Source organism: Rattus rattus, chromosome 11, assembly GCF_011064425.1.
Source record: "Rattus rattus isolate New Zealand chromosome 11, Rrattus_CSIRO_v1, whole genome shotgun sequence".
Classification (NCBI taxonomy): domain Eukaryota; kingdom Metazoa; phylum Chordata; class Mammalia; order Rodentia; family Muridae; genus Rattus; species Rattus rattus.
This window is the reverse complement of record NC_046164.1, coordinates 20,303,471-20,375,559: the sequence shown is the minus strand read 5'-3', so window position 1 is coordinate 20,375,559 and position 72,089 is coordinate 20,303,471.

The following is a 72,089-nucleotide window of genomic DNA, read 5'->3' as shown; positions in this document are numbered from 1 at the left end:
CAGAGCAATAGTGATAAAAACTGCATGGTATTGGTACAGAGACAGACAGATAGACCAATGGAACAGAATTGAAGACCCAGAAATGAACCCACACACCTATGGTCACTTGATTTTTTTTGACAAAGGAGCCAAAAACCATCCAATGGAAAAAAGATAGCATTTTCAGCAAATGGTGCTGGTTCAACTGGAGGTCAACATGTAGAAGAATGCAGATCGATCCATGCTTATCACCCTGTACAAAGCTTAAGTCCAAGTGGATCAAGGACCTCCACATCAAACCAGATACACTCAAACTAATAGAAGAAAAAACTAGGGAAGCATTTGGAACACATGGGCACTGGAAAAAATTTCTGAACAAAACACCCATGGCTTATGCTCTAAGATCAAGAATCGACAAATGGGATCTCATAAAACTGCAAAGCTTCTGTAAGGCAAAGGACACTGTGGTTAGGACAAAACGGCAACCAACAGATTGGGAAAAGTTCTTTACCAATCCTACAACAGAATAGAGGCCTTATATCCAAAATATACTTAAAGAACTCAAAAAGTTAGACCGCTTGGGAGACAAATAACCCTATTAAAAAATGGGTTCTTGCCCAGTGAACTAGACTGTTGGGGGGGGCGGCAATGGGGGGGAGAGTTGGGAGGAACACCCATAAGGAAGGGGGGGTGTTTGCCGGAAACCAGGAAAGGGAATAACACTTTCGAAATGTATATAAGAAATACTCAAGTTAATAAAAAAAAAAAAAAAAAAAAAAAAAAAAAAAAAAATGGGGTTCAGAGCTAAACAAAGTATTCACAGCTGAGGAATGCTGAATGGCTGAGAAACACCTAAAGAAATGTTCAACATCTTTAGTCACAAGGGAAATGCAAATCCAAACAACCCTGAGATTTCACCTCACACCAGTGAGAATGGCTAAGATCAAAAACTCAGGTGACAGCAAATGGTGGGCGAGGATGTGGAGAAAGAGGAACACTCCTCCATTGTTGGTGGGATTGCAGACAGGTACAACCATTCTGGAAATCAGTTCCTCAGAAAATTGAACATTGAACTGCCTGCGGACCCTGCTATACCTCTCTTGGGCATATACCCAAAAATGCCTCAACATATAACAAAGACATGCACTCCGCTATGTTCATAGTAGCCTTATTTATAATAGCCAGAAGCTGGAACGAACCTAGATGCCCTTCAACAGAGGAATGGATACAGAAAATGTGGTACATCTACACAATGGAATATTACTCAGCTACCAGAAACAATGACTTTATGAAATTCATTGGCAAATGGATGGAACTGGAAAATATCCTTAGTGAGGGAACCCAATCACAGAAAAACACACCTGGTATGCACTCATTGATAAGTGGCTATTAGCCCAAATGCTTGAATTACCCTAGATGCACAGAACACATGAAACTCAGGAAGGATGTCCAAAATGCAAATACTTCACTCCTTCTTCAAAGAGAGAACAAGAGTACTCCTGGGAAGGAATTGGGAGGCAAAGTTTAGAGCAGAGGCAGAAGGAACACACATTCAGAGCCTGCCCCACGTGTGGCCCCTACATATACCATCACCAAACTAGATAAGATGGATGAAGCAAAGAAGTGCAGGCTGACAGGAACCGGATGTAGATCCCTCTTGAGAGACACAGCCAGAATACCGTAAATACATAGGCGAATGCCATCATTAAACCACTGACCTGAGAACTGGACCCCCTTTCAAGGCATCAGAGAAAGGACTGGAAGTGCTTGAAGGGGCTCGAGACCCCATATGAACAACAATGCCAACCAACCAGAGCTTCTAGGGACTAAGCCACTACCCAAAGACTATACATGGACTGGCCCTTGTCTCCAACCTCATAGATAGCAATGAATAGACTAGTAAGAGCACCAGTGGAAGGGGAAGCCCTTGGTCCTGCCAAGACTGAACACCTAGTGAACATGATTGTTGGGGGGAGGGTGGTAATGGGGGGAGGATGGAAGGGGAACACCCATATAGAAGGGGAGTGGGAGAGGTTAGGGGGATATTGACCTGGAAACTGGGAAGGGGAATAACAATCGAAATGTAAATAAGAAATACTCAAGTTAATATAGATAAAAAATTATACTACATTATAATGGTGGTGGGGCAAAGGAAATATATTAGTTGATAACATTCTTGCTCTGCAAGCATGAGGCCTCAAGCTTAAATGCACATCACACACATAAAACTCAGACGCATTAATATTCATCCATTATCTGAGTGCTCCTATAGTAAGAAGGTGTGCGAAGATGGAATAACCCTGAAAGCTTTGGGACCAGCTAACTTGGCATATGCAAAGGAAAACAAATGTGAGAGTCTGAGCTCAACCAAGTAAATGAACAGGATCAACACCTGGGCTTGTCTTCTTTTGCTTTTGTCTTTTTAGTCAAAACTAAATCCCACAGGGAAAAGAATAATAAGAAAAAAGCACTAAGGAGTAGGAAGAAAAAACAAAACTGCAAACACAAACGCACAAACAAAAGAACACTAGAAAAGTGGTTGGTAACTGTAAGTCAAAATTTGTGTCTTCTCCTTATCATATAATGAATGTATAGAGAAGAAAGGGACTGAAGTAGGAGGGTTAAAGGTGCAAGATGGAGATTGGTCAACCCACCTTCAGCATTCCTTAATTAGTTTATTTGTTTGTCTAAGATCATGTGTAGTTCCTTCTGCTCTATTGAAGGCAGATGAGTAATCTCTTAAGACAGTTTCAGAGGTATGTGTAAGTACATTCCTAGAACTTGGCACATATCTCTCAAACTCAGCTAAAAAATTCAGCTATTTTAGATCCTGTAGTATAGTAATGTAAGATTAGATTTGGAAGTTGGAGTGTCCAGTCATTTTTTCTCAGGGAAAATAATATATATAAATCATATATATGTAATTTTAACCATACTTACTATAGTTATCATCTTAAAACCTCATCTTTTATTGTTTGCTAAAGTTAAAATATTCCAGGGAGGGAAAATATTTTTATGCACACTGGAAAAATCAGTATGTAATATCAAATAAATATTTCCAAATCGGTATGTTAAGATTACATACTCTGAAAGTGTTGTGCTTTTAATTTCGTCTCACAGCATTGGCTATAGATAGTCCTAGGCTGCCATTCTCTCATTTAATGTGCAGCCTTAGATGAGAAGAAACAGAACCTGGACTATTAATTGCTTATATTTAAAATTCAACTCAGCAATCTAATTAAATTCTTATCACAGAGAGTGTAAGTGAATTTGGGTTTATTTTACATATGTTTGTGTGTATGACTATTGCTCTATATTTTAATTTGTAAATATCCTGTTTTTCTTTGTTTATGTCTTAGAGAACTTCATAGTAAAAGAGTACATCATAATAAATTTTCTCCCTCATTAATATATATTTAGCATTCACTATGAGTAACATATCAATGCCTTGGGCACTATGCTATCAAAAGAGATACAATAATTTGTGGGATGGAAACAGACAACAGAGAAAGATAAAAGTGGAGGAAGAGGTCAAAAAGTAGAATGTGACAGTTTTTTGAGTTTCTACAATAAGGGTCAACTCTCTATTCTCATTTTGTGAGCTTCATTTCTGTAGGGGTGTGTGTGTGTGTGTGTGTGTGTGTGTGTGTGTGTGTGTGTGTGTGTGTGTGTGTATTGTCCCTTGTTCTGTATCTTGAGGACATAGGCCATCAATGGAGAATCAGGATAGGGAAGGCACAATTATCTTTGTGTAGCCTCTTCAGTGTTAGTTCATTTCCTTTACCAGATATGGTAGCACTTTCTGAAGGTAATGGAATTGATGATGAAAATCTTGGTTTCTAATGTTAGCATATTACTGTTAACTATCATTCATATTTCCATTTAATTATCTTTAGGATATTAATATGTAAAGTACCACAAATTATATTTAGCAGATGCTCACATAACTGCTGGAGGCTGCTGTGCAACATTTTAAAAGTTACTTAACACTAAAAGATGCTAGAAGGTTACCAGAACTCTGTCATGAGAGGAGCTTGTTCAACTCTCTGACATTTTGCAAAGGTTCTACAAATGCAGTTGCAGTAATTATATATGACTTTCCAAATCTTAGTCTTAATTAAAAAAATCAACCTGGTTTTACTGTCTCTATACAAATATATAAAACCAAACAAATGCAAACATGTCCTTATTTTTCCCTTTATCCCTTGCATCTTCATACCAACTTCTATATATGTCACAGTTTTCTGCCTTCATTCTATCCCTTTCTTTATGCCAAATCCCTTACTCTCTTTCCATACTGGAAAAGTAACCTGCAGTAAAGTTGCTCTTCTCCCCTGAAATTCACTGATTGATAAACAGGTGTGTCAAAGGCCATTCGAGATACAGTGATGACTCAGATCTGACTCAATCTTTGAAGCAGGTCTGTTTGTGTCTGGCAGTCTCTTCTACTTGGGGAAATGACCTTTCAGGATACAGCATGTGCATGTGATAACAGCTGGAGCCAAGCATCGGCTGGTGCCAAGTGACAGATAGAGATTTCTCTGATGATTTGCATGAACAGAAAAATAAAGCAGCATTTTCTATTGCTGTTGTTAAACAAGGATAAAGTGAGCCTAGACTCAGTGACATTTTACTTGCAAGTGGATTTCATGCCAAATGAATTCAAATAACACATTTCATTACAAAAGAATCCAGACTTCTTTTAGTTCTTGGGAATATTTAACAATAAATTTCTTTTATGCTTAAGCTACTTTGAATTGCCTTTCTGTAACTGGCAATCCAAAGTAGCCCAAGGAACATAGTCTTCTATAATTTTATGATCTAATAAGGGAATAAAGTTGTAGCGCCCGAGTTGAGGTATCCAAGTCTTTAAAACTGTAATTAAATGCAACAGTAGTATTTCAATAATGAATTGTGGTTCAAGTGTTGTTTCATCTTTACTCATAGCTGTCAATGTTTTAAAGAAATCCTTTAATTTTAGTTGTGGTAATTATGCTATGTGTATTTTATACAGGAAGTCAAGCTGTAGATCTATTTTTACAGCAATTCCTATAAGACTTACTGAACCACTAGAAAAAAATCCTATGACTTAGCTAGAAACATCATAAATGAAATATAACAGTGTGTTGGCCATACACATGAACTATTGACACAGCCTTTCTAACATTTAAAATTATGCCACCCCAATCTCTTCCCATTTATTTCCAGATCATCTTTAGATGCATTAAGTTGCAGGTTTTTAGTAAAAGTCCACAACTTATTTATATCTGTCTTCATACTCTTTTCAATGTGGATAGATAATTTCTGATGAAGAAGATATTTCTCCTATTGTATTAGGATCTTTTCTTTGGAAATTCCTGTTTAGAATATACTCATAAACAGCAAGTGACACTCTTTCAAATTCATTTTAAGAAAATAGAGAAGAGTTAAAATCAAATAATAAACTTTGATAAATACTTATAATAGAAAAAACTTATTGGCACAGATGACAAATTACAATTTTGTTCTTTCTTGAGAGTTCAGCTTTTTTTTGTATAATTTGTCACATCATTCCACACAGCATGGTAATGGTTGAAAACAAGGTATACTGAGAGTAAATGAGCTATGGAGTCTTTGTAATCAAAATAAAAGACCACTTTTCTTTTAATTATACTTGTTGGAGAGTAGGGAGACCAATGAAATGCAGCAGAAAGAACAGAAGTGTACCCACCTGCATTTGTAAAAGTATTCATCTAGGTGATGGATACTGAGACACTAGAGCAAAGGTAGGTAGGCTCTAGTCACTTTTAGCAAAATGATTTTGGGTAACCTGTAGAATGTTAAGGAAAAGGCTAAAATTAGATTAGCCTCCTAACAATATTAACTGAAAGAAGGTAAATTAAAGACAAATGCATAAAAGTAAAATTTAGAATGTAGAAAATAAAGCCACAAATGCTGTGAGAATATGTAGATATAAGGAGATCCCACCGTAAATACGTAAGACTTAGGCTTAAAGAGCTAGGGTACAAGAAGATAGGTTGAACCATTTATATCGCTAATTGTTAAGATGTCCTCAAAACTCTACAGATTTATGAGTAGAAACTGGTAAGTGTGAACTAACAAATTTTAAAATGAGCTGAAAATGTCAGGAAGATAGAGAACATGTCAACTGCTTCAGCAAAACACCTGATAGAACACTAAGCATTTTCAAGGTACTTGTAACATTACATATTATCTACAAGTATTGGAAGATTAAAATATTCAGGAGAATACTCTGAATACAATTGAGGTGAGATAAAGTTAATCACAATAAAGTTATTCAGAAACTCCTCAATAAGAATGATTTAGAAATTAGCAATACATAGTGTTTTGAGAAGAAAATGTTTAGCCCTTATAAAAATGGTTCAAAGGAAAACTATAATTGCAGGCCATTCTTATTCACCAGTACAGAAAGTTCTAAAGTGTTAGCTAACAGTCCAGTAGCACAGAAATGCATCAGTACACCCTAACCTGATGGACTATAGAAGAGGATTTACTACTGAAAGCATTTCCTAACAATATAATAATATTGATGGATGGAGATAAAGCATTTGATAGGATTTGATATCAGTTTTTTAGTTTAAAAGATTCAGTTTAAGAAATAATTTTCTACTAAATGATACCTATGCAGATCTGCACTAAAGAGTGTCGGCACCAGCACCGACACGGTACCGAGAATCGGGCGAAAGCCTGCGGGATGAAAGAAACACACACACACACACACACACACACACACACATACACATACAGGTTATCGTGCCATGCCAGGAGAGGAAGAGAGGGAGAGGAAGAGAGAGATAGAGAGAGAGAGAGAGAGAGAGAGAGAGAGAGAGAGAGAGAGAGAGAGAGGAATAGAGGAAGATCGAGAGAGAGGAAGAGCGGGAGAAGAGTGAGAGTGAGCATCTCCTGTAGCTTTATTCACCACTTATATATCCAAGTTCTCCAGGTAGAAAATATCTGGGAAGCACAGTGGGAAACCCTGGCTCATGACTACCTGGCTCGTGACTTCGGTAACAAAAGACCGACTACGAGATCTGAATTAATTAGGGAGAAATCTGAGAAGAGCAGCCTAAATTTCAAGGATAAAGGCTGAGGAAGCAAAAGGCAGAAGTAACTTGACCACCACCCAGGTGTGGTCCAGGTGTGTCAGTTCCACATGCATCAGCCGGGCTCAGCAGAGGTCATGCAGTGGAGACACCGGGTGTTTACTACTTGGTCTTTTCTTCCCGTGCCGTAAATACATGGGAGAGGCCTCTGTCCAACAATCCCATGACTTTATGGCAGTAATCTTAACTGTGGCCATACAGTTACAAAGTGGCCAGGCCCAAATCCAATATGGCTCACTACAAAAGAGGATATGTAATGTTGGAATCATGATGTATTTTTTTTCTGAGGAGGGGGACAAGTAGATATTGTCTTTTGTTTTCATTTGAACTTAGCAGTAGTGAGGACCTTGAATTATAGATTTTGCTGAATATAAAAGCCTGAAACAGTAGGTATTTTCATTAATGTCTTTCTTCCTCTTATTGTTTTTGTTCCTTTTCCCTTTTATTAAATTGAAAATAGTTTTTTTAATTCAATATATGGGTTCCCCTCCTCCTACTTCTCCCAGATTCTTTCTACCTTCTATCCACCTAAATCCTGCCCTGCTTTATCTCTTTCATTATAAAATACACAGAAATTTAAAAATTAGATAAAATAAAAACAAACCAGAATAAAACACACACACACACACACACACACACACACACACGAGCCAAATTAAAAACACAAGAAACACATACAGTTCAGAGAAATCACACAGAATCACAAAATAGGAAACCATAACATAACAAGCAAAAGATCTATAAGATTAAATAAAAGCCTCATTTTTTGGATTTTTTTTATTTGCATCGCAAATGTTATTCCCCTTCCTTGTTTTCGGTCCATATGTTCTCTTTTCCCTCCCCCTCCCCCTTCTTCTAAGAGGGTGTTCCCTGTCCCCAACCACCCCTCTCTTGCCCTGACATTCCTCTACACTGGGGGAGGGGGGGTCCAACCTTGACAGTACCAAGGGCTTCTCCTATTCATGCCCAACAAGGCCATCCTCTGCTACATATGCAGCTGGAGCCATGGGTCTGTCCATGTGTACTCTTTGGGTAGTGGTTTAGTTCCTGGGAGCTCTGGTTGGTTGATATTGTTTTTCTTATGGGGTTGCAAGTCCCTTCAGCTCCTTCAAATCTTTCTGTAACTCCTCCAATGTTGACCCCATTTTCAGTTCAATGGTTTGCTGCTAGCATTCACCTTTATATTTGCCATGCTCTGGCTGAGCCTCTCAGGAGACAGCTATATCAGGCTCATCTTTTAAAAAACCCTCCTGTTAAGTTATAGCAAACTATTCAGAAGAAGAGGCAGAAGGATTGGAAGAGCCAGTAGGGTGGAGAAACCAAAGAAACAAAGTCTTCTATGCCCAACAGGACTGATCCACATATGAATTCACAGAGACAAAGCATACACAGGGCCTGTACAGGTCTAAGCCTGATAGCGTCCCAGCACTGAGAGGGGAAGTGGACTCAAGTCCCTATTCCTAACTTAGAAGCTATCTCCAGTTAATACCTACTCATTAAATATTCACTTTTTTGATGACATTTCCTTTTCTTCTACAAAATTTTTATTGAAGTTACCTCTTCAGATTTGGAAAGGCATTGATTTTCCTTAATGTTGCCTCCTATTGCTGTGATAAAACAGCCCTATAAAAGCAACTTAAAGCATAATATATTTATTTATTAGAAATAACATTTTCTGTTGTAATAGTTCTATGTTGCAGTCCATCATTGCAGGGAAGTCAAGACTGAGGAACTCGAACAAGCTGATCACATTAAATCCACAGGCAAAAGTAGAATTAATGCATGCATGCTTTTGCTTAACTCACTTTCTACACCCTTTTAAAGTTATTATTATTAATCATTCCATTTGTTTACATCTCAAATGATATCCCACTTCTCAGTTACCCCTCCACAAACCCTCATTACACATCCACCCTCTTCTTCCCCTTTGCCTCTGTGAGAGTACTCCCTGATCCACCCACTCTCTCCCGCCCCGCTGCTCCAGCATCTCCCTCCACTGGGACATCAAACCTCCACAGGACTAAGGGCCCTCCATTCCCATTGATGTCAGACAAGGCCATCCTCTGCTACATGTGTATCTGAAGTCATGGATCCTGCCATGTACACTCCTTGGTTGGTGGTCTAGTCCCTGGGAGCACTAGGTGGTCTGACCAGCTGATGTTGTTCAAGTCTCCAGTCTTTCAGCCAGCGCCTCCACCAGGGTCCTTGGGCTCAGTCTGAGGATTGGCTCCAAGCATCCACATCTGCATTGGTTAGTTGTTGGCTGAACCTCCCAAGGAGCAACAATACCAGATTCCTATCAGCAAGTATCTCTTGGCAACGGCAACAGTGTTGGGTTTGGTATCTGCAGACAGGATGGATTCCCAGGTGCGGAAGTCCCTGAATGGCCCTTCCTTCAGTCTTTACTCCATTTTTTGTCCCTGTTCTTCCTTTGGACAGGAATATTTCTGGGTTAAAAACTTTGAGATGGGTGGGTGGCTTCATTCCTTGACCAGGGACATACCTATCTATACTCTATGGCAATTCAGAATCTCCTGGCCAGGGAATAGAGCCACTCACAGTGGCTTTCTCACATTGATGAACAAAATCAAGATAATTTCCTACATGTGCCCACAAACTACTCTTGTCTCATCTCTACAATCTTTACTGAGACTTCCTTATCAGAATCAAATTTCACAGCACTGGTATGTGACTGAACATACATGAGTTCTTTTGTGGGGTAGATAACATTGCATCTTTTAATCCTGATATTATTTCCATGATACTGGTGAGACTCTAAGGGCTCATAGAATTGGATTAAAGATGTGATTTGTTTTGTAAATAAAATAAATATGATTATTTTATTTACTATAATAAAGTTATCCCTTATAGCAAAAAAGAAGTGGCACTTACAAAATTATCCTAAAGAATTTTATTTATTTTTTGTTTTCAAAACAAGATTTCACTATATGGATGACCTGGAGCTTTCAAAACAGACCAAGTTGGCTTTGAAGTCACAGAGAACCACTGGCCTCTACCTCCCACATGTTGGAAATGAAAGCATGTATCATTATTCCTGTCTTTCATATATTCATATACACATGAATTGTACACATGAATATTTGTATTCATGTACACATATTCAGAACACATATGTAAAAGTCTCTTTAGAAAGTACATGCAAGAATTTTTTGCCACTATCATAAAAAGTAGTGCCTTGATTTTACTAGACAATGAAAATTTGGTTTGATTCTAAGAATTTGGTGTGTGTGTGTGTGTATGTGTGTGTGTGTGTGTGTGTGTGTGTGTGTGTGTGTGTGTGTGTGTGTATGTGTGTGTGTGTTTGTTTGATGTATTTTGGGAAGTAAACACATGCCATGGTGAGCATGAGTACTTCAGAGGACAACTTTGTGAACTGATAATCATGTTAGTTCCAGATGTTGTTCTCAATGGACTAGGCCTCTTGGCAAACACTTTTGCCTTTCTAAATCATTTTGTCTGTCTACAAATTCATTTCTCATTGGTTGTTTGAGAATACAACATTAGCACTTTAATTCACATCATAATTAATACTTGAAATGTCTAGTCTTTTTCACTTATTAATATTGTATATGTAGAAAGTCATCCCTTTTTATATTTTTCTGTGTTGTGGTGAGAATCAAACCTGGGACCTTGTGTCTTCTAAACAAGTGCTTTTGATATCTCTATACCTTCACACTTCATCTATCAAATAAAAAACTAACCAAGGTAAATCTTAAAAGTAAATGCAGATGGCCATGTATAAAGAGAAAATCCTAACAGACACAAGAAACTAAGAGGAGATGCCTATGAAGACAACAGACAGGTCAACAGTACTGGACAGCCCTCTGCAGAAATACAAAGATCCAATAATATCTTTATCTCAATGACTTTATAAACACATTAATGTCCCTTTTCTCCAGGAAGTTAAAATCCAAAAGCCATATTGACTTAGATATCATGTTACATTTTATAAATTGATCTCTGCAGCACTTATACTATTAGAGAAACATTGGAACATCTTAAGAAGGAATTCTCAGACCTGGAATAAATTTCCAATAAAAGGAGGAAACACCTTAAAAAAATCCACAAATGCTATTTAAAATGAAAACAATGTACTAAATATGTTGTTCATTGTCAAGAATAGTAAAAGTCATCAGAGCCAAGGAAGAGTAGGATAGTGAGGGAGAGTAGTGGGAGCAGACACTGGGAGCAGATAATGAAAGATGATAGTGCAATAGAATCATGAGAGAAAAGAGTGCAAGCAGACACTGGAATAGACAGAGTGGATAGTGGGAAGACATAGTGGAGATAGACAACGGAAAGAAAGCCACTCTAGTTATTCAGCTCTGTCTCAGGAAAATTGCTTTCTTCCTTTTCACTCTATCAAAGCTTGTTGAGCATGTGAATGTGGTTACATTTCTGTACATGTCATTTTTATGATATCCTTCCATAATGAAACTGTTATAAAGCATAGTCCTACTTCACTTGCTGAAATTTGATAAAGATTTTCACAGAATCTAATCACATCTTATTTTCTTTTAGTAGTTGAGTTGATTTTAATTGTTTTTAATAAAAGAAACCCATGCTAAATTACTAATTATAATTAAGTTATTGATTGCTTACCGTATATATTCTAGAATTTGGAAAAAAAGTATATCCAAAATTTAATTAAATTTATACTTGTTAACAAAATTTATAAGTTGCTTCCTCTAATGAATTTAGTAAAATTATTTCAATTTATGGAGACCAGACCATTAAATATAATTAATGATAATCTAAATCAGATTAAGTAAGTTTTGGAGAATATAAAACACATACATCTCTTTTACTAAGTTCAATTAAAAAGAGGTGGGATGTGTGGTGTGTGTGTGTGTGTGTGTGTGTGTGTGTGTGTGTGTGTGTGTGTTGATGTACATTTATGTTTGCCTGTGTGTACATCTTCCCATGTGGAGTAGTGCATATGAATGAAGATGAAGGTCAAATGTCATCATTGGTTTTGTTCTTCAGTACAGCCATCTGCATGGTCTCTCAAAGATATGAACAAAGTCATTGAAGATGTTGGGCCGGATAATGTCTCTGCCTTTCCAATGCTAGGATTAAAGTGTGTACTTCCATGCACATTTTTATTTTTAAAATGTGAGCTCTGAGAATAGGCTTTTCATGCGTATAGCATACGCAATTTAATGGACTGAACTATCTTGCTAGCTCTTAGGCTGATATTTTTACACTTGATCTTAGCCAAAAGGCCGAGAAGCGATAGGCTGATATTTTTAAATAGTTCTAATTTTGATAATTGTCATGGTTTAAATATAAGTTTAATAAATATCTCTTTTCAGAATTTTTTATGTTAAACTATTTTTAATTAAAATAGAAATATATCAATTTCCTCCTTCCATCTCTCAGTATTCTGTTTCTCTCCAATTCTCCCCATGTTTCCTACTCTTTTCCCTTTATATTATTATTGTTATGTATGTGTGTGCACAAACATATCTGTATATATCTATGTATCTGTGTATCTATCATCTTTCTTCCTATCTATCTACCTATCTACCTGCTGAGAATCCATTTTGTTGTTTTTTTCTCACACACACACACACACACACACACACACACACTGGTTCTAGGGTTGACCACTCACCACTGGATAGCCAAAAGGGGGCTCATCACTAGGAGCGAATAATTCTGTTTCTCCTCACAGTCATTAGTTTGCCGTAGTTCTTTGGTACACAGTGATTAGATTCCCTTTCCCATTGTACTTGGCTAGTTTTGTGTGTCAATTTGTTGCAAGCTGGAGTTATCACAGAAAAGGAGCCTTAGTTGTGGAAATGCCTTCATGAGACCCAGATATAAGGCATTTTCTCAACTAATGGTCAAGGCGGGAGGACCCAGTCTATTGTGGGTGGGGCTGTCCCTGGGCTGGTGGTCTTGGGTTCTATAAAAAGCAAGCTGAGCAAGCCAGGGGAAGTAAGCCAATAAGAGACATCCCTACATGGCCTCTGTATCGGCTCCTGCTTCCTGACTTGCTTGAGTTCCAGTCCTGACTTCCTTGGGTGATGAAACAGCACTGTGTAAGCTGAATAAACCCTTTCCTCCTCAACTTGTTTCTTGGTCATGATATTTGTGCAGGAATAGAAACCCTGACTAAGACATCCATTAATGGACATTGAGATTGCCATCATTCTAGTCTTGTTTGTACAGCTATTTCTAGGAATAAAACTATTTCACCGCAAACTTCCTCATATTTGTATCTTATAGTCTTTCCATCCCATTTTCAATGATGTTCTCTGATCCATAGATGCAGAATCTATGTGAGTTTTTCTGTTGGAGCTAGGCTCTCCTTGGTCAATTGACCTTTTTATTGTGCTCAGTTGTGATTTTCTGTAATGGTCTTCTTTTTCTGTAAGAGGAACCTTCTTTTTCTTTTAAATGAGAGTTGGTGACTATACTTATCTGTTGAGTATAAGATGGAGATTTTAAAGGTAGTGAAAATTTATGGTAAAACAATCAAATAGCAGTAGTAGTTTCTTTTCTACGGTACATGGCATCATTATCATGGGAGAGCTGGTTTTCAGTACCAGGCCTGATATCCCTACTGTTGAGTGGGTTTTAAGTCCAATTTGACATCTGTTGGTGACAGCCAACATGTGAGTGTTACTCCTTGCATATTTTATGCGTATCTTGCCATGTTGCTCATTGTTGTGGTTCATAAGTGTTACATATTGGTAGAATTGTTTATGTGCTTTGGTCCCCTAGCAGCTTGCACAGTATTTTCTGGAAGAATGGATGCTAGACTGTAAGCAATAGGCTTTTAAGTCTGACTCAACTTGAATAGTCTGAGTCCAAGTGGTAAGTGTATGTATGGTGTCTTCAGCAATGGGGACCTGCCCTCAACCTCTAAAGGAGAATTAAGGCCTATTCTTCAAAGACTGGACAATTCCATAGATACTGTGACATCCACAGCTGCTCTCTTTGTAGTATCCAGGAAATGGAGACAACTAAATGTCACTGAACAAATTAATAATGAAAATGTGGTGCTTACAATCCCTAACACTGTTAATGATACTCTGTTATGTTTGCAAGATAGGAGCATGTTCTACTCTGAGAGGCTCGATTCAGCAGGTGACTCAGATAGATATAGACACCCACAGCCAAAAAGTGAATGGAACTTGGAGAATCTTATGGAAGAATAGGAGGAAGGACTGTGGGCACTGAAGGAAATAGGAATTCCACAGGAAGACTAATATGTTCAACTGACCTGGGCTCTTGGGGTACTCAGAGTCTGAACCATCAACTAGACATACATGGCTGGACCTAGACCTCCCTGCTTATATGTATCAGATGTGCAGCTTGGCCTACATGTGGGTCCCAAACAACTGTAGTGGGGGCTATCCCAAAAGCTGTTGCCTGTATGTGGGATATTTTCTTTTAGCTCTGCTACCTTGTCTGGCTTCAGTAGGAGAGAAAACACCTAGCCTCAAAGAGACTTGAAGTGCCAGAGTAAAGGATATGGGGGTGGGGTGGGGTGGGCATCTGCTCAGAGGAGAAGGGGAGGCAGGACAGGAGATTGATTGTAGGAGGGGGTGAGCTGGAGGGGAACAGTGAGCAGGATGTAACATGAATAAATAAAAAAATAAATTATTTAAAAAAAGAAAATGTGGTAATTATACACAATAAATTTCAGCTTTAAAGAAAATGAAATTGTAAAATGTGTTAGTAAATTGATGAATTTAGGGATGATTGCATAACTCAGACTCAGAAAGACAAGCACTGAATGTACTCTCTCATCTAGGATTTTTAGTTCCAAATCCTCAGATGGGAGTGTAAAATATGTAACCATGGAACAAGGAATTAGGGTTTTGATAGGCAACAGCAGGATGCAGTTGATGTGGGAAGCAGGAAAAACATGGAGGGAGGCTCCAACTAAGGAGGAAAGGAAGAAAGTCAACATAGAATAACAGTGAAGGATGAGGGACATACATGACCAATCTGTTTGATAAAGCCCCGGGAAATCATTATTTTATAGTAACATAACACTTCATACAGCACATGTAAGATAAAGAAAGTTATACAATTCGGCTGACAATGTTTACCACAAGAACCATAGACTAACAAAGATATCAGGATCAGGCGAGAGAGACCTTCTTTTTATTTTATTTATTTATTTTATTAGATATATTTCTTTATTTACATTTTAAATGTTATTCCTGGTTTCCTGTCCATAAGTCACCTATCCCCTTCCCCTCCCTATAAAGGTATTCCCCCTCACCAACCCCCCTTACCACTCACCCGCCCCCCCCCTGACATTCCCCTGCATTGAGGGTCCAACCTTGGCAGGACCAAGGGCTTCCCCTTCCACTGGTGCCCAACAAGGCAATCCTCTGCTACTTATGCAGTTGGAGCCATGGGTTGGTCCATGTATAGTTTTTTTTTTTTTTTTTCCCCAATTGATAAGATATAATTGCCCAATTAAACATACAAAGCCCGGTACCATCCATCCCTTAGGAACATTGATAACAACTTGTAAATACACAGAGCAGAATCTTAACATCACCTGCCATGGCTTCTCCCCTCTCTCTCTCCAGTCTCTACCTTTCTGTCCTAGTCTCCTCCTCTTCCTTCAAACTTCTCTCCCACCCATCCTTCCTTCTCATCCAATAACAGGCCTCCTTCTATCTTGTGCCTGCCCCTCACCTGTACTTTACAAATTCAATGGGGAGGTTCTGAGTGTGTGACTAGGCAGCTGTCCTTGAGGCAGTGGAATTAGCATCAAAATACAGATAACTTCAGGGCAAACCACAACATTTCCCCCTTTTTGTCCAGTTAAAAAGCCTTTTCACTTATATATAAATTGAGTACAATTATTACCATTCTACAATTTATAAAGCATATGATATTCTCAACACTCAGTCCATCACTATATCACTTAAACAGAACATTTTGATATCCATTCCAACTTAATGAAAGGCTTTAAATCTATATTATATCTTAGCTAGGTTGTATACTATCTGATAACTATCCAATAAAATATGTATATTTAGAGTTAAACAGCCTGATAGGCTATGAGATTATAATGTCTTCAACCCTGTCAGAAATCTGAGAATGACCAAATATTTATACACATAGGAAGCCTAACACGACTTCCAGAACTGAGAGGTTGTAGAGACAAATCTCCACTAGCACAGTCCCCCGTTAGCAACATGTGAGCACAAGTCTTCAGCCTTCTGGCCCAAAAATCAACTGACAGACTCTTGAAATGCAGATTTTGAAGGGCTGATCACCCTGTCTTGGCAGGGTTTATCAGTCAACTATTCTGCATAATTTGTCCTTTTCCGGACAGTATTAGTCTGCAGATGAAACAGGCAGTTTTGTCCTGTGGCTGCCTAGCCACAAAGGATTGCCTCACCTGGAGGTATAGATGTTCAAATTCTTCCTTAAATCAGCCAAAGGGGAACTGTTAGGAGCAGATATGTCTCAACAAAATATAAATAACTTTAAATCTCAAATTTTGTGGCTATCTGACGTTTTTGAAAACCATCTGTCTATATAAGGTAATCTGAACTGTTGTCTCCATATCCTAAATTTTATCTTGAAAGTACTCTCACAAACTCAGAGCCATGACTTTGCTATTTGGCCCTTAACTCACATGTGTAATCAACTCAGAAGTTTGTAATCACATCAATAGAAGGACTGGCTCTAAACCTTGTACTTTTAATCTTTTTTGACAAATAAATTCCATACCCAAACAAAGATATGATTTAAGCTTAGATACCAAATGAGATTATGACTGTATAACTCAATCTACCTAATTCCTCCCTATTAAATTACAACCATTTCTAAATTCCTCATAAAAACAACTTTAGAATAACCACTTTCAGCCCCCCCAAAGTCCAGGGAATTGGGATGACAACTCCTCTATAATTTCTTCAAGCTGTACATGGGCGTTGAGATATCCTTGTGGGTAGGGGGTGGAAGAATGAAGCAAATGCTGTAGCCAATGTGTCCTGACTGGACCCAGCTGGAAGTCCTTGAGACCAGGAATCCAAGTAGGCACACTCTGTAAAATACAACTCTTAGGACAAAAGTTTAGAATCGAGATATCTTTTTGTTTGATTCTCCTGAATAAATTTTTCAGGCAGTCTACCTCTATCAAGTCTGATCAGTATGACTCTGTGAGGTTTCCAGAGCCTAATCACACTTTTTAAAAACACAAAGACAAAATCTTTCTCCTAAAATACTGTGTTCCTTAGTCTGTAACCAGAAAAGCTTGTATCTTGCTCTCTCTCCCAGAGTAATAAGATAACCATAAAACTCAAAGTCACACTCATCATGAAGACTAAACAAATTTTTAAAACGGAAGTAAGCTAAACAATGAGCCTGATAGGCTTTTGTACTCTGTGATATCAGGAAATTAACCCAAAGTTCCCATGGAGTCCATGTTAAGAGAATTTGAGCCTCCTATTGTGGTAAATATCAAAAGTAACCACAAACCCTTGCTAGCCGGCATCAACAAGCCATATGGCCTTTAGCGGGGTAATTCATAAAACAAACCAAATACCTTTTATCAGTTCCAGTATCAATAAGCAACACATCAAACCAGGACTTTAGCCCAAAATATCTCAATCTGTCAAACTCTCTACCCAGAGCCACAGATTTTTATTTAACCTTAATAACTTCTATAATATATGCCTGCATTCACTCTCCCTGGTGTTACAGACATTTATCACAATTCTCTACTTGGAGTTAGTGACCAATTTTTCCCTAAGTTCCGAACCATAGATGAAAATCCCCAAATGACTCTCTGATCTGCCATTACTTCTCACACAGCAGGAGACCTACAGCCTGCCAGCCCAGGTGGCTTCCCTGTTTCTTTGTTTGAATTCCTGCACTTAAGATATCATATGACTTACCATGACTCCAGTCTCCTCTTACTTAGAAAATAAAAACTTTCAACTCTCAGGATTACTAGTGGATTCTTGCCCATCACATTGGCTCACCATCTGTTGTTGAAAAATATAAAAATAAAACGGTATCATTGTCTTTTACCCCGCTAGGTCCACACCGTGGTGCCCCAAGATATCTGCTAGATATCTTGGTGGTAACACATCCCCACTCCTTGGCGGCCCAGTGTCTCTTGCCACACACTTTCCTATACTCAAACCCTCACATAAAAGAACACACAATAATCTTAGACCCAATTGATAAAATATAATTGGCCACTTAAACATACAAAGCCCGGTACCATCCATCCCTTAGGAACAGTGATAACAACCTGTAAACACAGAGCAGAATCTTAACATCGCCTGCCATGCCTCCCCCCCCCCCGCCCCCATGTATAGTCTTTTGGTAGTGGTTTAGTTCCTGGAAGCTCTGGTTGGTTGGCATTGTTGTTCTTGAGGGTTGCAAGCCCCTTCAGCTCCTTCAATCCTTTCTTTAATTCCTCCAAATGGGGATCCTGTTTTTAGTTCAGTGGTTTGCTGCTAGCGTTCGTCTCTGTATTTGACATGCTCTGATTGTGTCTCTCAGGAGACAGCTATATCCAGTTCCTGTCAGCATGTGCTTCTTAGCTTCATCAATCTTATCTAGTTTTGGTGGCTGTATATATAGGGGCCACATGTGGGGCAGGCTCTGAATGGCCATTCCTTCAGTATCCACTCTAAACTTTACCTCTTTTCAGATGATTGGACAGTGTAGTCCAAGAGAATCCCTGAACAATATAGATTATCAATAACTATTTCCCAAGTATAAAACACTTGCGAAATAATCACCTAATAGCAGATCCTTAGTTGAGATTGTTGTTCAAGTTTTTCTAAATGTAGGAAGATGATGTTTAAAGTTAAACATCAAAGGAAGAAGTTAAGGGAAGAACTAGTCCTCGTTATGGCTAATTTTGGAAAGGGCTAGAGTACAGCTGGTATATTTTCCATGAAGCTTGTACCATCCCAACACCAGTGTACCAAACAGCCAAGTCCCCATGTCAGTCAGATGAGTGTGGAATATTTTATTTTTTTAAAAACAAAATCACTGACTAGTGTGGCAGCCATAAGTCAGTATTTCCATGAATGGGATCTTGGTGTACTAGTGATGTAGGATAAGGCACTATGGCAAGTAGAGCATCCATGAAATTACAAACAGAGTCTATGCTCTGGAAGAATGGAGCCTAAAATTATGTTGCCATGCCCTATAATAATAACATCATTTGTTGTGTGACACTATTCCTGGAGAGAGGAGAAAAAATAGTACACACTCCAAATAGGAACCCAAAACAGATCATAGTATTGTTGCCCACAAAATCCAACTCAGTGAACCAATGAGTTTTATTGGGATTAATTACAGATATGTGGGCAAGAGTTTGCTTACAGGAGCAGAAACAACCCGAATACAGCTTTGTCATTGAAAACTCATCCAATATGGGTGACATCTCACATATGCTGGAAACTTGAAGTGCAGTGTGCAACCTGGGGGCAGTTCAATGAGTTAGTTCAATGTCCTTTCCAAGTAGCTCACTTGCTCTGCACATCTTCTATGCAGTTCAGTCTTTTTTTTTAATTGGATATTTTTATTTGCATTTCAAATGTTATGCCTTTCCCAGTTTCCCATTCATAAACCCCCATCTCATCTCCCTCCCCTTCTTTTGTAAGGGTGTTCCCCCTCCCCAACCACTCCCTCCTTCCCACCTCCCTACCCTAACATTCCCCTACATGAGGAGGGTCCAACCTTGTCAGGACCAAGGGCTTCTCCTCCCATTGGTGCCCAAGATACAATCCACAGAGCACATGAAGCTCAAGAAGAAGGATGACCAAAGTGTGGATACTTCAGTCCTTCTTAAAAGGGGGAAAATATTAATAGGAAGGGATATGGAGACAACGTTTGGAGCAGACATTGAAGGAATGGCCACTCAGAGCCCGCTCCAATTGGAGATCCAGCCCATATCCATGTACATATCTATATCTATATCTGTATCTGTATCTGTATCTGTATCTGTATCTGTATCTGTATCTGTATCTGTATCTGTATCTGTATCTGTATCTGTATCTACATCTGTATCTACATCTACATCTATCTATCTATCTATCTATCTATCTATCTATCTATCTATCTATCTATCTATCTATGTATCTATCTATCTATCTATGTATCTATCTATCTATCTATCTATCTATCTATCTATCTATCTATCTATCTATCTATCTTCTATCTTTCTATCTATCTATCTATCATCTATCTATCTATCTATCTATCTATCTATCTATCTATCTATCTATCTATCTATCTATCTATCTGTCATCTATCTATCTATCCACCAAGTAGAGCATGCTGACAGGAGCCTGATATAGCCGTCACCTGAGAGGCTCAGCCAGAGCATGACAAAAACAGAGGCGAATGCTAGCAGCAAACCAGATGAACTTCTTGAAGCCCTTGCATTGGTTGCTTCTTGAGTCTTTGAAGCTCCTTTGCTGACTTCTCAGACTACCCTATTGTTTCACTGCATTGCTTGCATTCCATGCTCTTTGGACCTCCTTTTAAGATGGAAGGTTTTCATCTCAGAGGAAAGTACTGTACAAAACCATTCTGAGAATATCTGCCATTAAGCTTAAGGAACATGCTAAAGAGTCAGAGGCTTAATGGCTATCTAGGCAAGATTTATTGTTGTATTGTATGGTTTAAGTACAAAAAAAGAACCATACAGAAAGTTTTGAATGCAAACAGAAAACTGAGCCAATCTTGCAATTTCCAGTGAATTTGCAACTTTCCACTGAAAACCAGAGAATGTATTTCTTGAAGGAGACCTTTGAAGCTTTGTTTACAGTTTTGAAGTCTTCAGTACAGCTACAGAAGAGAATAATGTTCTGAGTTCTTTCATACATTACTGTATCCATTAGGTTTCTATCACTATAGCGAAACAAGCTAATTGAATTGTAAGTAACAAACATTTGTTTGACTCATGTTTCAGGAGGTTTTAGAGCATGATCCTGTGAGCCATTGCTTTGGGCTTCCCATAAAGGCAGCACATGTCTTAGAAAACTGATCTTATCATGAGCCCAGAAGGATAAAAGAGGAAGGGACAAGAGTCCTTCAGTCCAATTTGAAGTCATGCTTCAAAACACATAACGATCTGACAGTTTTGAGGACCCTCAAATTGAAATATCATCTCAGTCTAGTCTGTGAACATGTGGGTGGAACAGAGCATTTTGTTTCCTGTCCATTGAATAGGAGGGAGCATCCCAGTGTGAGTGCTATCATCCCTGGATCGTAGGCCATATAAAGAGCTAGCTGAGTAAGCCTGGTTAAGAAAGTAGTAAACACTATTTCCCCATTTTTTTCTGCTTCAACCTCCTGCCTTAATGTTCTTCAGTGGAGGACTTTGATAAGGAAGAGTAAACCAAATAAGCCCTTTTTGTCAAAGTTTGGTTAGTATTTTATCATATCAACAAAAAAGGATATTAAAATAGTAACTTATGTTAAGATGTTAAGATGCTTTTTATCTTTAAACTTATTTTGGATTTTGGTGATAAACCCAAGTTGTCAGTCTTCATATAAAGGAAAGAGAACAACAGGGTTGCCTAAATGATTAGAGAGGCTTTTTTTTTAAAAAAAAAAAAAGAAATAATAGCACTTCATTTTACTTATTTATTTTTAATTGGATATTTTATTTATTTACATTTCAAATGTAAACCCTTTTCCAGTTTCCCCTCCAGAACCTCCTAATCCCCTGCTTCTATGAGGGTGCTCCTTCACTCATCCACATACTCCCACCTCCCCACCCTGGCATTCCCCTACACTGGGGTATCAAGCCTTCAAAGGGCCAAGGGCCTCTCCCCCCACTGATACCTGACAAGGTGATCCTCTGCTATATATGTGGCTGAAGCCATGGGTCTCTCCATGTGTACTCTTTGGTTGGTGGTAAACTAAAGTCCCTGGGAGCTCTGGGGGATTTGGTTGGTTGATATTGTTGTTTTTCCTATGGGGCTGAAAACCCCTTCACCTCCTTCAGTCCTTTCTCTAACTCCTCCATTGAGTTTCCTGTGCTCAGTCCAATTGAACACCCGCCTCTGTATTTGTCAGGTTCTGGCAGAGCCTCTCAGGAGACATCTATATCAGGCTCTTGACAGCAAGACTTCTTAGTATCCGCAATTGTGTCTGCTTTTGGTATCTGTACATGGAATGGATCCCCAGGTGGAACAGTCTCTGGATAGCCTTTCTTTCAGTCTCTGCTCCACACTTTGTCTCGGTATTTCCTTTAGACAGGAGCAATTCTGAGTTAAAAATTTGGAGATGAGTGGGAGGCCACATCCCTCAATGAGGGCCTTGCCTAATCTCTAGATATGGTCTCTACAGGTTCTCCCTCCTCTTTGTTGGGCATTTCAGCTAATCTTATCCCCACTGGGTCATGGGAGCCTCTTGCTTTTCTGGCATCTGGAACTTGCTAGTGGCTACAGCCATTGCTATCCACATCTGTTCAAATTCCTGACCCTCTGCATATCATCCCTGTCTCCTACCATACCTATCCTGCCCCCTTGACCTCCTCCCCCTCCTCTCTTCCTAAGTCCCTCCCACCATCTATCTCCTGTGAGTGTTTTGTTCCCCCTTCTAAGAAGGACTGAAGCATCCACACTTTAATCGTGGATATAGTCTGTGAATTGTATCTTGGGTATTCTGAGCTTTTGGGCTAATATCCACTTATCAGTGAGTGTATACTATGTGTGTTCTTTTGTGACTGGGTTATCTCACTCACGATGATATATCACATGTTCTCAAGACTTTTTTTTTTTTTTTTTTTTTAACTTGAGTATTTCTTTTATACATTTCGAATGTTATTCCCTTTCCCGGTTTCCGAGCAAACATCCCCCTCCCCCTCCCCTTCCTTATGGGTGTTCCCCTCCCAACCCTCCCCCCTTGCTGCGCTCTCCCCAACAGTCTAGTTCACTAGGGGTTCAGTCTTAGCAGGACCCAGGGCTTCCCCTTCCACTGGTGCTCTTACTAGGATATTCATTGCAACCCTACGAGGTCAGAGTCCAGGGTCAGTCCATGTATAGTCTTTGGGTAGTGGCTTAGTCCCTGGAAGCTCTGGTTGGTTGGCATTGCTGTACATATGGGGTCTCGAGCTCCTTCAAGCTCTTCCAGTTCTTTCTCTGATTCCTTCAACAGGGGTCCCGTTCTCAGTTCAGTGGTTTCCTGCTGGCATCGCCTCTGTATTTTGCTGTATTCTGGCTGTGTCTCTCATGGCGATCTGCACTCACATTTTGATCATCCGTCTTGAGTTTCATTTGTTCTAGGCATCTAGGGTAATTCAAGCATTTGGGCTAATAGCCACTTATCAATGAGTACATACCATGTATGTCTTTCTGTGATTGGGTTAGCTCACTCAGGATGATATTTTCCAGTTCCAACCATTTGCCTACGAATTTCATAAAGTCATTGTTTTTGATAGCTGAGTAATATTCCATTGTGTAGATGTACCACATTTTCTGTATCCATTCCTCTGTTGAAGGGCATCTGGGTTCTTTCCAGCTTCTGGCTATTATAAATAAGGCTGCGATGAACATAGTGGAGCACGTGTCTTTTTTATATGTTGGGGCATCTTTTGGGTATATGCCCAGGAGAGGTATAGCTGGATCCTCAGGCAGTTCAATGTCCAATTTTCTGAGGAACCTCCAGACTGATTTCAGAATGGTTGTAGCAGTCTGCAACCCCACCAACAATGGAGGAGTGTTCCCCTTTCTCCACATCCTCGCCAGCATTTGCTGTCACCTGAGTTTTTGATCTTAGCCATTCTCACTGGTGTGAGGTGAAATCTCAGGGTTGTTTTTTTTTGATTTGCATTTTCCCTTATGACTAACGATGTTGAACATTTCTTTAGGTGTTTCTCAGCCATTCGGCATTCCTCAGCTGTGAATTCTCTGTTTAGCTCTGAACCCCATTTTTTAATAGGGTTATTTGTCTCCTTGCTGTCTAACTTCTTCAGTTCTTTGTATATTTTGGATATAAGCTCTCTATCTGTTGTAGGATTGGTAAAGATCTTTTCCCAATCTGTTGGTTGCCGTTTTGTCCTAACCACAGTGTCCTTTGCCTTTCAGAAGCTTTGTAGTTTTATGAGATCCCATTTGCTTCGATTCTTGATCTTAGAGCATAAGCCATTGGTGTTTTGTTCAGGAAATTTTTCCAGTGCCCATGTGTTCCAAATGCTTCCCTAGTTTTTTCTTCTATTAGTTTGAGTGTGTCTGGTTTGATGTGGAGGTCCTTGATCCACTTGGACTTAAGCTTTGTACAGGGTGATAAGCATGGATCGATCTGCATTCTTCTACATGTTGACCTCCAGTTGAACCAGCACCATTTGCTGAAAATGCTATCTTTTTTCCATTGGATGGATTTGGCTCCTTTGTCAAAAATCAAGTGACCATAGGTGTGTGGATTCATTTCTGGGTCTTCAATTCTGTTCCATTGGTCTATCTGTCTGTCTCTGTACCAATACCATGCAGTTTTTATCACTATTGCTCTGTAATACTGCTTGAGTTCAGGGATAGTGATTTCCCCTGAAGTCCTTTTATTGTTGAGGATAGTTTTAGCTATCCTGGTTTTTTTGTTATTCCAGATGAATTTGCAAATTGTTCTGTCTAACTCTTTGAAGAATTGGATTGGTATTTTGATGGGGATTGCATTGAATCTGTAGATCGCTTTTGGTAAAATGGCCATTTTTACTATATTAATCCTGCCAATCCATGAGCATGGGAGATGTTTCCACCTTCTGAGGTCTTCTTCAATTTCTTTCTTCAGTGTCTTGAAGTTCTTATTGTACAGATCTTTTACTTGCTTGGTTAAAGTCACAAAGAGGTATTTTATATTATTTGGGTCTATTATGAAGGGTGTCGTTTCCATAATTTCTTTCTCGGCTTGTTTCTCTTTTGTGTAGAGGAAGGCTACTGATTTATTTGAGTTAATTTTATACCCAGCCACTTTGCTGAAGTGGTTTATCAGCTTTAGTAGTTCTCTGGTGGAACTTTTGGCATCACTTAAATATACTATCATATCATCTGCAAATAGTGATATTTTGACCTCTTCTTTTCCGATCTGTATCCCCTTGACCTCCTTTTGTTGTCTGATTGCTCTGGCTAGAACTTCAAGAACTATATTGAATAAGTAGGGAGAGAGTGGGCAGCCTTGTCTAGTCCCTGATTTTAGTGGGATTGCTTCAAGTTTCTCTCCATTTAGTTTAATGTTAGCCACTGGTTTGCTGTATATGGCTTTTACTATGTTTAGGTATGGGCCTTGTATTCCTATTCTTTCCAGGACTTTTATCATGAAGGGGTGTTGAATTTTGTCAAATGCTTTCTCAGCATCTAATGAAATGATCATGTGGTTTTGTTCTTTCAGTTTGTTTATATAATGGATCACGTTGATGGTTTTCCGTATATTAAACCATCCCTGCATGCCTGGGATGAAGCCTACTTGATCATGGTGGATGATTGTTTTGATGTGCTCTTGGATTCGGTTTGCCAGAATTTTGTTGAGTATATTTGCGTCAATGTTCATAAGGGAAATTGGTCTGAAGTTCTCTTTCTTTGTTGGGTCTTTGTGTGGTTTAGGTATAAGAGTAATTGTGGCTTCATAGAAGGAATTCGGTAGTGCTCCATCTGTTTCAATTTTGTGGAATAGTTTGGATAATATTGGTATGAGGTCTTCTATGAAGGTCTGATAGAATTCTGCACTAAACCCGTCTGGACCTGGGCTCTTTTTGGTTGGGAGACCTTTAATGACTGCTTCTATTTCCTTAGGAGTTATGGGGTTGTTTAACTGGTTTATCTGTTCCTGATTTAACTTGGTACCTGGTATCTGTCTAGGAAATTGTCCATTTCCTGTAGATTTTCAAATTTTGTTGAATATAGGCTTTTATAGTAAGATCTAATGATTTTTTTTTGAATTTCCTCTGATTCTGTAGTTATGTCTCCCTTTTCTTTTTTTTTTTTGTTATTCTGGACACACTCTCTGTGTCCTCTCGTTAGTCTGGCTAGGGTTTATCTATCTTGTTGATTTTTCTCAAAGAACCAACTTTTGGTTCTGTTGATTCTTTCTATGGTCCTTTTTGTTTCTACTTGGTTGATTTCAGCTCTGAGTTTGATTATTTCCTGCCTTCTACTCCTCCTGGGTGTATTTGCTTCTTTTTGTTCTAGAGCTTTTAGGTGTGCTGTCAAGCTGCTGACATATGCTCTTTCCTGTTTCTTTCTGCAGGCACTCAGCGCTATGAGTTTTCCTCTTAGCACAGCTTTCATCGTGTCCCATAAGTTTGGGTATGTTGTACCTTCATTTTCATTAAATTCTAAAAAGTTTTTAATTTCTTTCTTTATTTCTTCCTTGACCAGGTTATCATTGAGTAGAGCATTGTTCAGTTTCTACGTATATGTGGGCATTCTTCCCTTATTGTTATTGAAGACCAGCTTTAGGCCGTGGTGGTCCGATAGCACGCATGGGATTATTTCTATCTTTCTGTATCTGTTGAGGCCTGTTTTTTGACCAATTATATGGTCAATTTTGGAGAAAGTACCATGAGGAGCTGAGAAGAAGGTATATCCTTATGCTTTTAGGGTAGAACGTTCTATAAATATCCGTTAAGTCCATTTGGCTCATGACTTCTCTTAGTCTGTCTACGTCTCTGTTTAATTTCTGTTTCCATGATCTGTCCATTGATGAGAGTGGGGTGTTGAAATCTCCTACTATTATTGTGTGAGGTGCAATGTGTGTTTTGAGCTTTAGTAAGGTTTCTTTTACGTATGTAGGTGCCCTTGTATTTGGGGCATAGATATTTAGGATTGAGAGTTCATCTTGGTGGATTTTTCCTTTGATGAATATAAAGTGTCCTTTCTTATCTTTTTTGATGACTTTTAGTTGGAAATTGATTTTATTTGATATTAGAATGGCTACTCCAGCTTGCTTCTTCAGACCATTTGCTTGGAAAGTTGTTTCCCAGCCTTTCACTCTGAGGTAGTGTCTGTCTTTGTCTCTGAGGTGTGTTTCCTGTAGGCAGCAGAATGCAGGGTCCTCGTTGTGTATCCAGTTTGTTAATCTATGTCTTTTTATTGGGGAGTTGAGGCCATTGATGTTGAGAGATATTAAGGAATAGTGATTATTGCTTCCTGTTATATTCATATTTGGATGTGAGGTTGTGTTTGTGTGCTTTTCTTCTCTTTGTTTTGTTGCCAAGACGATTAGTTTCCTGCCTCTTCTTGGGTATAGCTTGCCTCCTTATGTTGGGCTTTACCATTTATTATCCTTTGTAGTGCTGGATTTGTAGAAAGATATTGTGTAAATTTGGTTTTGTCATGGAATATCTTGGTTTCTCCATCTATGTTAATTGAGAGTTTTGCAGGATACAGTAGCCTGGGCTGGCATTTGTGTTCTCTTAGGGTCTGTATGACATCAGTCCAGGATCTTCTGGCCTTCATAGTTTCTGGCGAGAAGTCTGGTGTGATTCTGATAGGTCTGCCTTTATATGTTACTTGACCTTTTTCCCTTACTGCTTTTAATATTCTTTCTTTATTTTGAGCGTTTAGTGTTTTGACTATTATGTGACGGGAGGTGTTTCTTTTCTGGTCCAATCTATTTGGAGTTCTGTAGGCTTTTTGTATGCCTATGGGTATCTCTTTTTTTAGGTTAGGAAGTTTTCTTCTATGATTTTGTTGAAGATATTTACTGGTCCTTTGAGCTGGGAGTCTTCACTCTCTTCTATACCTATTATCCTTAGGTTTGATCTTCTCATTGAGTCCTGGATTTCCTGTATGTTTTGGACCAGTAGCTTTTTCCGCTTTACATTATCTTTGACAGTTGAGTCAATGATTTCTATGGAATCTTCTGCTCCTGAGATTCTCTCTTCCATCTCTTGTATTCTGTTGGTGAAGCTTGTATCTACAGCTCCTTGTCTCTTCTTTTGGTTTTCTATATCCAGGGTTATTTCCATGTGTTCTTTCTTGATTGCTTCTATTTCCATTTTTTAATTCCTTCAACTGTTTGATTGTGTTTTCCTGGAATTCTTTCAGGGATTTTTATGATTCCTCTCTGTAGGCTTCTACTTGTTCTCTAAGGAGTTCTTCACGTCTTTCTTGAAGTCCTCCAGCATCATGATCAAATCTGATTTTGAAACTAGATCTTGCTTTTCTGGTGTGTTTGGATATTCCATGTTTGTTTTGGTGGGAGAATTGGGCTCCGATGATGCCATGTAGTCTTGGTTTCTGTTGCTTGTGTTCCTGCGCTTGCCTCTCGCCATCAGATTATCTCTAGTGTTACTTTGTTCTGCTAATTCTGACAGTGGCTAGACTGTCCTATCTGCCTGTGTGTCAGGAGTGATGTAGACCTGTTTTACTGTTTTCTTTCAGCCAGTTATGGGGACAGAGTGTTCTACTTTTGTGTGTGTAGTTTTGTCCCTCTACAGGTTCAGCTCTTCCTGTGGGCCTGTGTCTTGAGTTCACCAGGCAGGTCACTTGCAGCAGAAAAGTTGGTCTTACCTGTGGTCCCGAGGCTCAAGTTCGTTCGCGGGGTGCTGCCCACGGGCTCTCTGAGGTGGCAGCAACCGGGAAGATCTGCGCTGCCTCTTCTGGGAGCCTCCGTGCACCAGGGTTCCAGATGGCCTCCGGTGTTTTCCTCTGGAATCAGCAATGTGTGTAGAGAGCAGTCTCTTCTGGTTTCGCAGGCGTGTCTGCCTCTCTGAAGGTTTAGCTCTCCCTCCCACGGGATTTGGGTGCAGAGAACTGTTTATCTGGTCTGTTTCCTTCAGGTTCCGGCGGTGTCTCAGGCAGGGCTCCTGCCTCACCTGGGCCCTCTCCCACGGGAGCCCAGAGGCCTTATACAGTTTCCTCTTGGGCCAGGGATGTGGGCAGGGGTGGGCAGTGTTGGTGGTCTCTTCTGCTCTGCAGCCTCAGGAGTGCCCACCTGACCAGGCGGTAAGGTATCTCTCCCACGGGTTCTGGGAGCAGAGAGCCGCTGCGGGCCGGGATCCGCGGGTGTGGGGCTTCCGGTAAACACGTTCTCAAGACTTTTAAGATACCAGATATAAGTATTTAGACAATCCAAGACCTCATTGTATGGGCCTCTGTAAAGGGGCTGAGGCAGCATTTTGGGAGTACATATGATAGTTAACCTTTATTTGTCTTTGTAACATTTCAAATATATTCAAAAATTATCCCCATAAATTTAATCTACAAAGTGGGATATATTAGTTACTTTTTCATTACTATAATGAAATATTTCATGTAAACAACCTAACAGAGGGGAGATTTATTTTGGCTCATAGTTTTGGAGATTTCAACTCACCCTAGTAGAAAGAGTATGACTCAGCAAAGCATGTTACCTAGGATAGTCAGAAGAGAGTGCTTGGATTATAATATTTCCTTGCTTTATTTCAAACAGGTCCCAGCTTACAGTGCAGGGTACTCACACTCACAGCAAGCCTTCGATCATTAGCTAATGTTCTTGGAAACACTTTCACAAGAACACCTGACATGTTTGTTAGTGGTCTCCTCTGCTCTTAGTCCTCTCAAGTGGGCCAGAAAGATTGGTTGTTACAAAGTGATTCCACTTTCAATATAACATGGATGTTTATAGAAACTTTAATATCTTTTACAAGGTTGAACACCTGCTTCATGTCAAAACCAATAGAATCCTACCATGTCATTCTCAAAGTCATATTGTTAAAAAATTAATTTGTTTCTTTCTAGATGAAAGAAGTTCCCAAAATAAGTGTTAAATGATTATAACATCTCTTACTACAGATGTAGAGCAAAAGAGGTTCTCCTATTTATCTCCCCACAGCTTTCATAAATTACTGAAACATTTAAACTCTAAAGATTGAAAGATTACATTTCTTTGGTATCAATATTTGTTCTCTTGGCCACGTTTCTCTGAGTTGGTCAAGATAGATGATCATGGTTGAGTGTGTTACCTCATTCCAGCTATACAGTTGTAGCAAGAAAAGAGGAGAGTTGTAGCAAGAAGAGAGGTGGGGGAGAGGGAAATGGAGGAAATGGAGGGAGAGAGAGGGGAAGGAGGAAAGAGAGGGAGAGGGAGGGGAGGAGGAGAGGGGAGAAAAGAGAGAGAGAGAGGAGAGAGAGAGAGAGAGAGAGAGAGAGAGAGAGATTCATTCATTCAGATCTTAACATCCCCGTGAAAGTCATAGGTGTAATTACACTTCTTTTGGTTAGGCTTTGCCTTCTAATTTCTACCATCTCATAATTCCATCATCTGGCGCCCAAACTCTCCATATCTTGCAGAGACATTTGATATTCAACCCAAATAAATAATAATGTTTTCCATATTTGAACTGATAATCTTACATAATAACAGCTTATGATAAAATGATTCCTTGTCATTCTATAATTTGTTTATTGTGATTTTGAGAAGGAGTTGGCATCCAGGAGGAGTTTGAGGAGGAAAAAGGAAGGGCATGATTTATGTATATACAATAACAACAAATGGAATTTTCACAAAACCTTAAGAAAAAGTACTTCAAATGGCTGAGAGATAACTTTGCTGTAAATTATGTGGCCTGCAAAAGAGAGGACCTGCATTTGGATTCCCAGACTTATTAAAAGCCAGGAATGGGGTAGTGTGTCTGTAACCATAGGGTTGGGGATGTGGAAACAGACAAGTAGTTTAATAATCAGTCAGTTAGTCAAAACAAATTAATGAACTTTAGGTTCACTGAGAGATTGTGTCAAAAAATAATGGAGGAGGATGGGTGATTGGTAAACCAAGGCTACTACATGTATATGCAGACATATGTATGTATCCATAATAACAAGTACATATTATACACAAGCATGCGTGCACACCTATACACTCATTGATTTCATAAAGCACTGAAACTAATTATGTTTTTTTATTTGAACCTCCTATAGAATGAATTAATATTTTGAGAGGAGTGTTTTAGCAATTTTACACATCTTTGATCTTTTCCTTTTTAGAAGCAAAACCCACTTAAAATTTTTAGGCAATATGCAATTTGTTATATTTTCACCACCAGCAATTTCTGTTTACTTACAAAGTCATCCTGAACACAGCAGGTTATTGTAACAATCCAGATGCATTATTAGTCACAACTGCCACAGCTGTCATCACAAAGGAGCACAGGAATCAGTGACACACTAAAAGATACATGTTAATTGCAAAAGGTAAAGGATGCATCAGAAAAGAACAGATGTATTTTAAATTGGTTTAAGTGTAAAGCATTCTGACTCCAGGGCAATAGGTGATGGGCTTGGCAATCTTAGAACCAAGAAGTGGGAGGAACTCATCCTCTAATTAGTTTTGATTCAGAGAAAAAAAGGCAGACATACTAAACCAACACTGTAGCTACAGATTACCATCGTTTCCCTCCTGGTTTGTGAAGATGTTACACCCTTAGTTTTTAGCCTGATAAGGAAAAACAGCTGTTGAACTAGGGAGTAGGTTGTCACTCATCTTTTAGATGCCTAAGTAAGAGGCAACATCAACAGTGAGTGATATTCTCAAGTGAATTTACCTGGTAAGTATTCACTTGAACCATTAGTTTAAATTATAATCAACTCAGGGAACTAGCTCAAGTTTTTAATAACTATAAATCTTCCTTTGAAGTGGAAAACACTCCTTTTCCCAAGGGTATCTTTGGCTATAAACTCTAGCTCAAGTACTACATGATTCCTGGTAGGTACTAAATTGCTGTTTGGTGAACAAAACAGATAAATTAATGAATAATGGAATGATGGGTTTGTGTTGAAAAACTGGGAAGAGGGAAACTTCTAAATTTGTCTAGAAAATAAAATAATATTTCATTATGAGAACATTTGTTACTTATGAGCTACACTGCTTTGATCATCTGAACAACCATAGGTTCACCTAGCTAAATCTCTCAGTACAAAGTAACCAGGACCGTGTTTTATTTTATACACAAGCATACTCATCACCACTGAGCAACCTGGAATAGTTAGGCTGTCAATTAACTTTAGACAAAGGTGTTTGTAAGATATATCATCTTTATATTCAGCTTTAGAATTAACTTACTTCTCTAGGTTTAACCTTGATATCTTAATTTATCTTACTCTATATACATCTTAATTTCTTTGCCTGAACTAAATTATGAGTTGAGTGAAATTTTATCTGCTTTGAAATGTCTGTGTAAACTGTTTTCTATAATTTACAAAACTACGTGGAAGTGTTTCAGTTGGTATCTTCTAAATAACAGTGTTAACGATATGTTTCTATAATGCTGATAGTCTAGGATAATTTTTCCTTGTTGGTAAGTAATCTTTTGCTGTTGTTTTGTTCTTAATTAAAGTGATTGTTGGAAGAATCAGATCTCAGGTCAATAGTTTGATGCCAGCCTGGGTTGTATAGAGGTCTATTGAGATATGTGCCAAAAATGTTGGTTTATGTCTAAGTACTGCTTTGCTTTTAAAAACTGTATCTTAATATTAATGCATCTCAGCTATAATGGGTGAGCAAAATACCAATAATAATGTGCAATGAAAGATGGATTTCTTTGTTATGAATTACAAAGTGGTTACAACTTGGGGTTGATAAATGAATATCATATAGAAAAATGTACCTGAACTTTTCTAACATTATGGTGTCTGCCTTTGCTCCCTCCCCTTTTTTGATGAAATAGAAACACCACTGTACCAGCATCCCCCATCCCTGTATATAGAAACTGACTCTAGACAGTGTACCTGTGTACTAGCACCTGTTCTTGCTGAAACCGATGGTCTGACAAGAGAGAATTTTTGTTAGTTGTGAATTTAAAAAAAAACATTTGGTACCTTGGAATTGAAATTGGCCATATTTTGCTTATTTATGCCACAGATGTTTACATACTTTACAAACCATGGTTCCCTTCTTCCCACTCTCCTTCCTCCCTTTCTCTTCTTTCTTTCCCTCTCCCTCCCCCTCTCCTTCCCTCCTTCTCTACCTCCCTACCTCTCTCTCTCTCTCTCTCCCAAAACATCTAAGAGAACAAGTTAAGTTAAGGGAAAGATGAATATTATGGTCTATAGCATCTGAAGTCCAAATCTATCATGACTGGCACTATTATTTCTGAACTTGTGTTAAACCTCATAGTTAGCATCAGGAGCATGACAAGACCCCAAAAGCAGATGCTGTTTGCATCACAGCAGATAGAAAGCAGCTTGGGCAAGGAAGAACTTGAAGTCCATGTAATAATATCAGACATGTCACCAGAATCTTACTTCCTCAAACTAGGATCCATCATCTAAAGTTTCCAGAACTTTTCAAAATAATACCACCAGCTGCAGTACAAAATTTAATACTTTATCCTGTGGCAAACACATTTGCTATTTAAATGACAGGAAACATCATAATAAAAACAAGCTATATTTTTAGAAATATCACTGGAGAAATGCTATGGCAAAGTGAGAAAAAGAAAAAAGTAGTACTTTTTTTTTTTTTTTTAGCGATGATAAAGTGATCTCTCCACTTAATTTAATTTTTCAGAGGAACGAGCTAAAGAAACAATTCCTAAGCAGGAAAAGAAATGATCAGAAAAACAATTGTTGGAAAACAAATTCTACTGCCAAATGCTTTAAAAAATTAAGCATAAGTGATAAAAATATATTTCTCGTCTTACTAGAACCACATGCAAATGTGGTCATTGGCTGCCTCTCCTTCAGATGTCTGCACATGTCGATAATCATGAGGCTTACTTCCTAGGTCTTAACCTTCCTTGCTTTCTTCACTGTGCTCCTGTTTTTGGAGGTTTCTTCATTAATGCCTTTCATTTGCAAACTTAACATGTATGCCCTTTACACAATTCCTGTCTCCTCAACTCACTATCTACAGCATTCTGTTCTATTTTGTACTCTTCTGCTTCCCTGCGTAATTCATTTAACTTAGGATACTGAAAAAAGTTACTTGCTCTTCCCGAGGAAGCCTCTTATTCTTTACTCGATATTCCTTTGTGTATGATGTCCATATTTATATTCTACTTTCCAGTGGTTCCTAGGTATCTGAAAATAATCTTGCCTCCCTGGGTTTTCTATCTTGATAATATACATATTGTCTCTTTTGGTAACAACTTAAATGTTATCTTGGAAATTGTTCTATTAGTTTCCTAGAACTGTAGAAACAAAAACAACATAAACTTATTGCTCTAAAAAATATGAATTTACTGTGTTACTTCTCTATGAGTTAGCAGCCTGAGATCCTAGTGTCATCTAGGATACATAACATGAGTTCTGGAATGGAACCTTTGCTTTTCTTTTTTAGCATTTGGTGGTTGACAGGTTTTGTGACTGTAGGACACCAATCTCTGCATTTGCCTTTAAATAGCCTTCTCCCCATGGTCTATGCATGAAATCTCTATCTCTTGTTTTTTTTTTTTTTTTTTTTTAAAGGATGTTAACCATTGGACTAGGAACTAACTGAAACCCAAAAGTGATCCCATTTTAGATCCTCATCTTTGTTTTGTTTGAAATGGTAATATTTTCAAATAATGTCACAGGAACTGGCATTTGGTTTTAGATATCTTTTCATGAACAAAATATGATCACCGAAAGCAGCTTTAGTCCTTATCCCCAGCTTTTCTTTCTGTCACCTGAATTTTCTATGAGCATGTCATTTTATATTTCAAAGACTGTCATGTTTGTTCCTGTCTTAGTATTATTTATATCACTGGCTAATTTTCCCTATAAATCACAAGTTTATAAGGACGAGCTTAGCTCATCTCTGCTGATGTAATTTTAAATAGTGTTTTGCACACAGTGAGTGATTGACAAATACTCACTTATGAATGTGACAGAATGCAATGCATTATCATGCCTAATCATTGCCTTTTCAAAAGGAACTGTCATCTAAACTATTCTTTTCCTAATCAATTTATGTAAAATATAGGCTCAAAAAGAGAATGAAAAGTAAGTATATTATAGACAGTTCTGTTGTGTTTCCATGTTTAGTAACCAAACAGTAGTAGCATCAAGGAAGATCAATACAGATTATAGAAATTTTTCATTGTTTATAGTTTTTCCTGTTTTAAAATAATCAAACATAATTCAGAAAACTTTTATAATAAATAAAAACCATATCCTAGGAGGGAAAACCAAAAAGCAAACACTGCAACAAAGAGAGACATGCTATGGAAATGTTTAAAGGTCGCATCTTAAAGGCTGGCAGGAAGCCTCATTTATGTAGCAGGTAACTGTCACCTGAGGTGCCAGGTAGTCATAAAACTTTTTGTGGAGGTGGCATTTAATAAAATTCAAATTTGAGTTGCAATCTAGCTTTACAAGAGCAAAGAGTCAAAGTAACCAAGTACTCATGTAAAGACACATTGGCATCCACAATCACTTACTATGCCCTGCAATTTCCATAACCTTTAAAAATTTTTCCCCTGGGATTTGCTGATAGGTAATCAAGTGTAATTTTCCTACTTCTCAATGTGTTCAGAATTTATTGGTTGATGTTGCTTAGGTGAATTCAATAACTGCCATTTATCATTTTGCAAATGTGCAATTTATTCACTTATTGCGGCATTTACATTCATTTTAGATCAGATTGTTTGATTGGAATTTCAAATCTCTAAAGCATCAATTTCATCTAGGTGAAATTATGTAAAAGCATGATTCATTTTCCAAGTAAAATCAGTCTATATTTATACTTTTATTTTATTTATCAAGAATTGACTTCCTAAGGCAACTTCTGGCAAATGTTCTTGTCCCTAGGTGTAAAGGCAATAACAGAAAGCCATTATTCACTCTTATAATATTGTTAGGAAGCTCTGAAACAATGTTTCCCATTTTAGAGAGAATAATTTGCTTATCTAGGTCATGGCCAGACATAATTGGGACATCACATATGAACTTGGAAAAGGCTCACAATGGTGAGGCAAAATATATAATTAAAACCATTGCATGTAAAAGAAAAAATTACCACTTTCAAGTTGTCAGTCAGATGTCAATGATAACAAAATATGTGTGGCAGAACTGCACAAACTTCTCCAGGCAATGCTGTATATTTAAAAGAATAAAAATTGCAGACAAGCCAGTATGGGGACTGGCATCATGCATGCATTTGTCTTTCTCACTGAATGAGAAAAGGTAGCAGAGATTATTCATGAGGGAAGAACCTGGGTTCAGTGAAATGTGTGATATGAGATCCATGTTCTCTTTCACTGTTTCCTTCCATATATACCTTAATCTTACAAGCACTTGTCACTTCTTCAGATTGAAAATAAGACTATTCTTTATGCTTTCTGAATCTTCTGTATTAGTAAAAATAGAGGGCATGTGCACCTCCTTGTGCCTTTGAAATAATTCCATCATTTAACAGTTACTCATGGAAGACATATATTGTCTGGATCTAACTGGGATTCTTAGGCTGATCTTAAACTCATGGCAAACCTCCTGCCTCAGTTTTTCAGATACTGGGTTTATAGGCATAGGGCAGCTTAGCTAACTTTTATGAGCTGTACTCTAATGAAACAATATTGATGTCCTAGAATAAAAGGATTGCCTGCAGAAACTTGAAGGGTTTTCTTTGTCAGTGTGGGATATTCTTTTTTTAAAAAAAATTTTATTAGCTATATTTCTTTACTTACATTTCAAAGGTTATTCCCCTTCCTGGGTTCCTGTCCATAAGACCCTATTCCCTCCCCTCCCCCTCCCCCATACAGGTATTCCCTCTATACATCTCCCTTATTGCCCCCCACCTTAAATTTTGTAAAAACATGGCTTAGGTGGCAATAAAGCTGTGAATGGATATATTATCGAAATCAACCTTACAAGGTCTGTTCATATGTAGGAAAAGTGGGAGAAGGAAGAAATAAAATCTGTTGTAAAAATCCCCAGACACAAGTGAGAACATGTGCTCCTTCAAATGCACAGAGGAGATGCCCATTCCATTAAACACTGTATGAACTGATTCTACTTTATTGCTGAGGGTTAAATCAGAGAATGTCAGTTGTCGTAAATGACATCACTAAACCAACACTTCCTCTTCCATGTAACCTTGTGTAAGTGCAATTATGAGCCAGAAGCTGGAGAGAACCCAGATGTCCTTCAACAGAGGAATGGATACAGAAAATGTGGTACATCTACACAATGGAGTACTACTCAGCTATCAAAAACAATGATTTCATGAAATTCATAGGCAAATGAATGGAACTAGAAAATATTATCATGAATGAGGTAACCCAATCACAAAAAAACAAAACAAAACAACAAACAAACAAACAAACAATATCTGCAGAACACATGAAGCTCAAGAAGAAGGATGACCAAAGTGCAGATGCTTCACTCCTTCTTAAAAGGGGGAATAAAAATATTCATAGGAGGGGATATGGAGGCAATGTGTGGAGCAGAGACTGAATGGCCATTCAAAGTCTGCCCAACCTGGGGATCCAGCCTATATACAGCCACCAAACCTAGACAATATTGCTGATGCCAAGAAGTGCATCCTGACAGGAGCCTGAGCTACCTCCTGAGAGGCTCAGCCAGAGCATGACAAACACAGGCATGAATGCTAGCAGCAAACCATTGAACTGAAAACAGGGTCCCCATTGGAGAAGTTAGAGAATATAAAAGGGCTTGCAATACCAATCAACCAGAGCTTCCAGGGACTAAACCCCTACCGAAAGACTACACATGGACAGACCCATAGTTGCAGTTGCATATGTAGCAGAGGATGGCCTTGTTGGGCACCAATGGGAGGAGAAACCCTTGATCCTGCCAATGCTGGACCCCTTCCCCCAATGTAGGGAAATGTCAGGGAGGGGAGGCATGAAGAGGGTTGGTTGGGAAGGGGAAACACCCTTACAGAGGAAGAGGAAGGGAGGATGGGATAAGGAGCTTATGGCTTGAAAACTTGGAAAGGGAATAACATTTGAAATATAAATAAAAAATATCCAATAAAAGAAAAAGAAAAAAAAAAGAAAAAAAGGAAGAAATAATTCTTAAAATGCTGCTTACTTTTATGAATGTATGTGCCCTTGCATTTAGAGCATAGATATTTAGGATTGAGATTTCATCTTGGTGGATTTTTCCTTTGATGAATGTGAAGTGTTCTTTCTTATCTTTTTTGACAACTTTTGGTTGAAAGTTGATTTTATTTTACTAGAATGGCTACTCCAGCTTGTTTCTTTGGACCATTTGTTTGGAAAGTTGTTTTCCAGCTTTTTACTCTGAGGTAGTATCTGTCTTTGTCTCTGAGGTGTATTTCCCCTGTGCAGCAAAATGCTGGAACCTCTTTACATATCCAGTCTGTTAGTCTATGTCTTTTTATTGGGGGAGCTGAGTCCATTAATATTAAGAAATATTAAGGAATAGTGATTGTTGCTTCCTGTTATTTTCATTGTTAGAAGTGGAATTATGTTCATGTGTTTCTCTTCTTTTTGTTTAGTTGCAAGGAGATTCTTTTCTGCTTTTTCTAGTGTGTAGTTTCCCTCCTTATGTTGGAGTTTTCTGTTTATTATCCTTTGTAGGGCTGGATTTGTAGAAAGATGTTAATTTGTGTTAATTTGGTTTTGTCATGGAATACCTTGATTTCTTCAACTATGTTAATAGAGATTTTTGCTGGATATAGTAGCCTTGGCAGTTCTTTTGGATCTGTATGATATCTTCCCAGAATCTTCTGGCTTTCATAGTCTCTAGTGGAAAGTCTGGTGTAATTCTGATAGGTCTGCCTTTCTATGTCATTTGACCTTTTCCCCTTACTGCTTTTAATATTCTTTCTTTGTTTCATGCATTTAGTGTTTTGACTATTAAGTGAGAGGAGGAATTTCAATATTTTTAATGTCCATCTGAAATAAATTTTTGATGAACAGACTTTTTTTTATTAACTTAAGTATTTCTTATTTACATTTCGAGTGTTATTCCCTTTCCTAGTTTCTGGGCCAACATCCCCCTCCCCCTCCCCTTCCTTATGGGTGTTCCCCTCCCCATCCTCCCTCCAACCCTCCCCCAATCAGTGTAGTTCACTGGGGGTTCAGTCTTAGCAGGACCAAGGGCTTCCCCTTCCACTGGTGATCTTACTAGGATATTCATTGCTACCTATGAGGTCAGAGTCCAGGGTCAGTCCATGTATAGTCTTTAGGTAGTGGCTTAGTCCCTGGAAGCTCTGGTTGCTTGGCATTGTTGTTCATATGGGGTCTCAAGCCCCTTCAAGCTCTTCAGTTCTTTCTCTGATTCCTTCAAAGGGGATCCTGTTCTCAGTTCAGTGGTTTGCTGCTGGCATTTGCCCCTGTATTTACTGTATTCTGGCTGTGTCTCTCAGGAGAGATCTACATCCGGCTCCTGTCGGCCTGCACTTCTTTGCTTCATCCATCTTGTCTAATTGGGTGGCTGTATATGTATGGGCCACATGTGGGGCAGGCTCTGAATGGGTGTTCCTTCTGTCTCTGTTTTAATCTTTGCCTCTCTATTCCCTGCCAAGGGTATTCTTATTCCCCTTTTAAAGAAGGAGTGAAGCATTCACATTTTGATCATCTGTCTTGAGTTTCATGTGTTCTATGCATCTAGGGTAATTCAAGCATTTGGGCATTAGCCACTTATCAATGAGTGCATACCATGTGTGTTTTTCTGTGATTGGGTAACCTCACATAGGATGATATTTTCCAGTTCCAACCATTTGCCTATGAATTTCATAAAGTCATTGTTTTTGATAGCTGAGTAATATTCCATTGTGTAGATGTACCACATTTTCTGTATTCATTCCTCTGTTGAAGGGCATCTGGGTTCTTTCCAGCTTCTGGCTATTATAAATACGGCTGCTAAGAACATAGTGGAGCACGTGTCTTTTTTATATGTTGGGGCATCTTTTGGGTATATGCCCAAGAGAGGTATAGCTGGATCCACAGCTAGTTCAATGTCAAATTTTCTGAGGAACCTCCAGACTGATTTCCAGAATGGTTTTATCAGTCTGCAATCCCACCGACAATGGAGGAGTGTTCCTCTTTCTCCACATCCTTGCCAGCATTTGTTGTCACCTGAGTGTTTGATCTTAGCCATTCTCACTGGTGTGAAGTGAAATCTCAGGGTTGTTTTGATTTGCATTTCCCTGATGACTAAAGATGTTGAACATTTCTTTAGGTGTTTCTCAGCCATTCGGCATTCCTCAGCTGTGAATTCTTTGTTTAGCTCTGAACCCCATTTTTTAATAGGGTTATTTGTCTCCCTGCGGTCTAACTTTTTGAGTTCTTTGTATATTTTGGATATAAGGCCTCTATCTGTTGTAGGATTGGTAAAGATCTTTTCCCAATCTGTTGGTTGCCGTTTTGTCCTAACCATAGTGTCCTTTGCCTTACAGAAGCTTTGCAGTCTTATGAGATCCCATTTGTCGATTCTTGATCTTAGAGCATAAGTCATTGGTGTTTTGTTCAGGAACTTTTTTCCAGTGCCCATGTGTTCGAGATGCTGCCCTAGTTTTTCTTCTATTAGTTTGAGTGTATCTGGTTTGATGTGGCTGTCCTTGATCCACTTGGACTTAAGCTTTGTATAGGGTGAAAAGCATGGTTCGATTTGCATTCTTCTACATGTTGACCTCCAGTTGAACCAGCACCATTTGCTGAAAATGCTGTCTTTTTTCCATTGGATGGTTTTGGCTCCTTTGTCAAAAATCAAGTGACCATAGGTGTGTGGGTTCATTTCTGGGTCTTCAATTCTGTTCCATTGTTCTATCTGTCTGTGTCTGTACCAATGTCATGCAGTTGTTATCACTATTGCTCTGTAATACTGCTTGAGTTCAGGGATAGTGATTTCCCCTGAAGTCCTTTTATTGTTGAGAATAGTTTTAGGTATCCTGGGTTTTTTGTTATTCCAGATGAATTTGCAAATTGTTCTAACTCTTTGAAGAATTGGATTGGTATTTTGATGGGGATTGCATTGAATCTGTAGATCGCTTTTGGTAAAATGGCCATTTTTACTATATTAATCCTGCCAATCCATGAGCACGGGAGATCTTTCCATCTTCTGAGGTTTTCTTCAATTTCTTTCTTCAGAGTCTTGAAGTTCTTATTGTACTGATCTTTTACTTGCTTGGTTAAAGTCACACCGATGTACTTTATATTATTTGGGTCTATTATGAAGGGTGTTCGTTTCCCTAATTTCTTTCTCGGCTTGTTTCTCTTTTGTGTAGAGGAAGGCTACTGATTTATTTGAGTTAATTTTATACCCAGCCACTTTGCTGAAGTTGTTTATCAGCTTTAGTAGATGAACAGACTTTTAATTTCATTGAATTTTTACTTTGCCTTTCTATTGTCTGTTTTATTGACATCTCTTCTGATTTCTATCATTTTTTTTTTCATCTTCTGGTTTAAAGAATTTTATTTATTCTCTTATGCTAGAAGCTGAAATCATTGAGTTGAGTATTTTCTTCTTCTCTAAGGTTGGAAAATAATGCTATAAATTTTTTTCTTACTATGGTATTATACATACCCCATGCATTATGGCACCTTAATCTTTCATGATACATCTTTCACATGTACTATATCATCAAATCTATATAATATATATTATAATATATATTTGTAATGCATATTTTACTATTAATTTTGATTGATCTTGTGTAACCCATTTTGTTTGGCATGGATACTTTAAAATCTATTAAAATATATCCTATCAGGGGGGACTTTCTTTGTGAGAGAATATACATTTATATTCCTACACAGGTTTTCCTTTTTGCCAGGAGTCTATAGTATTCCATCCAGGTATTTCATCTACTAGTTCTCTTACAGGTCCATGAATAAAAGCATACACATATGGCAAATGGACAGCCAGAAATATACAGGTTTAAGCAGAGGAAATTGAAAGCAAGAAGCTATATGCAACAAGGTTTCTATGACTGAAAATCTAGAGAAGAAAGGTTGATCCAGAAAGGAAAATGGAATTGTGGTAATCATGTGAAATCACAATCTGATGTCCATGGAGTGGAGTCTATTAGTCCACACAAATATCTGTCCAATGGTAGATACCATTGTGAACAGCATGAGTGACATTTTGTTTGTTGCATCATGACAAAAACTGATTTGTGAAAGAATGACTTTCTATTGGCATATGGTTCCAGAAGACAGTCCATAATGCTAACATGGCTTGAGCAGAAAATGGGAAGATTACCTCTGCAGCGAGAAAATGGATGCCAGACAGGGCAAACTGTATATGAAGTGAGATCATGAGATCTTAAAACCCAAGTTGCTGGAGACCCTTGCAATGCCCTACCACCTAAAGATTTCACAACCTCTCAACAAGGCCACTAACTGTGAGCTATGTATTCAAACACCTGAGTGGTGGACATTTATCATTCAAAGCACTACAACCACAAAGGCTACTTGTACCAGTGTTGGAACTGCTGAAACTTGTCCATGCTGTTCAATTAACTGAGCTCTGTGATCATCTGATTCAGGTGCTACATCCCTACCAAATTCATTAAGTGTTAGTCTATTGAATCAAATAAGAAAATTGCACTAGCCCTTTATCCATTTTATTGGCTATACTATTTCTTATTGCCAAGTCATAGATGAATATCAAGGGAGTGAGCTATTTTAAAAAAATTATAAATCTTTAGTCTCATTAGTGCAAAGAATAATACAGACGGTAGATTGGTGGGGGCTGAGATATAGTTATATAACCTTCTCAGCTTAGGTCCATGACTAGAGTGTGATTCATCATGAATGGTATGAACATGAGCCAAGAAATTTTCCTCAAGGTTTTTAAAAACTAGAGTGTATCTGGGTAAATGATATTGGATTCTCACCAACATTTCAACTCAAGGCAAGCAATTATTATTATTTATTGCTTTCTATTAAATTGAGTACATTGCACATGGTATGTATATTATTGGTAGTCAAAGCCAAAAGAGGAAGGCTCAAAGGAAGTTATAGTCAGAATTAGTTACCTACAGAGTTGTATATGGCCTCCAAGCAGATAGACATGAGGACAATTGAGCTATAATATAGAAAATATCAGAAGGAAAAACAAAACAAAGACCAAAAGATCTATTAGTAAGGATGCATTGGAAACTCTTATATTTTCAAATGTCAAATAAACAAACAATTCTGTGAACTTTATAACTTTGTATGAACAGGCAACTTATTTAAGGAAAAAAAAGTTTCAACAATTTAGACCTTTCGGAAAACTGAATATTGTACATTTGCTATCCCATTTCCTATGTTTTAAAGATAAAAAGTGCATTTGCTTACCTTATTATATTGTAAAACAATAAACTTGAGATTTAGTATTTATTTCATGGTCTCAAATAAATGAGAAACTTAATTTATTATAGCTATAATTTTCTGAATAATTTTCTAGGCTCTAAGCCTTCTTTTACAAATGGAATTACAAGCGTATAATTGGCAGGCAGGAAAAGATTTGGACATGTGACAAAAATAACCTGAGGTAATTTTAGAGGGAATAGTAGCATGGCATCAAGATATGGAAGGAACTTGTATAATCAGAAGAAAAGTCATGATAAAAATCGGAAGCCTCAGTTGACCTCAAATGCTTTCACAGGTGTTAATGAGAAAACAATCTACTTATTCCATATTATTTTTTTTTCTGTGACAAAATACACGAACAGTAGAGGTAGAAATACTAGTTATTATTTTTTTTTGTTAGCTCTATACTACAATTGGGTAAAGTCCAACAAGGATATTTTAAGTACCAACAAAACAAAACAAAACAAACCCCAAAAACAAAAACGAAAACAAATCAAAAAACAAACAAACAAAAAACCCCAAACTATCTTTGCCTAAGCTTCATGCAATGACAGTAGGACAATTTCTAAGAATGAAGATGGAAATGGAGAGTGTCATTCCATCACAAAACCAGCCATGACCAGGAATTACCAAATGGTGGATTTTTATAGACAGAAGAAGAGAAACAGCCCAATAGGGAAAAACAGTGGTCTAACAATTGCATAATCGGGACTTTGGGGCATGGGTGTTGAAGGCTTGCTCTCAGTAGTGATAAACAATTCTGACATCATGCTTGGCTGAGTGCACACTTGGGTTTCAGTACACAGAACTCACGTTGGCTGGCTCCCAGAGGGTCATCATTCTGTCACCATTCATTTAGAAATACTATAGCAGAATTGAAGGAACACTTGAAAATACAACCAGAAGGGTAGAAAACAAACTATAATAGGGTTAAAGGGGAGGACATGAAAAATATAAAGATATCAATGAAGTAATGTTCTTCCCTCATGGCAAAGTGTTAATCTATGTATCTAGGTACTATAGTTGAGATGACTCTGGAGTCATCTAATAAGTGGTTGAGTCTTATGTGCACAGTCTCTTTATTTTATTGGTAAAGAGGGATGCTAACTGTGCTAGCTTTCTTCTTCTAAGACAAAAACACATGACAATATTTTCATTAGGAAGAAAGGCTTATTTTTTATTATTTTAGGTAGTCTTAATCAGAGGTCTCCACTGCTTTGGTCTGTGAAGTGAGTACAACATGGTGTGTGTGTGTGTGTGTGTGTGTGTGTGTGTGTGTGTGTGTGTGTTAGAATAAAGTATGAGGGCCAGGAAGCAAAGACAGAGGAAGGCAGGGGTAACTGCCACAATATCTCTTTCAAGTATGGTTTTCAAATGAATTTATCCCTTACATCAGAAACTGTCCTGAAAGTTCCTACCACTTCTTACTACCAGAGGCTAGAGACCGAGCCTGTTAGCATATATAATTTGTGTTACATCTAAGACCCAAATAATCCTGAGGTTATGAAAAAATGGGAAAAAACCCAACTTTTAATGAACAGACAAATTAATAGCAATTATGTCATATGCATTCAGAACAGAGGGAAGAAATCATACACAGAACAATTATACATGGAACAACATGAGGATTGCACTCAGACACAGACTGAGCAATCAATAATCTTTACAAAGTGCTTCTCAGTCACTTATATTTCATCTTTTGAGATTTTTTCTGTCTAGTTCTAGGCCCCATTTAAAATTTGCCAGTTTGTTTTATGGATGCTTAATTTTAGGGTTTCTTTGTATATAATAGATGTTAACCCTCTGTCAGATGTATTGTTTGTAAAGACTTTTTCTATTGGGTAGACTACTTTTCCATTGAAATGATAGTGTCCTTAATTGCACAGAATCTTTTAGTTTCATGAGGTGCCATTTATCAATTGTATTTAATGTATCCCCTACTGAGTCTTATTCAGAAAGTTATTTCTTATGTCAAGGAGTTTAAGCCTATTTCCTACTTTCTCCTCTATCAAATAAGGGTTTCAGGTTTTACACTGAAGTTGATTCCTTTGGAGTTGAGTTTTGTACAGCATAAAAGAGAAAAATCTAAGTTTCATTCTTCTACATGTAGACATTAAGTTTGATCTTGTTTAAGATGCTATCTTTTCCCTGTAAATTGCTGGTTTCTTTGTCAACGATAAGATGGTTGTAGGACTGTGGCCTTACACGTGGATCCTCAACTCTAGTCCATTGAGAAATGTGCCTTTTTAGTTTCTACTAGTCCCATGCTATTTTTATTATAGTTTTGCAGTGGGGATGTTTTAATTCAAAGGCAACAACCTTAAGACAAAGTGATGTTTCCACATATTAAAAATATTTTACGGGGTTGGGCAAGCGCAAGGCCCTGGGTTCGGTCCCCAGCTCCGAAAAATAGAAAAAAAGAAAAAAAAATTTTACTTAAAAGTATGTAAAATATATATCTAGGACTAAAGAGATGGGTTTGGTTATCAGCACCTATGTCAGACACGTTATAATTGCCTCTAACTTTAACTGCAAAGCTTCAATGCTTCTGACCTACTGCATCACCTCCACTCACATGCAAGTGATATATATATATATATGTCATCTTATATAGATATGTATGAATGTATGCATTATGTAACTATTTATCTACTATTTATCTATCTCCATATATCTCTCCTTATTTATTTATCCTCTCTCTATCTCTCTGTCTCTCTGTCTCTCTGTCTGTCTGTCTGTCTCTCTCTCATATACATATACACAAACACAGGATTTTGCTTTCTCTATTCTCTATTCTCTTTAGTTTTTGTCATCAAGCCAGCTGTCAAGATGTATTGCTTTATTGTCCCAAGGTTTTCCTTTAAAACTCCAAAAAATTGTCTTCAAGAATTCAGAAGGAAAAAGAGGTTATATTTTCAGTTTGATGGATTAAGTTTACAGTCATTTCTAAAGCAATCTGAACTCACGTTCTCACATAGTCTAGTTAAATCTTGTTGAAAATTCTCCATTGTGAAATATCTAATTTATTCTTCACATTTATTTCAATAGGTGGTATTTCTACTTCTTGGATTTTGGAAGCCTACTCACTAAATTAGAGTAATTTTTGGCTATCACTTTAAAAATATTTATTCTCCATTTCTCTTTCTACTTTTGGATTTAAGTTTTTGTTGTGTTATGTAGTTTCAATATTTTCTTACTCCCACCACCCCCACAAGAAGCATAAAGTTTTCTGTTATTTCTGATTTTTTCTTTATATGTCAGTTTGCATAATTTCTAGTGATCTGTTTCAAATTCATTAACTGTTTCTTGGCTGTATTTAATTGAGCACAGAGCCTATTAAAAGCACAGAGTCCATCTTACCACAGTTTTTGATCTAGCATTTCTATAAAATATTTTATGTAGTGTTTATTTCTTTTTTCATGCCATTCTATTGTTTTGTATTGCCTATTATTTACAGGAGACTTTGAAATACTAATTGTAACTATGTGAAATTCTATATATAATCCTCACTACATCGAAGTCGTGTACTTTGCCTGTTGTGCTTGGATTAAACTTAGAAACTTTTGAACAAGGGCTTTATCCCCGAGTTACATTTCTGGCCTCTCAGAGTTGTGTCTTGATTGTGATTTCAACCCCTTTCCCTATGGGGCCTTCATGATTCTTACAATTGTTAGTTGAAAGGCATAAATCTATTAGAATACAAGAGACTGCGGTAAATCATGCTTATTTTTAGAGATGAGGTTAGACTTTGCTGTAGGTGACTCAAGTTAAGTTTATTTTACCCTTAGTGGACCACAGATTTCATTCACACTTTTACTATGGCTTTTAGATGGGGGGTGAATGCTTGCTTGGAGAGACCTGTAGGCTTACTTTGTTTGCATTCTATTCCACCTTCAGTTTTAGTCATTTTTAGTGAGTCTGGGCTTCAAAGAGATTTTCTTTCCACATATTTTATACCAGAGTAGGAAACACTTGTTATGATTGGTGTTCTCTAGTCTGTTGCTCTTGATGTTCATCTACATCATTTAAGGTCAGATTTAGTTTAGGATAGTTGTTTTGTCTCTAACTGTTGTGGTCTTTTCAATAACTTTGGTTTTAAATTACTTTTGTAGACAGGGGTTATTTTAAAAATGTATGGCTAGAAATGTTTCCTTCTTCCCTGGATCAGCATGCAATGGTTATAGTCTGGCCTGTCTCTTCCCTATGGAAGTTTTCTGTTCACTGAAGGAAGTGGGTTTTTGTGCTTTTCCCATGGTATTTTTGCCCCAAAGAGGAAGTCAGAGAAAAGAATTTGGTTGGGGATTAATGCCTTTCAGAATAGCCACTGTTCCTTTTTCCTGTCATGCACCAGGAGCTATGCTTTCTCTGGAATCCTGTCCTGTCTTAACCTTTCAGAGCCACTCAGTCATAAACACATAGCAGCTACCTTGAGTGATTAATGATTCCCTTTGTCACTGTCGTTTTGAGTCATTCTGTATCTTTATGCTGGGCAGAACTTGGCTTTTAGCAACTTGTTAAAAATATAGTTGCATTTTTCTTACTTGTCTGTTACCTAGGTAAATGATGTTACATCTCTGTTATCCTTGGAAATATCTCCCTTTACCAATATTTTAATATATTGACTTCCCTACAACCTGATATTTTTCATCAGGTCAAAAAAGGTAAATTATTCCAATAGCCAGGATTATCTGTATGTATGTGTTTTAAGTTTGAGAGCATTTGTTTTATCCCCATATATTCTTTTCTCATTAACAAATAAATTAATAAATTTTGTTCTGTTAGTTTTTTTGTTCTTGTAATTTTTGGTTACTCTCCTTTCTTATACTATGACTTTCCTCATATCCCTATTACCATACTTGTGGCTTTGTTTTTTTTTTTTTTTTTTTTTTTTGACAAATCTCTTTATCACTCATGATTTTTCTTTAATCACACAGGATTTACCTTACCATTGGTGTATTCCTCACCTGGAACTCTGTGTTAGAACCTGGTGGGTTCACCAGTTTATATACAATTTGTTTCTAAGCTTCCCCCTTTCCCATGATCCATTAGGTCCAAATAGTTCAGTAATAAGAGGCAGCAACCCATTCCCTGTCCATAGCTGACTGTTGGGTAGACTTTGCTAGTATATGGCCAGTGTCAGTTAATGCTGCTTCTGTGCATTCATATTTTTATGGGCATGCAATTCTTCAATGTTATTGCACAACCCTTTACCTATATTTGGCTCATGCATACTTCCTCAGCCTTTATGGTATGGTTTAAATGTCTCCTTTAGGACTGAGAACCAAATTTGTCTTTTATTCTTGACATTGTGTGCAGTTCTGAGTTTCTTTATTTACTTCAGGTCACTGCAAATAATGAGAAAAGACCGAGAGTAGATATAAACATAGATATTTAGAAGGCCATTTGATGCTGTGTCAGTTTAGTTAAGTAAAAATAGTAGATATACTTCTGAGGCATAAAATCTCATAGTCATTGATATTTGATCATATTTATAGAATTAGTCATGGTTTCTCTCTTGTACAGTAGATCTCAATCCATTCAAGGAATAATTGGTCACTCCCATGACAATTGTGTCCTTATCACATTAGTGGGGATGTTTTGTTTAGCAGGCTCATGAGGGACATAAAATACATTAAAATAATAATGAAAATATGAATAAGGAGGCCAACTTTATTATTCTGAATTTTACTATGATTGTGATTAACATTTAATGTCTAAAACAATATACAGAATTTTTGTGCTACCATATTGTGAATATTTTAATTCTAAATTACTATTATTTTACTTTATTTATTTATTTACTTATTTATTTTTTACACTACGTATTTTATTCCCTCCTGGTCCACCCTCCTACTGTTCCACATCCCATACCTTCACCTCCTCCCACCCACTCACCCCCACCTCCCTATCCCCATCTCCATGAGGATGACCCTACCACACCCTCCCCACCAGACTTCTAAACTTCCTGGGGCCTCCAGTCTCTTAAGGGCTAGGTGCATCTTCTCTGACTGAACCCAGAACCGGGAGTCCTCTGCTATATATATGTTGGGGGCCTCATTTCAGCTGGTGTATGCTGCCTGGGTGGTGATCCAGTGCCTGAGAGATCTTGGGGGTCCAGCTTAATTGAGACTGCTGGTCTTCCTACAGGGTTGCCCTCCTCTTCAGCTTCCTCCAGCTTTTCCCTATTTCAACCAGAGGGGTCAGCAGCGTCTGTTCATTGGTTGGATGTACATATCTGCATCTGATTCTTTCAGCTGCTTGTTGGGTCTTTTGGGGGAGCAATCATGATAGATCCCTTTCTGTGAGCACCCTATAGCCTCAGTAATGGTGTCAGGTATTGGGGCCTTCCCTTAACCTGGATCCTACTTTGGGCCTGTTGCTGGACCTTCTTTTCTTCACGTTCTTCTTCATCTTTACATTTCTTTCAGAAAGGAAGAAATATGGGTCAGAGTTTGACTGTGGGATAGCAGCCCCATCCTTCTCTTGATGTCCAGTTTTTCTGCTGGAGGTGGGCTCAACAAGTTCCCTCTCCTCACTGTAGGGCATTTCATCTAGGGTCTCCCCTTTGAGTCCTGAGCGTCTCTCACTTCCCAGGTTTCTGGTACACTTTGGAGGGTCTTCCTTCCTCCCGAGGTCCTCTGTTTCCATTCTTTCTGCTTGCCCTCAGGGCTTCTGTCTTTTTCCCTTTCCCAATACCAGATCATGTCTCCCTCTCCTCCCAATCCCATCCCCTTTTCTTCCTCTGTCCCTCCCTCCCTCCCCCCTTGTAGTTGCTTTCTTCTCCCTCCCAAGTGGGACTGAGGCATTCTCACTTGGGCCCTTCAGCTTGTTGACTTTTTTAAGTTCTGTGGACTGTATCGTGGGTGTTCTGTACTTTATTTATTTATTTGTTTATTTTGGGTAGTATCCATTTATTTGTGAGAACATTACATGCATGTCCTTTTTGAGTCTGAGTTATCTCCTCAAGATGATATTTTCAAGTTCCATCCATTTGCCTGTAAAACTCAGTATGTCCTCATTCTTAATAGCTGAGTATCAGTCCATTGTATAAACAAACCACATTTTCTGTATCCATTCTTCTGTTGTAGGCCATCTGGGTTGTTTCCAGCTTCTGGTTATCACAAATAAGGTCACTATGAACATAGTGGAACATGTGCACTGTGACATGGTGGGGCATCTTTTGGGTATATTCCTAAGAGTGGTATTGCTGGGTCTTTAGGTAGGTCTATTTCTACTTTTCTGAGGAACCTCCAAATGGATTTCTAGGGTGGTTGTACCAGTTTGCCATCCCACCAGCAATGGAAGAGTGTCCCTCTTTCTCTACATCCTTGCCAACATGTGTTGTCACCTGAGGTTTTGATATTAGCCATTTATTACTTTTATAGAGAAAGACAATATTATGTCTCAGAATCATACTTATCTCAACACTTTTGAAAACAAAAATATTTAAAAACAACATAAAATGTGTTGTATCTGTCTTGTGTTGAATTCCATGTCTATCCTTATCTATTTTCATCATCTGTTACATAGGTAATATCTAAGACATGGTATATATAAGCATAGGTTTGTATAAGTATAATTACATATACATATATCAAAGATTTTTTCTTCTACTTTGAAATTTTCAGATATGTATAATTACCACATTATTACTCTGCCTTATTTACACTCAAAAGGATATCCATAATCTTTTAATATCATATATAAATGAATACTTTATCTGCCCTCTTCAGCTTTGCACATACATTGGTGCCATTTCTTTACATACTGTTATAGCACAAAGCACTTACGAAGCTATTTAAATATTATGTACGCATAGGCTGGTAATGACTTCCAAATAGGCACGAACCACTATGGGTTTTATTTTATATGTATATTGTCCTAACACTTGAAAATTATTTCTTTGTTTACTCTAGGTCCAAAATCATATGTGATCCTGTAAAATAATTAGTTCAAACATAAAGAGATTTTGGTAACTGAAGCTAAAAATTAAAGAGATATGTGTTTTTCTCTAGATTCAGAGTATTTGAATGTTCTATATCATCCACATTTTAGTGATAGTGGGTTGGATAATAGAAAGAAGACCACAGACTTTGGAGTCCAATAAACATAAGTTTAAATTCTGGATCAACTAGTAGTTGAGCCAGATAGTTAAGTTTACTTTAGATAATTAAGTTACTATTCTAAACTTCCATATCCTGTTCTGAAAAAAATATACTAATTAAAAATAACTTCTAGGTTATTAGCCTTATGTAAAGGCTAGAGGTGAGTTGTATTCCTGAACTGAATGCAAGGTGATGGTGAGGAGTGAAGTCTCATTTAAAATGGCCAACCATGAGGCAGTCACAATGATGAGAAACATACGTGCATAATATTTTCTTATCCTCACAATAATCCTCTAATGGAAGCATTACAATTCTTACTCCATAATTTATCAATAAAGAGATAGGGGAATTAATGAAAAATTGTCCATACATTTTAAAGTCTTTTCCTAAATTTGCATAGTTCAAGTGACAGAACTGAGAAAAAAACCATTAAGTTAGAATTATAGTATTATTTCTACATCTTTATTGTTCCAGCTTCTACTCAGCAAGAAAAGGCAGATATCTTTAAAACAGATGGTATTCAATATAGAGTGCTGAATACAGTCTAGGAAAACTTGGAAATAATGAGGTCACTAGACATTGCAGATGAACATTTTGGAAAGGTCTACGGTATAGAGAACAGACAGTCAAGGAGAAGAGGCAAGAATTGAAATCAATGGCTGAAATATGGAACTATGAGAAATTTATATTTCTTGTACAAGAAAAGAATCCTAACAGCTGGTTTATAGAGGATGGAGGATATATACCCTGACGCTTCATTTTCAACAAACTCTCTAATCTGTGGAGTTCTTTCTTTTGTTAAACTCATAGACGTCTCCTGATACAAAAACAAAGAGAACCCAGGCTAAAGGTGTTAATTGTTCTGTGATAAAGAACAGTGCTCAAAGTATGAAAACTGGGCCTGATAAAATATTATCAATTAGAAAAGCCCTGAATTTTCTCCATGTGCCTTTCTAGTGTGTTCACTTTCTCTTATCTTGTATATAACCCTGTCAGATTTCCGTAACTGTAGAAACTGTCTTACTTACTTATTGAATTTTTATTGTTTTTACTTATTCACTTTACATCTAGTTCACTATTCCCCCTCTCAGCCATCCCCTCCAACAATCCTTCCTGACTTTTGCTCTGAGTGGGTGGAGCCCCCTGAGTATACCTCCCACCCCCACTCTGGCATTTCAAGTCTCTGCAAGGCTAGGTGCTTCCTTTCCCAATGAGGCCAGACAAGATAGCCCAGCTAAAATCCTATATATAGGCCACAGATATTGGGATAACCCCCACTACAGTTGTTCAGGACCCACATGAAGGTCAAGCTGCACATCTGATACATGCTCATGCAGGGAGGACTCCATATGTCCAGCCTGTACATGTTCTTTGTGTAGTGTTGTAGACTCAGATAGTACCAAGTGTCCACGTTAATTGACTCTGTTGGTCTTCCTGTGGAGTTCCTATTCCCTTTGTGGCCTACAATTCTTCTTCCTAGCCTAAAACTATGGGTACTTTGTTTCATTCCCACACCATACCTCCTCAAAAGCTAAACAAGAAGAAAAACTCAAGTGAGGAAGCATTAATCTCACTTGGAAGAGGGAATAAAACAGCCATAAGAGGCAGATGGGAGGCAAGGAACTTGGAGGGAGGAGAAATGGTGAGGGAAATGGGGGATTCAGTGTCAGATTTGGGGAAGGACAGGACAGATGACTAGATGGCCATGAAAATTAATGGAAATGTGCAGTTGACATGGGTGAAGATGTGGGAGACATCTCCTGAACAAGACAAAGACCTGGGCTAAAGGAGGGTACCAAGAATAAATGGGGGTTACCTTAGCTGTGACTCACTACATTGTGGATATGGTGAAAGGAAAATTATACAGATTTAAGGTTTAAAAATATGAAGTTAAAAGAAAATTCAGACTCAGGACTAAACACTGTGAAAAGCAAGTCCAGGCAGCCCCACCCTGCTGCTAGGACTAACAGACCATAAAGATAAAGAAAAGGAATGCAGGAACCAGCCCGAGTTATCAGGACTGACCCAAACCATCTGGCAGGAAGGCACCTCCCCCAGCTTACTCAGAGTCACACCTTAACCAGATGTCCTTCAAACCCTGATATGCCCCTAGCTCCTAAACTCCTGTACCCTCCAGTCAATACGTACTCTCCTGCTGTGCTGTAATCTCACTGCCATGTTTAAATGAGCCAATCACTAATAGCCGCTGCCAGAAATTAGCCAATTGTGTGTAACCGCGCCAAACCCCCTAACCTCCCCTATTTTGGAGGCTCGGGGTCGATTCCTCTGTCTCCTGTGTGAGATACATGTCGACCCGGGATCCCGCTAAGACCCGGGATCTCGTTAATAAAGCTACCTCGTGCTTTTACATCAAGAATGGCTACTCATGATTCCTGAGGGCACCCTACCCCGCGATCGGAGCGAGAGACGCAGTTCCCCGTTTTGGGGTACGCTCTTTCAATGGAACCTAAAGAAGCTGCCTCCTATAGTACGATAGGAACCCCAGTGGAGTAATAGAGACATCAACCCACTCACAAAACTTTCAGTCCCACATGTACCCTGTAATGCAAGCATTGGTAAGAGAGCAGAGACAGAGGGAATGGCCAAACAATAACTGGCCCAACTTGAGACCCATCCCATGGGCAAGCACCAATCCCTAACAGTATTAATCATATTCTGTTATGCTTACAGACAGGAGCATGCTGTCCTCTGAGAGGTTCCACTTAGCAGCTGACTCAAGCAGGTACAGACACCCACAGCCAAACAGTGGATAAAGTCTGGGGACTGTGTAGAAACTTAAGTCTTAAAGGGGGAAAGATAGTTTGGCTTAAAGATTTTGAAGTTTCAGTCCCTAGATGCTTAGCTTTGTCATGTTGAATATGTGATAATCTATCAATACTCATTATAGAAACACAAAGTAAAGAATGGCACTTGTCTCATGACAACCAGGAAGAAATAGAAGGAAAGAGGAAGAGGAGGAGGAGGAGGGAGTGGAGGAGGAGGAGGAGGGAGTGGAGGAGGAGGAGGAGGGAGTGGAGGAGGAGGAGGAGGAGGAGGAGGAAGAGAAGGAGGAGAAGGAAGAGGAGTTGAAGGAAGTAAAGATAGAGGAGGAAGAGTAAGGAAAGGAGAGATGTCTAGGGCCCCAATATCCTCTTCAATAACCTATCCCAATAATATCCTCTTCAGTGACTTAACTTCTATCAAATAAGCTGTATATCTAGGAGGATCAATTACCATCTAGTTGTTACATGGGTTGGTAACTGAACTTTCACATATATGAGTTTTTGGGGAATTGATAATCTAAACCACAGTAGTGCCCATATGAAAGAATCTCATCTTTTTCATTCATGTGGTATATTTTACATAGCTATTAATTTTCTACAATGTTCACTCCTTTTCTATTCCTTTCTTGAAGCAATGATCCTATCATCATGTGATAGAAAGCTAATTTGTCCTAATATTGAGAAGGAAGCCTGTTCAACACGAGGTAATAATAAAGATGTGATTTTAATCATGATGGATGGATGCTTCTTTCACATTTTCTCTGCTTATTGAAGTAGGTTATAGGTAAATGGTTTGCTTACTTTATGACCTATTGACACCAAATTATTACAAGTGATTATTTGTTTCTAAGATTCCTAGATCTATTTCTTTTACTCTAAAATCTAATATTATTGTACTTTGTATTTGTTAATGCATACTTTTATTTGTCTTGGAAATTCTTTAACTATATTTTCTGATTTTCTGTTTCACTAGGTCTCATGACCATAAATAAGGCAAGCTGCTAACAGACAGAAGTTTTACAAATATCTCAAGGTCATTTGTAGCCAATGCATCCTCTATATCTGTGTGTCTATATTTCTATATCTATAAAAATGTCCCCAATATCTTGAAAATAAAGTTCATTGGGCTTCAAATGTGTGTGTGTGTGTAAAGTCTCTTTGTTATTATAGCAACAATTTCCCCTACTATAATTGTATAGGTTACAGAAGATACTTAGATATAATTTTGCCAAGTACTACTACAGTTTCCACCCCTGGAGCAGAAGTAGGAGGATCTGGGCCTCCATGAGTACTGATGGTTCCTGTAGACATGGGCTTATTTGTATAATAATGTACATAATTTACTTTTATATTCCTCCTTCAGGAGATGTTCTCCCAGCTAAGGTTAATGGCTCTGTAAGACTAAAAGTGACTCTTAACTACCGGGAGACCCTCCGAACCCCCAATGAGGCATGAGAACTGAGTTCAATGCAAACCCAAGAGGTTTTATTTTTCTGGCGCATTCCAATCAGCCCCTCATGGCCAGTGACTAGAAGACAACCTGGAATGGCTATAACAAGGAGTTTTCATATTTTTTACAGGTACAGGTTACATCAGCAAAGTTATAGTTTAAACTTATTGGCTAAACATATTGACCTTTGAATCTATAGGCTAGCAAGCATATGACATGCATTTGAACTCTATGTGGCACCAGAGGGTCAGGTGACACTCAGTACATTCTGTGGTTTCTCAAGAATGTCCCTGCTCCTCCTGAGAATGGTGGGTGGAGAATGGAACTTGGCCTAGCCTTGACTGGAGGCAGGAAGCTGGTACTTGGCCTAATCTTGACCTGAGGGGATGGGTGTAAGGTTGACAAAAGCCCTGAGGGTCCTTCACAGGAACCCCATGACCTACCTACCTTCTACCAGGCCAAGCTTCTTAATAGCTCTTACACTTCAGTATGAACTAGGGTCCTTCAACTCAATGAATGATAAATAAAGCAGCTCAAATGTGCAAGGGATGGGAGGCAAGGATGTGTCTCTGCAAATTGGTAAATTCTGTGACCTTAGGACAGCTCTTGAAGCTGTGGGAAATAACTCTGAAAATACAAGTTCAAGTACATAAAGTTTCTCAACTATGCAAAATAAACGATATGAATTATAGGAGGGGCTGCACAGACGTAAAAGAACAGAGGCAACTGCACTATGAGCTAACTTGTCAGAAAGATATTATGGAAGGAGATAAGAGATCTAGGGAGTGGTAATCACAGGGTACTATCCCACCCAGCTATGTTTGTTGTTTGTCCTTACAAAGGCAGGAAAACTTTTTAGAGCTAGTGTAGACCCAAGTAGTTGGGGGATGGTGATCTCAGAGCTAGATCCCATCCAGTTACCTTATTGTCTGTGCTTACAAAGGCAGGTAGATCTCTGAATTCATTGCTCTGTTAAAAAGAATACTTTTTTTCCCAGAGAATCGAGGGCCTGAGGTCATAAAATGTTGATTGACTGGATAAGCAAAGGGAACCTGGGGTAGACAATTGAAATGATATAAAAATAAAAGACTGGCTTTGGTCTGCAAGAGAGATCTTTTTGGAGATCTCTAGAAAGCTGTCTTCAGCAGAACACAAAGCTGTCAGCTTGTACCTATGAATAACTTCTAGTCTTACTTTCACCACTCCCAAACACCCTTTCCTCAGAAGCCCCCTCCAAGCTGAAGCTGATCCTTGGCACAATTTAGTTGTATTTACATATCCTCTAACATTTATTCTTTCTATGCAAGGAGAATTAAATTTTACTAAAAGATTTACAAAGCATAGTATACACAAGAGTTCTGAGTCACTTTTCTCTAGCTCAATAAAATGGTTCATTATCAAATAATTTAAAGTATACATTATTTTTAAAATTCTCATTATTTTGCATAGTTTACAAATGAGTAAAAATTCTGGAGTAAGTTCATATATTTATTGCCTCAGTGTTACAGAAAATGAAAATGAACTCAAATTCTAAAGGATTTCAAGGCAATCCTGTGTTCCATTTAAGGAGTGAACAGTTGAGGAAATTCACATGGGACATGGAGTAACATGACTGTAGACACTCTGGTTCCTTACATAAAATATAAGTTCCTTTCAACACCTAGGATTATCTTGGTAACCTTATAAGATCTACTGTGGTCTGTTTTTGCTTTCTATTTCTACTTTCTTTTTATCTTTCCCCATCTCATTTCTCTTGTCCTTAAATGAACGAAGAAAAAGACATGACAATTACTCTTCTGTAACTCATTATTTAGTTTCACACATGGTAAGCATAATTAAAATATTCATATCATGATAAATTATTATGCCCCTTAGAGCTATAGATGTATTTCGTTTGTAAAGATCTTGGTTCTCCTATTAAGATTCATTTATGCATTTTTCTTTTTGTCTGCAAATTCTGCTCTGCACTAATCTTGGTTCAGGTGGCATTGTGTGTGTGCACAGATAAAAACTATGAAGCTAGATACATTTCACTAATTATGATAGGATAATTTAGGAAAAACTTCCAAGTAATTTTGGAAATTTTCTTGGCATTCCTAAAATGTGTACTTTAGACACAGGGTAAATTAATGAGTGTTTACTAAATAAAAATGAAGGTACTTATCTGTAAATTGTTTAGATAAATTAAATGAGTATTTATACACACACATAAGACTATGTCATACACATCACATATGGTAATGTGTCATATATGTGGCAATTTTTCATATGTATGTTAGAGATAGAGTTTTAAATTAGCCCAAAACTCAGCAACAGGACCTGACTCAGGAAGACAGATTGTTAAAAATGCAAGAGAAGTACTTGGCTTATCACTGGGTGTGAGTAACTGTTCTGCCCCTGTGATGTTTGTTTAAGCCCCCACTATGCCTTCCAGCCATTGTGTCCTGCAGGGAGCATTCCAGGAAACCTGTGGCCCAAGCCTACCCAGATGTGTTTCAAATGCAGATGCTTCATCAACTCTGACAAACTTTTACCCTGACAGGACAAGAGATAAAAATAATGAGGACCTGAAGACCCGACCCTTCTCCTGATTTAGTAGCTCTGTTCCAGGAACCAGGGGGCCATAAAACCTTTTGGTGTCCCCTTATCTCCAGGAGCCATAAAACAATCCTGTAACTTGTGGTATCTTTGACATTCCCCTTTGACATCCCCTCATCTTCTGGGGCTTACAGCCTCTTTGTTTAAATACTCTTTCTTCCAGCCTCTCGTGGTCGAACTCCACTGCCTCTTCGTGGGATATGAGTCTCGACCCCAGTGCACTGATTCCTGTTGATAAACCTCATGTGATTACATCAAGGATGGTCTTGTGTGAGTTCTTGGGGGGGGGTCTCGTCATCCCGAGACTTGAGTGAGGGTCTCCCCACTCTGGGGATCTTTCACATGATTGTATATGTTGCACATGTGGTGAATCTGTTTCTCCTTGGTTCTTTATTTCTGATTAAATAAAATAAGTTTTTTTATCTCTTTAAGGCACAGACTGTTAAATAACTCACACTGTAAAGGAAAGCATGTAATTCCAACTTGTAGCTATTTTAGTTGAAATAACAATTGAGAAATTTATTGGAAATCTTCACCCTGATGCTACAGATTCAGAGAATGTTTTAACGTATTCACAATAAATACAGCACATCGTCTGGTCTTTCTTCCTGATATAAATGTCCCTTATTTGACTAATGGCATTATTCTGGTCCCCATTGCCAAGGCTAAAATCATCAGCAGGGTCATTTCTTTTTTGTCATGTCCATTTTTTGACAGCACTCATCCATCACTTAGTCTTATTATTTCAGTTCCCACAAAAAATCCATAATGAACTTCTGTTCTCCATGCCAAATCAAGTTACTGAGACTTAGACTCTGTATTCATTGTTTACTAGAAAACACTGGTTCCCTTCTTTATTGTTGTGTGCTCACTATCTGTGTTATCAGAGCTGTATCTTCCATAAGCTGAATTTCCATAGCTATATCAGAAATGAGAAACATTTCTAAATGGTTTGTAACATAGTCTGAAGAAACTTCCAGCCTGCAGTGGGAAAAGAATTTTGCATTGTTGACATATTGTCCCCTGACTCCAACTGAATACAGGATCTAATTATACACAGATCTTGAAAACACATATGTTCTCCTAGCTTTCTTCATTCTTTCTGTGTTGTTACATTAAACCTTATCCAGTATCAAGTCTATACAAGATATCAGGGCTCTAACAATCAACAAAATAGACATTTTCATTTCTTCCATAACAAGTATATTGGCAAAAGGCTAACAATATGTAAAAAATAGCAAGTAAAGTTAGAGGTAATAGTTAGGAACAGATTTTTTTTTAAAGGAATCAGCCATGACATCCTGTTATTCAAGTATATAAAGCTGTCATAAACAGTGGAATGAGAACAAGAATAAACAATGTAACTAAAAGTGGAATTAAAAAAGTGTTGACATTTACCATGAAATAAGATGATGTTCTGAATATATAAATTTTAGCTTTTAACACAGATTTTCAAAATTCCTTGAAAATGGGATTTGTATCATGTTATTGTTGAGTAGAGGGCAAAGAACGTTTCCTTTCAACTTGATGAGGAATAGGTGAGAGATCACAAGTCAAGTAAATATTCCATGTGTTGCTAAGCTAGGGTTTCTGTAGACTGAAGGTGGGTTATAAAATGGTGTGCTTTTTAATTTGGAATTTATAGATGTTGTTTAGAATTTCAAGCCCATAGAGGTGAAATAGATTACTGTACAAACTGTTTTATTGGCTATGTTACCTCTGCCTTTATTGTTTCATTTTTGTCAACTTGACACAAATGTAGAGAACTCAAGAAGGAATTGCCTCCACCAGACTTGCCTGGGGCTATGTCTATGGGGCATTTTCTTGATTAATGACTGGTGTGGGAGGAACTAGCCCACTCTGAATGATGCTACCCCTGGGCAGGTGGACTTAGTTTAAATAAGAATTTCAGCAAGCTATGGAGAATGAGCCTATAAGCACTGTTCTTTTTATGGGTTCTTACCTAGTTCCCAGGCTCAGGTTCCTGCTTTAGTTCCTTCATAATAAACCTTTCCTAAGTTTGTTGAGGTCAGGCTTTTTGTTTGTTTGTTTTATCACAGTAAGAGAAGGCAAAGTAGCATGAGATATACAAAGCAAATGTTTGACAACTATTAATTAATTAATTAATTAATTAAGTTATGATTACTATCTCTATTCTTTTCTTTTCTTTTTTTTTTTTTTTTTTTGTTCCTAAAAAGATCTTTTATTACTGTTTTATTTCAAACACAGCACTGTTTTATTTTTTTCTTAAAGTCATGGATTGGTGCATTAGACAGAAAGATATTCTTACTTACTTGTTCGCTCAAATTTAAACACAAGCTTTTCCTAGACAGTCAAATTTTGGGGTCTGTACAAGATAGGAATCTGATATTTATAAATTTTGACATACCTTGCACATATCTTGTAAATTCTTCTGCTTGTGTTATCTGGGCCCTTGTTAAGGCTGTGAACCATTGTGGCATCTTGGATGCCAGGCAGTCAGTCTGAAATGAACTAGGAATGTTTGAAAAGTTTATCTCTATCATGGTTATAATAACAAAATGATACATGTGATTTTTTTTTTTTGGCCTGTAAATTTATAATTGTATTTTTTTTTTTCAATTTTTTTTTTCTTTCTTTTTTTTTTTTTTTTTTAATTAACTTGAATATTTCTTATATACATTTCGAGTGTTATTCCCTTTCCGGTTTCGGACAAACATCCCCCTCCCCTCCCTTCCTTTATCGGTGTTCTCCTCCCCACCCCTCCCCCCATTGCCGCCCCTCCCCCCAACAGTCTAGTTCACTGGGGTTCAGTCTTAGCAGGACCCAGGGCTTCCCTTCCACTGGTGCTCTTACTAGGCTATTCATTGCTACCTATGAGGTCAGAGTCCAGGGTCAGTCCATGTACAGTCTTTAGGTAGTGGCTTAGTCCCTGGAAGCTCTGGTTGCTTGGCATTGTTGTTCATATGGGGTCTCGAGCCCCTTCAAGCTCTTCCAGTTCTTTCTCTGATTCCTTCAACGGGGGTCCCATTCTCAGTTCGGATTGGTTTGCTGCTGGCATTCGCCTCTGTATTTGCTGTATTCTGGCTGTGTCTCTCAGGAGCGATCTACATCCGGCTCCTGCTCGGTCTGCACTTCTTTTGCTTCATCCATCTTTGTCTAATTGGGTGGCTGTATGTGTATATGGGCCACATGTGGGCAGGCTCTGAATGGTGTCCCTTCATCTCTGTTTTAATCTTTGCCTCTCTCTTCCCTGCCAAGGGTATTCTTGTTCCCCTTTTAAAGAAGGAGTAAAGCATTCACATTTTGATCATCCGTCTTGAGTTTCATTTGTTCTAGGCATCTAGGGTAATTCAAGCATTTGGGCTAATAGCCACTTATCAATGAGTGCATACCATGTATGTCTTTCTGTGATTGGGTTAGCTTACTCAGGATGATATTTTCTAGTTCCAACCATTTGCCTACGAATTTCATAAAGTTGTTGTTTTTGATAGCTGAGTAATATTCCATTGTGTAGATGTACCACATTTTCTGTATCCATTCCTCCGTTGAAGTGCATCTGGGTTCTTTCCAGCTTCTGGCTATTATAAATAAGGCTGCGATGAACATAGTGGAGCACGTGTCTTTTTTATATGTTGGGGCATCTTGTGGGTATATGCCCAAGAGAGGTATAGCTGGATCCTCAGGCAGTTCAATGTCCAATTTTCTGAGGAACCTCCAGACTGATTTCCAGAATGGTTGTAGCAGTCTGCAACCCCACCAACAATGGAGGAGTGTTCCTCTTTCTCCCCATCCTCCCCAGCATTTGCTGTCACCTGAGTTTTTGATCTTAGCCATTCTCACTGGTGTGAGGTGAAATCTCAGGGTTGTTTTGATTTGCATTTCCCTTATGACTAACGATGTTGAACATTTCTTTAGGTGTTTCTCAGCCATTCGGCATTCCTCAGCTGTGAATTCTCTGTTTAGCTCTGAACCCCATTTTTTAATAGGGTTATTTGTCTCCTTGCTGTCTAACTTCTTCAGTTCTTTGTATATTTTGGATATAAGCCCTCTATCTGTTGTAGGATTGGTAATGATCTTTTCCCAATTTGTTGGTTGCCGTTTTGTCCTAACCACAGTGTCCTTTGCCTTACAGAAGCTTTGCAGTTTTATGAGATCCCATTTGTCGATTCTTGATCTTAGAGCATACGCCATTGGTGTTTTGTTCAGGAAATTTTTTCCTGTGCCCATGTGTTCCAGATGCTTCCCTAGTTTTTCTTCTATTAGTTTGAGTGTGTCTGGTTTGATGTGGAGGTCCTTGATCCACTTGGACTTAAGCTTTGTACAGGGTGATAAGCATGGATCAATCTGCATTCTTCTACATGTTGACCTCCAGTTGAACCAGCACCATTTGCTGAAAATGCTGTCTTTTTTCCATTGGATGATTTTGGCTCCTTTGTCAAAAATCAAGTGACCATAGGGTGTGGGTTCATTTCTGGGTCTTCAATTCTGTTCCATTGGTCTATCTGTCTGTCTCTGTACCAATACCATGCAGTTTTTATCACTATTGCTCTGTAATACTGCTTGAGTTCAGGGATAGTGATTCCCCTGAAGTCCTTTTTATTGTTGAGGATAGTTTTAGGTATCCTGGGTTTTTGTTATTCCAGATGAATTTGCAAATTGTTCTGTCTAACTCTTTGAAGAATTGGATTGGTATTTTGATGGGGATTGCATTGAATCTGTAGATCGCTTTTTTGGTAAAATGGCCATTTTTACTATATTAATCCTGCCAATCCATGAGCATGGGAGATCTTTCCATCTTCTGAGGTCTTCTTCAATTTCTTTCTTCAGTGTCTTGAAGTTCTTATTGTACAGATCTTTTACTTGCTTGGTTAAAGTCAATCAGGTACTTTATGTTATTTGGGTCTATTATGAAGGGTGTCGTTTCGCTAATTTCTTTCTCGGCTTGTTTCTCTTTTTTGTAGAGGAAGGCTACTGATTTATTTGAGTTAATTTTATACCCAGCCACTTTGCTGAAGTTGTTTATCAGCTTTAGTAGTTCTGGTGGAACTTTTGGGATCCTTAAATATACTATCATATCATCTGCAAATAGTGATATTTTGACTTCTTCTTTTCGATCTGTATCCCTTGACCTCCTTTTGTTGTCTGATTGCTCTCTAGAACTTCAAGAACTATATTGAATAAGTAGGGAGAGAGTGGGCAGCCTTGTCTAGTCCCTGAGTTTAGTGGGATTGCTTCAAGTTTCTCTCCATTTAGTTTAATGTTAGCCACTGGTTTGCTGTATATGGCTTTTACTATGTTTAGGTATGGGCCTTGAATTCCTATTCTTTCCAGGACTTTTATCATGAAGGGGTGTTGAATTTTGTCAAATGCTTTCTCAGCATCTAATGAAATGATCATGTGGTTTTGTTCTTTCAGTTTGTTTATATAATGGATCACGTTGATGGTTTTCCGTATATTAAACCATCCCTGCATGCCTGGAATGAAGCCTACTTGATCATGGTGGATGATTGTTTTGATGTGCTCTTGGATTCGGTTTGCCAGAATTTTGTTGAGTATTTTTGTGTCGATGTTCATAAGGGAAATTGGTCTGAAGTTCTCTTTCTTTGTTGGGTCTTTGTGTGGTTTAGGTATAAGAGTAATTGTGGCTTCATAGAAGGAATTCGGTAGTGTTCCATCTGTTTCAATTTTGTGGAATAGTTTGGACAGTATTGGTATGAGGTCTTCTATGAAGGTCTGATAGACTTCTGCACTAAACCCGTCTGGACCTGGGCTCTTTTTGGTTGGGAGACCTTTAATGACTGCTTCTATTTCCTTGGAGTTGTGGGGTTGTTTAACTGGTTTATCTGTTACTGATTTAACTTCGGTACCTGATATCTGTCTAGGAAATTGTCCATTTCCTGTAGATTTTCAAGTTTTGTTGAATATAGGCTTTTATAGTAAGATCTGATGATTTTTTGAATTTCCTCTGAACCTGTAGTTATATCTCCCTTTTCATTTCTGATTTTGTTAATTTGGACACACTCTCTGTGTCCTCTCGTTAGTCTGGCTAGGGTTTATCTATCTTGTTGATTTTCTCAAAGAACCAACTTTTGGTTCTGTTGATTCTTTCTATGGTCCTTTTTTGTTTCTACTTGGTTGATTTCAGCTCTGAGTTTGATTATTTCCTGCCTTCTACTCCTCCTGGGTGTATTTGCTTCTTTTTTGTTCTAGAGCTTTTTAGGTGTGCTGTCAAGCTGCTGACATATGCTCTTTCCTGTTTCTTTCTGCAGGCACTCAGCGCTATGAGTTTTCCTCTTAGCACAGCTTTCATCGTGTCCCATAAGTTTGGGTATGTTGTACCTTCATTTTCATTAAATTCTAAAAAGTTTTTAATTTCTTTCTTTATTTCTTCCTTAACCAGGTTATCATTGAGTAGAGCATTGTTCAATTTCCACGTATATGTGGGCATTCTTCCCTTATTGTTATTGAAGACCAGCTTTAGGCCGTGGTGGTCCGATAGCATGCATGGGATTATTTCTATCTTTCTGTACCTGTTGAGGCCCGTTTTTTGACCAATTATATTGTCAATTTTGGAGAAAGTACCATGAGGAGCTGAGAAGAAGGTATATCCTTTTGCTTTAGTGTAGAACGTTCTATAAATATCCGTTAAGTCCATTTGGCTCATGACTTCTCTTAGTCTGTCTATGTCTCTGTTTAATTTCTGTTTCCATGATCTGTCCATTGATGAGAGTAGGGTGTTGAAATCTCCTACTATTATTGTGTGAGGTGCAATGTGTGTTTTGAGCTTTAGTAAGGTTTCTTTTTATTTATGTAGGTGCCCTTGTATTTGGGGGCATAGATATTTAGGATTGAGAGTTCATCTTGGTGGATTTTTCCTTTGATGAATATAAAGTGTCCTTCCTTATCTTTTTTTTGATGACTTTTAGTTGAAAATTGATTTTATTTGATATTAGAATGGCTACTCCAGCTTGCTTCTTACGACCATTTGCTTGGAAAGTTGTTTCCCAGCCTTTCACTCTGAGGTAGTGTCTGTCTTTGTCTCTGAGGTGTGTTTCCTGTAGGCAGCAGAATGCAGGGTCCTTGTTGCGTATCCAGTTTGTTAATCTATGTCTTTTTATTGGGGAGTTGAGGCCATTGATGTTGAGAGATATTAAGGAATAGTGATTATTGCTTCCTGTTATATTCATATTTGGATGTGAGGTTATGTTTGTGTGCTATTCTTCTTTTGTTTTGTTGCTAAGATGATTAGTTTTTGCCTCTTCTAGGGTATAGGTTGCCTCCTTATGTTGGGCTTTACCATTTATTATCCTTTGTAGTGCTGGATTTGTAGAAAGATATTGTGTAAATTTGGTTTTGTCATGGAATATCTTGGTTTCTCCATCTATGTTTATTGAGAGTTTGCAGGATACAGTAGCCTGGGCTGGCATTTGTGTTCTCTTAGGGTCTGTATGACATCAGTCCAGGATCTTCTGGCCTTCATAGTTTCTGGCCAAAAAAAGTCTGGTGTGATTCTGATAGGTCTGCCTTTTTTTATATGTTACTTGACCTTTTTCCCTTACTGCTTTTAATATTCTTTCTTTATTTTGTGCGTTTGGTGTATTGACTATTATGTGACGGGAGGTGTTTCTTTTCTGGTCCAATCTATTTGGAGTTCTGTAGGCTTCTTGTATACCTATGGGTATCTCTTTGTTTAGGTTATGTAAGTTTTCTTCTATGATTTTGTTGAAGATATTTACTGGTCCTTTGAGCTGGGAGTCTTCACTCTCTTCTATACCTATTATCCTTAGGTTTGATCTTCTCATTGAGTCCTGGATTTCCTGTATGTTTTGGACCAGTAGCTTTTTCCGCTTTACATTATCTTTGACAGTTGAGTCAATGATTTCTATGGAATCTTCTGCTCCTGAGATTCTCTCTTCCATCTCTTGTATTCTGTTGGTGAAGCTTGTATCTACAGCTCCTTGTCTCTTCTTTTGGTTTTCTATATCCAGGGTTATTTCCATGTGTTCTTTCTTGATTGCTTCTATTTCCATTTTTAATTCCTTCAACTGTTTGATTGTGTTTTCCTGGAATTCTTTCAGGGATTTTTGCGATTCCTCTCTGTAGGCTTCTACTTGTTTATTAATGTTTTCCTGTGTTTCTCTAAGGGAGTTCTTCACGTCTTTCTTGAAGTCCTCCAGCATCATGATCAAATATGATTTTGAAACTAGATCTTGCTTTTCTGGTGTGTTTGGATGCTCCATGTTTGTTTTGGTGGGAGAATTGGGCTCCAATGATGTCATGTAGTCTTGGTTTCTGTTGCTTGGTTTCCTGCGCTTGCCTCTCACCATCAGATTATCTCTAGTGTTACTTTGTTCTGCTATTTCTGACAGTGGCTAGACTGTCCTATAAGCCTGTGTGTCAGGAGTGCTGTAGACCTGTTTTACTGTTTTCTTTCAGCCAGTTATGGGGACAGAGTGTTCTGCTTTCGTGCGTGTAGTTTTTCCCCTCTACAGGTCTTCAGCTGTTCCTGTGGGCCTGTGTCTTGAGTACACCAGGCAGGTCAGGTTCCTTCTGGGAGCCTCCGTGCACCAGGGTTCCAGATGGCCTCCGGTGTTTTCCTCTGGTGTCCGAGATGTGTGTGCAGAGAGCAGTCTCTTCTGGTTTCCCAGGCGTGTCTGCCTCTCTGAAGGTTTAGCTCTCCCTCCCACGGGATTTGGGTGCAGAGAACTGTTTATCCGGTCTGTTTCCTTCAGGTTCCAGCGGTGTCTCAGGCGCAGGGGTCCTGCCGCTTCTGGGCACTCCCCCACGGGCACCCAGAGGCACCAGTTTCCTCTTGGGCCAGGGATGTGGGCAGGGGTGGGCAGTGTTGATGGTCTCTTCCGCTCTGCAGCCTCAGGCGTGCCCACCTGACCAGGCGGTGAGGTCTCTCTCCCACGGGTTCTGGGAGCAGAGAGCTGCTGCAGGCCGGGATCCGCGGGTGTGGGACTTCCCTCTATTCTTTTTCTAATTAAATAAGTTCTGTGGTTCAATTACAGTCATATTCAAATCATAACACAAATAACATAATCTGTCTTTCTGCTTCAACACAGACCATTTTCTAACTGAACTGAAAAGTGTTCTGTTCCTTCAAGAGTTAAATATGAATTAGAATCTCTTCATGGAAAATACTGACTAAGCTTTCACTGAACAGAAAATAAAAGTAAATATTAGAGTTGTGCTGCTTCCCAACATCTGGTCCCATCAATAGTTATTGGAATCAGAATCTGATTTTGTTGACCATATATACAATATTTGTTTATTTTATGTGTTTCATTTCCCAAATGGTGCATTTCATGCCTTTTTTTCCCCAAAGATTACCTATAATTAAAATCATTTTTTCTCAGATGCATCTCTCCTTTACATAAAAGCTTAGAGACTAAAGGTCATATGCATAAAAGCATACTCCAATGCATATATAATATCTTAAATATTGATGGAAAACTAAAGGTGTTGACTAAGGAATGCAATTTCTTCAGACTATGTTACAAACCATTTAGAAATGTTTCTCATTTCTGATATAGCTTATGGAAATTCAGTTAAAGATTTGGGCTTAGTATACTGGGTGGAATATTCTAACCCCATTTGCTCTTTCTTCTCAAGGTAGAAGAGTTTAAATTTATTTTTTCTAACCACACTGAAAATGAACCTCATCATAGCTCCATCCCTACTCCATATTGAGAAAAATGGCTGTACTTTTTCAGTGATCATTTTTGAAGGATAGACTAACCTTAAATCATAAGTCAACAAACATACTTTTCTTTTACCATTTAGCATTTATAACAGTCTTGAGAATCTATGATTAGAAAAAAAAAAGACACAAATAATCTATAGTTTGTAAAGGTCCTCAAGAATTAGTGAATTCAAGGTTTGGAAACCTGTGAGGAAAATCAGCCTTTCTGGCCTGATTCCTCTATTATCAGACATTTGGATACTGTTTTCTCATGAGCCAGATGCTTTTGTCTTGACTGGAACTTTTCCCTTGTTTCCATCTTGGTCTGAAATATTTTCTGAAGTGTTCTCAAAAAGATTGATATCTAAGAGATAAAGTTTATGTATATCTGGATATGTATTTAAACATTTCAGTCATACTTATTAACTTTGCCCATTAACACACAATTTTAGGTTCACTCATTCAACTCCAACTATAGACTATCTAGCTATTGTATTAGACATCAATATTCAAGAAAATCCACACTATTTATGATCCTCAAAGATTTTACTTGAAGAGAGTTTCCAGGAACATTAATAAAAAAGTATAACACAGAAATATTACCAGAAAATGGTTTTGTGCGATGGTTTAGTCCATTAAACAGTCACTGAGAATTTGACAACCTAGGTTCTATCTCTAGATCCCACAATATGGACTGAGAGATTAAGCTCCCTCTAATTGTTATTTGACACCCACCTGTTCATTGTGATATGTGTACATGTGTGCACACATATACAAATGAATGAATGAATGTAATTACATTTCCTTTAACAATTTTTAAAATTTGTATGAAAATTTGCAAAACATTCACTGTAAAGTGACATTAATTAGCATCAGAATATTTTTAAAATTCATTTATTTATTCTTTAGTCTTTTTTTTTAACAGTTCAGACTTTATGACCTTCGCCATCTACCCTCTGGCTGTTCCACATCCCATACCTCCTCTCCACCTCACACTCCAACCCCTGTCTGCAAGAATATTTCCCCACCACCCCACCAAACCTCCCCACTCCCTTGATCCTCAAGTTTCTTGATGGTTAGGTGCAGGATCGGAACCCAGATCCTGCAATCCTCTGCTGTGTATGTGTTAGGTGCCTCATATCAGCTGGTGTACGCTGCCTAGTTGGTGGCTCTGTCTGAGAAATCTCAGGAGTCCAGGTTAGTTGAGACTGCTAATTTTTCTGTAGGGTTGCCATCCTTTTCAGCTTTTCCCAGCCTTTCCATAATTCAATCACAGGGGTCACTTCATCGGCTTCTGTCTTTTTTTGGGGTATAAATATCTGCATCTGACTCTTTCAGCTGCTTTTTGGACCTCTCAGAGGGCAGCCATGCTAGGCTCCTGTCTGTAAGAACACCACAGCATCAGTAATAGTGTCAGGCCTTAGGGCTTCCCCATGAGCTGGATCCCAATTTGGACCTGTCACTGGACCTCTTTTTCCTCAGCCTCTTCTCCATTTTTGTCCTAGTTCTTTCAGACAGGGACAAATCTGGGGTCAGAGATTTTGACTGTAGGATGGAAACCCTATCCTTCCACTTGATGCCCTGTTTTTTCTACTAGAGATGGACTCTACACATTCCCTCTTCCCACTGTAGTGCATTTCATCTAAGGTGAAATTTATCTAAGGTTCCTTTTGAGTCCTGAGAATCTCTCATGTCTGAGGTCTCTGGTATACTCTAGTGGGTCTCCCCACCTCCTCCCTCCCTAGGTTGCCTGTTTCCATTGTTTCTGCTGGCCCTTGGGGCTTGAGTCCTGTCCCCCCACCCAATACCTGAGTATGTTCCCCTCTCCCCTTCTCTGTCCTCTTTGCCACCATGATCCCTCCCTCCCCCATCCTGTGATTGTTTTCTTCTCCCTCCCAGGTGGGATTGAAGCATCCTCACTTGAGCCCTTCGGCTTGTTAACCTTCTTGAGTTCTGTGGATTGTATCCTGGGTATTCTGTACTTTTTTGGCTTATATCCACTTATTAGTGAGTACATGCCATAGCATCAGAATTTTTATGAGTCTAGATTCAAGAAAATTGTGTCAGTTATTCATGACAAAGATTATTAAAACTTATATATGTTAAGTTTTGTGGACCACCTAGTTTTCAAGATTTGATTATAGGATGGTTTTTAATATATAAGATTAGTATAAAGTTGGATAAGCCAGTGAAGAAATAGCCATTTAATGCAAATTAGGAAGTATAATTTGCTAATAACAGTATTCATAAAGTGAAAAGTTGAACAGCATATAAAACACAATTAATGAACAAAATGAATAAACATAAATTTGTCCATAATTATCAATCAGAATACCCAAACAACAAAACAAATACTGGGCAGCAGATGTAAATAGGTACTTAATAATAATAATTAATAATAATAAACATGAGAATGGACAATGGGTAAATGAAAAAATGCTCAGGATCACCAATTCTCAGAAAAATGTAAATTAAAAGCCACAGTGACCTTTGAAACAATTAGAATAACTAATATAAAAAAGTAACAGAAAAGAAAATCCTGCCTTTAGAGATAGTTGGTGAGTATATATGTCAGGAGAGCCATTGTGAAAAACAGTATTAAAGAACTGAAGTAAAACTAGCAAATGTCTCAGCAATCAGGTGATTAGTTATTTCTCCACAGTGAATGAAGTTGTATGGCAAAGACACATACATCCTCGTGATGACCCCACCTTTACTCCTAATAACTAAGAAGTGGAAATAAACTCAAATGTACCAAATAGTGGGTTATAAAGGAAAACATTTACTACTAGATTAAACAAAATAAGGCAGGCACTAAAGAATCCTTACTGAATGACCTGATTCATATGTGAGATCTGAAAAAGTTCAAAATAGATTAGTTGTCACCAAGAGAAAGGGATGACAAAAGTTTGCCAGTTGGTACTAAACTATGGTTAGATAGTTGGTGTTCTTGGTCATCATAGTATAATGAATATTTCAAAAGAGTAGATAAAATGATGACAAATATTTTATCATGAATGGTATTTAAAGAGATAAATATGATAACATTGGTTTGAACATTAAACAATGCATAGATCTTTCAGAACACTACATAATACCATTTGCACAAATACTGTTAGCACACAAGTATGGGTGTGTGAGTGTATATAGTGATTCACTGGCATGGTTAGGATGAGATAATATATAAAACTTCATTTCATATAAAAATAAAGAACTTGAATATCTTTCTAATATTTATCACATACTGTAATAGTAACGAGTAAATACAAATTGTAAGTTAATGCATGAATGAATAGATGTCATGAAGTGTCATGTCTGTTGCTTTTCTTAACTGACTCTAAGAAAGAATTGTCTCAGTAAATACTCAGTTAATGCCATATAACTATAAACAATCTTTGTTTTGCTCTCTGAAGAGTGTCTGGAGTAGGTTGATATAGACAAATAAATTGCGAAATGGACACAGAAGTGTATTAATATTCAAATGATGAATAATAACTCCATTGGGGAAGATCAAAACAATGTGAATCTTTACAGTCTCCCTTTATTCAGGAACTTAAACTTCCATTTCCAAAGGAGAGAGAAAATGGACAGCATAGAAATTCTAGGGTAAAAGTTAATGGTTTCTGCGGAACTCTGTGGGCTAAGAGAAAATGCAATGACTTGATACCAACTCTGACCCAGAGAGCAATGATAGGAGAATAATTAAAGGACCAAAATATAGAGCAAGGGAGGGTGACAGAAGTCTATGAGTGACAGCAGACTTCGGTCTCTTCCTTCATGTTGATTTTATTTGTGAAATTCCTAGGAGGGATCAGTAGTAACTGCTACTGCTGTAGAGGCCTCAGTAGGATTGTAGGCAAGTAAGATAACTTCGAAGAATGTCCCCTACCTCCTCCAGCACTGGAGGTTGAGCATGGAAGCCATGTAATAAGAGAGGCATGGCATAACTAAAAGCCTGTCTTGAGTATCCATTTCAAACCCCTCAGAATTGAAGCAATTTTAGGAGAGAGAAGGGAAGCTTTTGAGACTCTGAAAGTAAACTAGTTTACTGGTTCATCTGAGAGAGCTGAAGCTTAACACTGGCACAAGGCACTTTCCAAGATTATTGAAGCTATTAGCACCTGCTGGAGGAGAAGACTCTCTTATCAGCCCAGCTACATGAAGGATAGACTGATGTGTTGAGGTGTTTGCAATTGTGCAGTTTCAAGATT